Source organism: Triticum aestivum, chromosome 7D, assembly GCF_018294505.1.
Source record: "Triticum aestivum cultivar Chinese Spring chromosome 7D, IWGSC CS RefSeq v2.1, whole genome shotgun sequence".
In the NCBI taxonomy this organism is placed as follows: Eukaryota; Viridiplantae; Streptophyta; class Magnoliopsida; order Poales; family Poaceae; genus Triticum; species Triticum aestivum.
The window spans coordinates 103,242,823-103,314,156 of record NC_057814.1 but is presented as its reverse complement, the minus strand read 5'-3'; the positions used below and the strand labels follow the sequence as shown (position 1 = coordinate 103,314,156).

At 46.7% G+C, this 71,334-nt stretch overlaps 3 protein-coding genes across 14 annotated transcripts; 2 read left to right on the top strand and 1 right to left on the bottom strand.

Annotated features, from left to right (window-relative positions):
* Positions 1 to 17,283: 17,283 nt before the first annotated feature.
* Positions 17,284 to 18,931, bottom strand: LOC123165830 (thiosulfate sulfurtransferase 18). Of its 3 annotated transcripts, none has more exons than XM_044583567.1 (5): positions 18,724 to 18,931; positions 18,283 to 18,614; positions 17,953 to 18,026; positions 17,671 to 17,724; positions 17,284 to 17,563 (listed from the first exon to the last, which is right to left on the bottom strand). In XM_044583567.1, exons 1-5 carry the CDS (start codon positions 18,756 to 18,758, stop codon positions 17,444 to 17,446), a joined length of 615 nt encoding a protein of 204 aa, XP_044439502.1. In that variant the 5' UTR covers positions 18,759 to 18,931; the 3' UTR covers positions 17,284 to 17,443. The 3 variants fall into 3 exon arrangements, with proteins under 3 accessions (XP_044439502.1, XP_044439500.1, XP_044439499.1); XM_044583565.1 differs by having other exon boundaries at positions 17,956 to 18,026; positions 18,691 to 18,837; XM_044583564.1 differs by having other exon boundaries at positions 18,691 to 18,834.
* A 4,249-nt stretch (positions 18,932 to 23,180) lies between these two features.
* On the top strand, positions 23,181 to 26,977 carry LOC123169749 (uncharacterized). 10 transcript variants are annotated; one of them, XR_006484934.1, is made up of 8 exons: positions 23,181 to 23,534; positions 23,657 to 23,737; positions 24,018 to 24,084; positions 24,299 to 24,320; positions 24,393 to 24,487; positions 24,585 to 24,680; positions 24,956 to 25,874; positions 26,572 to 26,977. XR_006484934.1 is itself a non-coding variant. In XM_044587615.1 (7 exons), exons 1-5 carry the CDS (start codon positions 23,481 to 23,483, stop codon positions 24,996 to 24,998), a joined length of 267 nt encoding a protein of 88 aa, XP_044443550.1. In that variant the 5' UTR covers positions 23,181 to 23,480; the 3' UTR covers positions 24,999 to 25,055; positions 25,321 to 25,874; positions 26,572 to 26,977. The 10 variants fall into 10 exon arrangements, 6 of the variants coding, with proteins under 6 accessions (XP_044443550.1, XP_044443549.1, XP_044443551.1 ...); XR_006484936.1 differs by having other exon boundaries at positions 24,265 to 24,320; XR_006484935.1 differs by having other exon boundaries at positions 24,265 to 24,320; positions 24,439 to 24,487; positions 24,585 to 25,874.
* Positions 26,978 to 53,259: 26,282 nt separating this feature from the next.
* Positions 53,260 to 55,319, top strand: LOC123170903 (E3 ubiquitin-protein ligase RFWD3-like). Its single transcript, XM_044588621.1, has 4 exons — positions 53,260 to 54,355; positions 54,535 to 54,601; positions 54,797 to 54,886; positions 55,254 to 55,319. The coding sequence occupies exons 1-4, from the start codon at positions 54,012 to 54,014 to the stop codon at positions 55,317 to 55,319; spliced, it is 567 nt and encodes a 188-aa protein (XP_044444556.1). The 5' UTR covers positions 53,260 to 54,011.
* Positions 55,320 to 71,334: the final 16,015 nt, after the last annotated feature.

Here is a 71,334-nt window from a genome sequence, read left to right as displayed (position 1 = left end):
ACACAAATCCATCACAACACAGAAATTAACATGGCCAACAAAAAAAAATATGTCAAAGGTACCATGGCAAAAAAGAAGACTATATTGTCATGGGAATTTACAAATTGTAAATTAGGTGTTGGTCCAAAAAATATTTTATGTAAAATTGCCATGATCAATAAAAATGTATTCTGCCATAGATGAACACCTAAGATTGTCATGGTCCATGCACTAAGTTTGCCATCATATGTTGACTAGATTTGCCATGGTTACAAAGAAAGGAAATTTTTCCATGTTGGAAAAGAAGAAGAAAATTTTCCATCCTCATGGCAAAAAATTCATACTAAATTGCCATGGTAATTTACAAATTATAAATTAGGGTGGTGGTCAAAAAAATATTTTATGCAAAATTGCCATGATCAAATAAAAATTTATTCTGCAAGAGATATGACCTAAGATTGCCATGGTCCATGCACTAAGTTTGCCATGGCATACTAACAATATAAAAATCACAACACATAAATACTTACTAAATTGCCATGACAACTATGGAGAATGTGAAAATTAACAACTACTAACAATTTGCTGTTCTCCTAAAAAACATGGCAAAATTGCCATGGATACACACAGATGTTAAGTTGTCATCATGTAGATATCTACTAGATATCTAGCTGACCAGATCATGAGAACAAAAGGCAAAAGCATCGACTGATGATAAAAGAGTTGAAATGTTTAGAACAAACCTGTTGCCTAGTGATGACCTAGCACAGGCGGCACATCTCCTGTTATTGTGCCAGGGCCTCGCGCTTGAAGGGGCAGCGGCCACTGCCAGAGTGGAGATCCAGCGCCACCGGGCTTCAAGGGGATCCTGGCGCCGCTGAAGGAGGCGCCCAGGTCGGCGAGGCGGTTGAGCTTGCCATGCTTCGAGAAGGGCACCTGCATCACGGAGTGCGCCGACAACCTGTCGCATGGTGACGCTTCGATCGTCGGCAGTCGCTGCCCTCCATCCTGGATCAGCCCCGCCCACCACCACCGCCTAGAGCTCCAACCCGCCTCCCACCACATCGCCCGCCTTAGGAAATCGCCCCAAAACGGTGGGATCCATGGGCCGCAGGCTCCCTCCATGGACAACGTCGGGGGCTGCCGGGGTTTCGTCACCGGGATTGGGGTCGCCGCGGAATGGGGATAAGACGCGTGGCGCCTGGTGAGAATGAGAAAGAGAGTGGCGGTGAAAGAGAAGAGGAAAAAAGAAGAAGAAATCATTCGGTTGCGTCTCGCTATCCACCGAACGAGTCTGAACAACGTGGCACTGGCCTCCTTGCTCTAAGATGCGTGCTTCAGATCCGACGGAGCCGTGACGTCAAAATCCTGACGTGTGGCACTTATCACCTAGGAGAAAAAAAAACTATACAAAGACCTATCCGTGAACATACATAGGTGATCGAGCCGATGTACCTGCTTCAACTTAATAACACCACCATCCAAAGTTCCAAACCCTAATGGCAGGACCGCCGCCGGCGTGGGGGGCTGCAGGCGGGAGGGACCTCATAAGCGGACTCCCCGACGACCTGCTCCACGAAATCCTCGGCCGCCTCCTATCCACCACCGCCGCCGCGCGCACCAGCGTCCTCTCACGCCGCTGGCGCCGCGTTTGGGCGAACCTCCCCAATCCCAAGCACGCCTCGGCGACGACCAGATCGATCACGGTTCCTTGTCCCTCGACGCGATAGACGGCGCACTTGCCGCCTACTCCGCCGCCGACGTCCACGGCCTCAAGATCACAGTGCCCTACGACACCCCCGCCCACCGTATCCCGTCGTGGCTGCGTTTCGCCTCGCGCCGCCTCGCGGGCGCGCTCTACCTCCACGTGCGCGCACCTCGTTTACCTTATCATCAGTGGGAGCAATGGCGTGCTCGCAAGACGGAGGTTCTCGAGCTGCCACCGTGCGAGGGGGCGACGAGCATAAAGTTTCTCCTCTAGGGAGTACCGCACCTCCTCCTTCGGCCACAACCGCCGCCGCCGGGCGGGGCCATGTTCCCGGCGCTGACGGACCTGGAGATCAGCAACGCCACCATAGAAAGCAGTGCCCTGGGAGCCCTCGTGTCTACGCAGTGCCCGTGCCTGCGGAAGCTCAGGCTGGTGTTGCTCAGTCTGGTCGCCGCGTCCGACGTCTCCATACGCTCCGGCTCGCTCCGGCACCTCGAGTTCACGGACGTCCAGAATACCATCCGGCTCCACGTCGCCGCCCCTGCGCTCCAAGTGCTGGACGTCAGGTCTTTCGTCGGTGAAGTCTATGTCACCGCGCCGAAGCTGGCGGAGGTTGTCTGGAGGAGCACGTGCCTCCTGTTTGTGTTCGTCGACTCCGGGCGACATCTCCGGCGGCTAGAAGTCACGCACTGCTCTGCGATGGCACCGCTGATGCGGCGGTTCGACTCGGTCGACGAGCTGCGACTGCCCTACCTTGTGCGTCGAACACTACCGGAATCGCACCCTATGCCGACGGCCGGGCTAGCCATCGGGTCAGGCCTATGCCGACGGCACCCGTCGGCATAGGGCCGTCGGCAACATATCCGTCGGCGTAGCCAGGATGACCGTCGGCATAGAAAAGCCGTCGGTATAGACCCTATACCGACGGTGGCCGTACATCTATGCCGACGGCCACGTCATCGCCTAACGGCGGCCGCCGTCAAGTGCTGCCCAATGGCTTCTCGCCACGTGGCGAGACGCCGTTCAGCATGGGCGCGTCTATGCCGACGGCCCAACCGTCGGCTTAGTTTGAAATTATGCCGACGGCTAGGCCGTCGGCATAGGCATGCCACATGTCAGATACTGGGCGCTCCTGGGGCAGGTCTATGCCGACGGCCAGGCCGTCGGCATAGACGTGCCACGTGTCGGCCACTGGGAGCTCACGCCAGGCCTATGCCGACGGCCTGGCCGTCGGCATAATTTCCACGTGTCGTCCACTGGGAGCTCACGCCAGGCCTATGCCGACGGCCAGGTCTATGCCGCCCGTCGGCATAGTTTCCACGTGTCGTCCACTGGGAGCTCACGCCAGGCCTATGCCGACGGGGGGGCCGTCGGCATAGATTCTGTCCAGTTTTTTTTTTCTTTTTTCTGTTTCTTTTCAGCTCAATTCATTTGAATATATAACAAACAGCATATAGAACAAACAGCATATACACAGCATCACACAACAAATTGGCATCGCTAAGAAGCATCGCAAAGCATCACACATATAAGTATCATCACCACAAAGCATATAAGTAAAATCTCACAAACAACAATAAGATAAGTATCATCACAAGCATACAAGTATCATAGCATCGAGAACAAGCAAGTATCATAGCATCGAGAAAGGCTTAAGCGCCAGGACGTCGAGCACCGCGGAGGTCGTCACCGCCAAGACCGCCGAAGCCCAGGTCGTCACTGCTAGCGGCAGCGCTACCGCCAAGACCGCCTGCGCCTCCGTCTCCGTGGATCGGAGTGGTCGGGCTCCGTGTCTCGGGAGTGTTGCGAAGACCACCGCCAACGGTAGATGCACCTGTTCCCTGGATGTTGAAAAGATATATTAACGGGATATAAGACTGTGTTGAAAGGCATGACATGCTTTGGGTGAATTGATTGGGGATTGAACTAACCGGCGAGGGGCCAGCGGAATGTGCCACAAACTCCTCAAAGGTCAGCAGCACTGGTTGTGCTGGAGGACCCTCTGCTGATGGCCATTGAGGACACCTGCCGGCCGCCATTTCCTGAAAAGCGTGCTGCATCTCGCGATCCCTCTGCTGATGGTATGCATGCAGGCGGTCGTGCCACGCCATGGTCTCCTGGCGTGTGTACTCCATGTAAGCCTACAGTATGACATGATGAGACTCATAAAACTACTAAATGCGGAAAATAAAGGGAACAATGAAGATAAAAGGGAAAATACTTACAGTTTGCTGCTCCTGAAAGAGGGACAGTGACGGTGCACTGCTCATGCGCGTGCTCGTGCGCTGGCTCAGGGTCGGGTCGATCCGACGGAGCTGTGTGTAGGAGATAGACGGAGTGATCACAGCATCGAGAACCGCCTCCCGACCGTGCTCCTTCGGCCCCATGCCCACCACCACCCTTTCGTCCAGATCCGCCGCAATGGGGTCAGGTGTGTCAGGATGTAACGCCAGATACCCTTCGGAGTAGGCCTTCTTCCTCCCCGCGGTCTTCTTGCCGTAGTACTTGGGCTCGCCAGGCTTGGGGTCCTTCCGCGTATGGGCGATCTCCCACGCCTGCATGTGTGAGAGCGGCCGCTTCAGTTTCTCCTCCTGCACCACCAAACAGAGGTTAGTCATACATAAGAAAGTGATGGTAAATAGAAGAAGAAGAATGTTTAATGGGGTTAGCTAGTCATACATTAACTGCCTTGTGGAGATAGTGGTTTCGGTTTCCCTGAGCATGTACTCCCTCCTTCCCTCGGTTAGCCTTGTTTTTGACTCTCATAGCCGCCCAGGCTCCAGCCTCATCACACCAAAGATCCACCAATGCCGCCCAGGACTCGTCTTTTCCATAACACCAATTTGGACACACCTACATAATAAAGCATAATGGCATGTCAACACGAAACGGTGAAATGTACCACAAGGTAATGAAAGCATAATGAAAAATCTTTTATACTTACCGCCAAGAACTCGTCCCTCTCCAAGGTAATGCCCATCCTCCGCGCTTCTTCCTTGGTCATCTTCACACCAAGATAGTCGTGGTAGTATGTCGAGATGGCCACATAGCGCACCTCGTACTGCATCTGGCGGGCCTTCTTCTTGCATTGGCGTAGCACGATCTGGTCCGCTCTGCCCCTGTGCTCCGGGAGAACTCGATAGAATTTCTACAATCATGCACGAAACAAGAATGGAAGAAGCCATGAGTTAAATCATTCATGAAACTAGAATGGACTTGTGCTTCTGAAGAGAACTCACCCAGAAAGTGGTGATCACGGCCTTGGCATGGGTCCCATGCTCCGCGTGGAGGGCCGCTTCCCAGTGCTCCCAGCTCGTGGCCAAGACCCGATGGTCCGGGTGCCTGACTGGATCCGGACAGTACAACCCCGGCCAGTGTAACTTCAGCAGGACGGTGATGAGGCCGTTGGGAATACGGACCCCTTTAGAATATATCCAGTTGCTGCAAAAGAATGAACTATTAGCATGTGACAAGCAAAATAAATAACAACCGGAATGAGCATGTGACAAGCAAAATAATGAAATTATTATAAAGTGGCACTTACTCTTTCCCCGTGGGCTCAATGAGCCACTTCTGCTCCTCAGTAGCAGGAACCTGCTTTGGTAGCTTTGCGTTACCACGCAGCCACCCCTTGTTGTCAACCCCCTCCCCGCCAGCACCATCATCCCCGCCACCACCCTCCTCCTCGCCTGCCTTCCCCTCCCCAACCTCCTCCTCATCCTCCTCCTCCTCGTCCTCCTCCTCCACCTCCTCCTCGGCCCCATCCCGAACCTCCTCCTCCTCGCCTGCCTCGTCCTCCTCCTCCTCCTCACCAGAGGAGGGTACCTCACTAGAGGAGGGTACCTCACTAGAGGATGGCCTCGAAGACAACACCCCTAAGTCGGTGAGGGTGCGCTCTTTCTGGCCGCGACCCCCTGTAGTGGCTCTCCCCCCCACCTCGCCCTCTAGGGGCTCTCCCCCCGCCCCTCCTCCTCTAGGGGCACCTCTCCCTCGACCTCCCTGTGAGGAGTCATCGTCAAGTAGCCGGGGGGGGAGGATTACGTGCTCGACCACTCCGACTAGGCAGGCCAACGACCTTGCGTAGGAAACCCACGCCGTCGGCCTTCCCCTTGCCCATGTTCCACGAACCTGCATTGAAAAGAGAATAAGCAATTAGTAAATTAATGAAATGAAGGAAAAGGCATGATAATAAACACATTAATAAAAAGGCATAAAAGGCATATTCCTAAACTATAGAAAAAAAGACTTGACACGTACATCTGCTAGAAACCATATGAATCATCACTGTTGTAACCTCTTTCTCGGTCCGTCTCATCATCACTATCAATCATATCATCTTCGTTGTCTGACGGAGGTGGAGGCTCTTCCTCGTCGTCAGCGTCTAAGTTTAACTTTTCTAGCATAAGTATGTCATTTTCATTGACAATGGTCTCACCATCATTCCGTGCTTCGTCGTCGTTTGGATCCACATCATCATCACCCAATGGTCTAGCGTCATCGTTTCTAACCACATCATCATCATCAGGTTGCTCTTGATAGAACACTCCCTCGTATGTCATGGGGTTAATGTTGTAGTAATCGTCTTCATTCGGGTTCGGTAGCTTACCATGTGGCGACACCTTGAACACAACTTCCCAACCCTTTAGGTACTCTTTCTGGCATGGGTAAGGCAGATAATATACTTGTGTAGCTTGGGTAGCCGCAATGAAGAGATCGGCTCCGGCATAGACGGTTGATGGTTTAACTTCGACCAAACCAATGGAAGGCGTATGTTTTACCCCCTCCCGCGGATCGAACCATCGACATTTGAACACAGGCAGACTTAGGGTCTCGCGCCCCTGGTGGAATTTAATCTCGTATATATTTTGTACCCTTCCGTAGTAGTCTACTGAATTTTGACCGGGGGTGTACACTCCGGTATTTATAGTTTTGGGATCAGGCCGGCTGTTCTGGTGATCCTCTGTATGGAAGCGATACCCATTCACATCATACTTTTTACATGTCATGACGGCAGGGTCAAAACCCATGGAAACCCATCTCAATTCATCATCCATAGATATGTTCGGATCTTTTCCCTACAAGTATAATTGAAATTGTTGCGTGCATTAGTTAACTAATAAATGTTGAACTAGGTATTTAATAGGGGAGTGTGGACAATTACTTTCTCCATGAACCAAGCAACAAAATTTTTACGTCCAGGGTTTCCATGACGGAGAAGAGTAAGTGCCTCCGCCTCAGTAGGAGGATTCATTCCCGTCCATTCCTCTTGAACGAAATCACTAAAAAAAGAAAACCGGTGTTAAACCGGGACTAAGTGAACATAAAACATGATGATGTGGAAGACATAAAGGAATGGTGTAGTGGTATTACCTCATCCACACTTCCTCAACTTCCCTGATGTTGTGCAAGATATAGAACATGAGGTCCTCCCACTCTTGTCGTGGCATGTTATAAGGTTTCGAGGCCCCAGCCCTCCCACCTTGCGCGTTGAATAGATAGAGCTTGGGTTGATAATTCGGCTCTTCTATATTGTATCGAGGCACCTTGTTATGCAGATGGGGAACGTGGTCTGGATAGTATGATGTCCTGAGGTCTGACACCTCCTCTAGGATAACTGCCTCAGCTATGGAAGCTTCAATCTTAGCTTTGTTTCCACATTTCTGTCGGAGATGCTTGTTCTGTCTCTCAGGGCCGTACTGCCAGCGATTCTGCACAGGCCCCCCCAACAATACCTCGTTCGCGAGGTGCAGAATGAGATGTGTCATCGGTGTAAAGAAGCCTGGCGGAAAGATCTTCTCTAGCTTGACTATCAACTCCGGTGCCTTCTTATGCAATTTTTCAATCACGTCTTTACTTACTTCTTTAGCACAGAGCGTGCGGAAGAAATGGCTTAGCTCGGCAAGCACTCGCCAGACATGCTCGGGGACATAGCCTCGAACCATCACCGGCATTATCCGCTCAATCCATACATGGTAGTCATGACTCTTCAGGCCGGTCACTTTGCCCGTTGAAAGATTGACTCCCTTACTTATATTCGATGCATAACCATCGGTGAACTTCAAAATGTGTTTCAGCCAGATAAGTACTTCCTTTTTTTCTGGCGGTTTAAGGACAAAGTCAGCATCTGGCTTGAACCAGTTTTTTCGACCGCCTGTGGGAGGCTTCATGTTCAGACGTGGTCTATCACAAATTCTCTGTTGATCGGCTCTAGCTTTAACGTTATCCTTCGTCTTATCAGGAATATTGAGGATCGTGTGGAAAAGGGACTCTGCCACATTCTTTTCGGTGTGCATCACATCGATATTGTAAGGAAGTTTGAGGTCCTTGAAATAGGGAAGCTGTGAGAAGGGGGTAATGTGAGTCCAGTTGTGCGTCTCACCATATCCCTCGAAGCCTTTGGCTTTGGCTTTGCCTTTGCCTTTGACTTTAGGCTGGAGAGCTTTTAGCTGAGCAAGAACATCTGCCCCCGAAAATGTTGGAATCTCGGTTACTTCATGAACAACCCGGCCTTTCGTGAAGTTCTTCTTGTCTTCCCTGTCTGGATGGTCTGGAGGGAGGAACTGTCGATGCAGGTCAAAGGCTACATACTTGCCACCCTTACTCAGCCAAATCATTCGCAGAGCCTGCATGCACACTGGGCATGGCATCTTCCCACTTGTACACCATCCGCAGAATAGAGCATAGCCGGGAAAGTCATGCATGCAATAGTGCAACCAAACTTTCATCAAGAAATTTCTCTGCAGATCCCGGTCGTATGTCAACGTCGGAAAGTACCAAGAATGGTGCAAAGCATCCACCAGCGGCTGCATAAACACACCCAATTGCTTCCCCGGATAATCAGGCCCCGGAATGATGAGCGACAAGAACATGGTCTTGCGTTGCATTAGGGCACCGGGAGGAAGATTGAGCGGAATTACAAACACGGGCCAGCAGCTGTATGGATTGGACGACATACCATATGGATTCAACCCATCACCTGATATGGCTATTCTGACATTCCCAGCCTCGGCTGCTTCCTCGGGGTATTCTTCATCGAACGACTTCCATGCTTCCCCTTCCGATGGATGTACGATTTTTTTTGGATTGTACCTTATACCTTCCTTGTGCCACTTCATCATTTTGGCAGACTCCTTCGTGATGAAAAGGCGCTGCAATCTTTTTATAAAATCAAGATACCGAAGAACCTTAACGGGGATGGTTAGCTGCTTTTTCTCACCATCCTCACCGACCACCTCAATGTACCGAGACGAACCGCACTGCCTACAGTACTTGTCATCCGCATACTCGTGCCTAAACAAAAGGCAATTCTTCGGGCAAACATCTATTTTCTCATAATCCATAGAGAGTGCCTTCATGATTTTCTTTGTATCGTACATGCTTTTCGGCAGTTCATGACCCTCAGGGAGGCTGTTAGCCCATACTCCCAAGAATGCTTCGAAGCATTTCTGGCTACAGCCGTACTCAGCCTTGACTGCAATCAGTTGCGAGATGGCATCCAGCTGAGATATTTTCGCCCCCGCATAAAGAGGTTTCTTCGACGAGGCCAAGACCTCCAAGAAGGCCTTTGCGGTTGCCTCCGGCTCCTCCGGTTCATTCTCTGAAGGTGTCGCATTTCCCGTTTCTGCAACAATGACATCATCTAGCATGTCCCTGACCCCGTCGTCCTCATATCCATCGATGCGTTGTCGCATCACCTCCTCTCTACCACGGTCCTGCTCGGCTATGTTTATCGGCGGCATGTCAAAGTTTGGCATATATCCGTGCGTGCGAAGGTGCTCACTCATGTCCGTCTGATTTCTACGGTGACGTCTGGCACATCTCGCACAGGGGCATGGTGGGATAATTCTCATTGGACGACGGAATATCTCCTTCAAATAGACATCGGTTTTCGCGATCCACTCTGATGTTACTCGATTCCGACGGATAAAACCACTGTACATCCACTGATTATCTGCCATCCTCTGCTTTTTTGCAAGCCACACAACATAATTAAGGATTCATTTAAATTAATCACATCAAATTTTCAGTTTCTACCGCGTTTAATCCACCTACATCTCTAATAGGTAAAGATGGGTCCTAATCCCACCCGAGGATGTGTAGATTGAGTACGTTCTCCATTCTACCCCGTTCCGAGACAAAATTTCGGCAGCACCTCCCCGCTGTTCTCCAGATACACGTCTCGGCAAATAGCCGAGAGAATGTGCTCCGGAGAACAATGGGGAGGCGCCGCCGAAATCCTGTCTCGGAACGGGGTAGAACATGGAGAACATACCCAATCTACACATCCTCGGGCTGTCCGTGGAAAACGCTGGACAATCCGAAAGAGCTGCGGTGATAAATATGCAATTGAATGCATATTTATCGATGCAACCCTTTCGGACGGGAGACGCCTAGGTTACGCGACATGACTTGAGAATGAAATCTAGTCACATGATTCGTAGCTCACCCTCGGCTGTAGAGGAAGTATTCGAATAGCTGGCGGACGACCGGGGACCAACATCTCCTATGCCGATCACTTCACCGAGATGGAACACCACAGAACCTGCACCGTGACAATAATTAAGTACATCACAATATATTCGTCATCTATCATCATGTAACAATCATCGAAGCATAAAAAAACCATCATCATCATCGTCATTTACCATGATCCAACAATCATCATCATTTATCATCTCTTCCGCAAAAAAATGGAAATCTATCATCATCATCATCTAAAAATTATCAAGGCATAAAAAAAGCATTATCATCTATCATCAACATCATCATCTATCATCATTAACATCATAATCTATCATCATCAACATCATCATCTATCATCTAATTTTTTTGCATTTCTCACATTTCTAACTATCATCAAATCATCTACCATCTAACTATCATCATACATAATGCATCCATCCATCTAACCATCCATCTAATTACATAACTATGAACAACAACTTAATTCACAAAAAAAATTGCTACAGAGAGGGAGGGAGGGAGCTCACCATGGGGGAGGGCCGGCTCGGGTGGGGGGGGGGAGGGCAGGCACGGGCGATGGAGGTCCGGAGCAGGCGGGGGAGGGCCGGCGCCGCGGTCGCCTGGGGAGGCCAGAGGGGGGTCGGGGCGGGGCGGCCGAAGGGGGGTCGGGGTGGGGCGGCGCGGGGTCGGGGCAGGGAGGCCGGAGGGGGGGCGGGGCGGGGCGGCGCGGGTGGGAGCGGGGAGGCGCGGGCGGCGGCGTGCTCGGGGCGGCGCGGGCGGTGGCGTGCTCAGGGCGGGCGGCGGCGGAGGTGGGCGGCGGCGGTTGGGGTCGGGGTCGGGTGCGGTGAGAGGGAGAGAAATGAGTGGAGAGGAGGAGGGTGGCCGCGCGAGGGATAAGGTTGGCCCTATGCCGACGGCATGGCCGTCGGCATAGGCTCGGCCCACATGTCAGCAGCCCGGGGGGAGTGGATAACGTGGACCGTCGGCATAGATGGGAGGCCTATGCCGACGGCTAAGCCGTCGGCATAGTTGGCAACTACTTTTTTTTGAAAAAATAGTCCCACCTCGCCGAGGGAAAAGCAATTTGACCTGTTTAAATAGTTCACTAATCCATACGTTATAAGCTCCGGTATTCATTAAACTTATATGAAGAAAATGGACAATTGCTGTGAACTTTTCAGTGCTCGGGCACCGGGCGTGCCCGGGCAGCCGGCCCGGTGCCTGAGCACTAAAAGGTTCACAGCAATTGTACATTTTCAATGATGAATACCGGAGTTTTTAATCAATTCAATTATTACATGATGATACCCAAGAGGCGGCACGCGTCTCCGGGGTGTGCCCCCCCTCACGGACGGCGCCGCCGCCGGCACCTGGAGGGGGGAAACGGGCGCGTCGGGTCTACACGGAGGGGATCTTGCCGTGGGTCTGGCCCGGATGTTGCTCCAAAGTGTTCCTATGGGCTGACCTACCACAACCGGGTGGATAGGTCCACTGCTCAAAGCCCGTCCGTGCAAAGTCAAAGGGCTAGATCCCGTGGTCAAACGCTACAGGGTTAGGCGGGACGGGGGCCCTGGGGGGGGGGGGTAGCAATGCCACCCGAGCGTCGCACCGGGCCCTCATACATGCGGGGTGGTGTGGTGGCATGTCCGAAGAGGCGGCACGCCGTCTCGGGGGGTGCCCCCCTCACGGACGGCGCCGCCGCCGGCACCTGGAGGGGGGAAACGGGCGCGTCGGGTCTACACGGAGGGGATCTTGCCGTGGGTCTGGCCCGGATGTTGCTCCAAAGTGTTCCTATGGGCTGACCTACCACAACCGGGTGGATAGGTCCACTGCTCAAAGCCCGTCCGTGCAAAGTCAAAGGGCTAGATCCCGTGGTCAAACGCTACAGGGTTAGGCGGGACGGGGGCCCTGGGGGTAGCAATGCCACCCGAGCGTCGCACCGGGCCCTCATACATGCGGGGTGGTGTGGTGGCATGTCCAAAGAGGCGGCACGCGTCTCCGGGGTGTGCCCCCCTCACGGACGGCGCCGCCGCCGGCACCTGGAGGGGGAAACGGACGCGTCGGGTCTACACGGAGGGGATCTTGCCGTGGGTCTGGCCCGGATGTTGCTCCAAATGTTCCTATGGACTGACCTACCACAACCGGGTGGATAGGTCCACTGCTCAAAGCCCGTCCGTGCAAAGTCAAAGGGTTAGATCCCGTGGTCAAACGCTACAGGGTTAGGCGGGACGGGGGCCCTGGGGGGTAGCAATGCCACCCGAGCGTCGCACCGGGCCCTCATACATGCGGGGTGGTGTGGTGGCATGTCCGAAGAGGCGGCACGCGTCTCCGGGGTGTGCCCCCCTCACGGACAGCGCCGCCGCCGGCACCTGGAGGGGGGAAACGGGCGCGTCGGGTCTACACGGAGGGGATCTTGCCGTGGGTCTGGCCCGGATGTTGCTCCAAAGTGTTCCTATGGGCTGACCTACCACAACCGGGTGGATAGGTCCACTGCTCAAAGCCCGTCCGTGCAAAGTCAAAGGGCTAGATCCCGTGGTCCAACGCTACAGGGTTAGGCGGGACGGGGGCCCTGGGGGGTAGCAATGCCACCCGAGCGTCGCACCGGGCCCTCATACATGCGGGGTGGTGTGGTGGCATGTCCGAAGAGGCGGCACGCGTCTCCGGGGTGTGCCCCCCCTCACGGACGGCGCCGCCGCCGGCACCTGGAGGGGGAAACGGACGCGTCGGGTCTACACGGAGGGGATCTTGCCGTGGGTCTGGCCCGGATGTTGCTCAAAATGTTCCTATGGACTGACCTACCACAACCGGGTGGATAGGTCCACTGCTCAAAGCCCGTCCGTGCAAAGTCAAAGGGCTAGATCCCGTGGTCAAACGCTACAGGGTTAGGCGGGACGGGGGCCCTGGGGGGGGGGGGTAGCAATGCCACCCGAGCGTCGCACCGGGCCCTCATACATGCGGGGTGGTGTGGTGGCATGTCCGAAGAGGCGGCACGCGTCTCCGGGGTGTGCCCCCTCACGGACAGCGCCGCCGCCGGCACCTGGAGGGGGGAAACGGGCGCGTCGGGTCTACACGGAGGGGATCTTGCCGTGGGTCTGGCCCGGATGTTGCTCCAAAGTGTTCCTATGGGCTGACCTACCACAACCGGGTGGATAGGTCCACTGCTCAAAGCCCGTCCGTGCAAAGTCAAAGGGCTAGACCCCGTGGTCAAACGCTACAGGGTTAGGCGGGACGGGGGCCCTGGGGGTAGCAATGCCACCCGAGCGTCGCACCGGGCCCTCATACATGCGGGGTGGTGTGGTGGCATGTCCCAAGAGGCGGCACGCGTCTCCGGGGTGTGCCCCCATCCAAGTGACGGCGGCACTGCCTTGCGTGCAGGGGGCACACCGCGGAGCCCCAAGACGGGCGTCTACGCATGCCTGAACACTTTCACATATGCATCGGGACCCGTGCGATGTTTCGGTGACATAGCTACACCCCGAATCCCCCCACCAACTAGAATTCCCTCCGTGTCGACCGTTTCCCCCCTCCGTGACACGGCGATAGCGACGTTCGTAACGGGGGGCAATCGATATACAATCAGGGTATGTTTTTTTAGATAAGGCATAATTATCTTATGCAAAAACAAAAACTAAAATAAAGTAAAAATGAGAAAATAAAGTAAAAATAAAAAAATTGTATGCCGACGGCGAGGCCGTCGGCATACCTGTGCACACACGGAGGTGCAGTCCCACGGATCGATGACATGGCATGGCGCACGGATCGATGACGTGGCAGAGGGGCCTATGCCGACGGCTACACCGTAGGCATATATTTGCCATAGGTAGTATAGAGCGAAATTTAAAATAAAACTAAAAAAATGTATGCCGACGGCTAGGCCGTCGGCATATCTGTGCACACACGGAGGTGCAGTCCCACGGATCGATGACGTGGCATAGCACACAGATCGATGACGTGGCAGAGGGGTATGGGCCAGGTCTATGCCGACGGCTGGCACGGGTATGCCGACGGCCGCCGTTACCACCCGTCGGCGTAGTCTCAACGTCATCAAACGGTCAGCGCTGACGGCAAGGGCTATGCCGACGGCCGCTCCTATGCCGACGGGCCCCGTAGGCGTACCTCGAGCGGTCCCGACGGCCTCGTATATGCCGACGGCCCCGTCGGCATATATGTATTTATGCCGACGGCTTTTCTACGCCTACGGCCTGCCCTGGGCCGTCGGCATAGCGGCATTTATGCCGACGGGTGCTGTCGGCAAACGAAGTTTTTCTGGTAGTGGAATGCATGCATTGATTATTATCGGCTTCTGTCGTCCGGTCGTCGAATTCTTCTAGCAATTAATTCATTGAGCTATTGGTTCATTTGTTAGGTACCAGAAGACGGATGGAAGAAATTCTTGGATAGCGCGACCAATACTCTTCCCAAGTGCCCAACCTTGTGGGTGTCCTCAATCGGGAATAACCATGGCTTTGTACCAACCGTGCTGCGTCTCCTCAGTAGAGGGAATGATATAAAGAAGCTGTGTATGTCATTCACATACATACCCTCCACGGTAAATTTCTAAGTTTACTTATTTGTTCAGTTTAGCTGGAACTAAGTTCTTCATTTTATTATAGTTTTAGAAGGAGGGGGGGGGGGGGGGGGGGGGGAGCACCTGAATTTGATCTAATTTCAAAAAGAAATTTGATCCAGGTTGTAAAGGAAACCGGGTCAAAAAGAATTTCGAAATTTGATCCAATTTTCGAATTTGGATCAGTCGATTTCTTTGGAAAGGAAGAAGGAGGCAAGGCCTCATCGAAGAACGAGTTGTAGCTGGCGGAGGCGAGTTCGAAGGTTGACGGTTCGGGTGCCGGTGGGTGGGAGGTGGGGCGGGGGGCTTGTCGAGAAATTATGGCGGTGGCCAGGGGTGGGCCACCAGGGTGGTATGGGGAGGGCGGGGTGGTGGAGGCAGGCCGATCTGCCTGGGCTGGATCGTCGGCGGTCAGATGAAGAAGATAACGATCCATCGGTTGATATAGAGGGGAAGAAATTGATTGACCCTCCTGAAAAATTCAGGCAATAGATGCCTAGCCGCTCCTTTATTTGTTCAAGTTCTCTATCTGAGGTGGCAACTGAGAAATTGTTATTGTAAGTCGATTAAGTTGCATGTAAACAAGTTTTTTTGCTGAAAATATCCGTTCCATAAACAAGTGTGTACAAGAATCGCCAGTCACCAAACCTCATACAAAATCAGGAGCAAACATCCAACACCCCAAATAAGTACTTGAAAACTAGTGATATAGGAGTCCGACTGCAACCCGTGTTCCACAATGAGTGAAGAGCTCCTGAAATAGTGATACTGCAACAACGGGAAGAACGAAGATCACTGGGCGAATGGGATGCTAGCTGGGGCTGGTGCCTGGTGACCTAATTCCGCACAAAGTCAGGAGCAGCACATGACCCTATGGATTGGGGTTGGTGACCTAATTCCACACAAAGTCAGGAGCACCACATGGCCCTATGGCTGGTGACCTAATTTCACACCATGTGCATCGCAATAGCGTCCACAACTTTGTTAGAAGATCTAGGGCAAAACGAAATACTAAAACTAGGAAAATTCAAGCGAATGAAAGCCTGATCTTCCGGAAGATACTCCATTTGACGCCAGGTCATGTTCACTGCCTTTTATAGCTTGTATGAGGAGTTGCATGTCCGTCTCAACGTGAACATTTGGCATGCCTTGCACAAAATAGTATCATGTAATGCTATTGATTTGGTATTCTAAATGTCTATATATTTTTCTATAAACTTGGTCAAAGTAATAAAATTTGACTCTGGAAAATCTAATAATATGCCCCGTACTTTAGAACGGAGTGAATATTTCACAATCTACTTAGAAACAAAGACTACCTTATTTATTAATTCTTGTATAAACATATTATAGTGACCGTCTTAACTCTTGAAACCGTTCATGTTTAACCACCCCCGCTCTATCTGATTTGGTTGAGTGGTGTTTCTGTGTCAATTTCAAGGATAGTACGGTACACAAAGTACATTGTATTGTACTAGCTCTGTATCAAAATATAAGATATTTTTGCAGTTCAAATTGAACTGAGTGTAGTTACTAAAAACTGAGATTAGATATACAAGTAAAGGTTTGTTATTATAAATTCCCACTTGTGGAATGATTTCTATGTTGTCTTATTTTCTGATTTATTTTCACGTAAGCACTTATACTACAACGATTCAGTTCTGGTAGAGATTTTTTTGAGAAGGGGGGGGGGGGGGGGGGGTGTCTGGTAGAGGTTAGGTTTGTGTTGTAACTATATTGGTGTTCAGGTTTAAACATTAAACTCATACGTACCATATAGGTTGGGATAATATGCTTAACCTTGTTATGTTTTGTCCATGAATAATATATACTCCTCTCTAATACTAGAATTATTATTTATTCCCCAGATTTATGGATCGCCAATGCGTTCCATGGCGGACAACACCATCCTTGATTCACTTGAAGAGATAGAGATTGATTATATGAAAGGATCAGAAGATTTATTGGTGGAATTCCTAAAGCAGCTGATATCCAATATATGGAGCATGCCAAAGCTGAAAAGTGTGGAAATCAACATGTTGCACTCCCCTTTTTCCGTGAACGACGTGGTACATGAGCGGATCCACGCCATGTTCCCTCGGAATATCAGCATCAGATCAAATGTGTTTCCGAATGCAAGACCGCGCCAGATTATTTGAAGCTATTATTTCTACATGACCTGCATTTTCATACTTTTTGTTGTTGAGAAACCACCTGATATATATGCATGTGAGATTGGACCATGTTTAGAAAATCGACGGATGAGAACATAATTCTTGTGCATAGTACTCCTCCGTTTCTAAATATAAGTTTTTATAGAGATTCCACTATGAAGTATATACGGAGCAAAATGAGTGAATCTATACTCTAAAATGCATCTATATACATTCGTATGTGGCCCGTAATAAAATCTGTACAAAGACTTATATACTCTCTCCGTCCCATAATGTAAGATTTTTTTTATACTACACTATTATAAAAAACATCTTATATTATGGGACGGAGGGAGTATTTAGGAACGGAGGGAGTAGAAGTCATGCTGCTGTCTAGCATGAGCCGCTTACTATGGCAGGCACACTGATGTGTTTTATTATTACAGCCGTCCATCCATTCACTTGGACTTACATTCATAGATGCATTACACAGGCAGAGCACAACAAAGCACTGGTGGCTGAAGAATTGATAGATGCAGATAGTACTACGTACTACTAATGTACGTAGTTGTTTCAGATTGCTGCAGCAGATTCAGGTGTTGGTGGCGGCGTGGGGACTGCTACTGTCACTGGGAGTCCGTTGTGCAGCCACGCAGCGTAGCCTCCTCCCACGTTCTTCACATTCATGAATCCCTGCGTACCATATCCATCACATGCATAATATGACCCCTTATGTTTTTCTTATACGGCTAGGAAAGATAAATTGATCATCAAAACAATTTCATTTTACTTGTACTTACAGCTGCTAGAAGATCGATGCAGGCAAGCTCGGACCTCTTGCCGCTCTGACACCCCTGCTCCATCCATGATCCATCCATGGATGATTAGTAGTAGTAGTATAGTAGTACAACTAAAGGAAATTCAGACAAAATATATTACCACCGTCCTGAAAAATTTGTCTCAAATTTATCTAGATGCAGATGTATTTAACATCAATATATGTTTAAATTCATCTGTATCTAGATAAATAGACGAGCTTTCCGGGACGGGCGGAGTATGTACAGCTACATGGAAGGACATACGACGAGTATGTGTTGGTCTGTGCTGAAGAGCGAGGCGACCTGCTCCACGAACCGTGGGTTCTTCTCCCGGGTCCCTGCTCACAGACAGCCACCCACCAAATCAGTTCATCTAATTAAACTAATCCATTCATTTTTTGCAAATAATTAAAGTAACACATTCATCTTTAGCGGCTAGCGAAAGGTTGCACATGGACGGCTAAACGTCCACATACATGCATGGTTTGCATGTAGACGGAGGTTAATTGATGCGTAGGAATAGGATAGAGCCGAATCTATGATGGCGTCAGTGTCAAGGATGAATAAGGGAGGAGATTGGTTAGCATGGCATGCCTTGTGGTGTGACGAAGAAGTAGGGGACGTTGAGGGAGCCGCCGATGTGGCCCTTCCCCATCTCCTCCTCCGTCCTCACGTCCAGGTACATCATGCCGTCCTGCTGCTCCCTCGCCGCCGTCTGCACGTCCACCGTCGTCACTTCCACCGCCGGTGTCGCCACCGTCTTCGTGTCCACGGCCGGCGTTGCCGCCGTCTGCACGTCCACCGTCGTCACCCCCACGGCCGGTGCCGCCGCCGTCTGCACGTCCACTGCCGTCACCCCCACGTCCGGTGCCGCCGCCGTCTGCACGTCCACCGTCTTCACAGGGGTGGCCGGTGCCGACTCCGACCTGCAGTTTGAAATCCAGTCAAACCAAATCGAAGGACCGAGCACGTTAATTCATGGTATGGTGCCGAGGAAGGAACCGGTTCATGTCGGATGAACTGATGGCGACGGACCTGCTCGTCTCGTTCTCGTGGGGAGGAGGCGCCATCGCGCACTTGCTAGCAGAGCTGCACCGTCCCTCAGGTGTTTCTTGGGTGTGTTTGTGTGCGCTGCTTCTGGAGAACCAACTCAGTGGGTGCACCTTTTATGCTCGCTGATGGACAGACCGATCACTGCTTCACTCACTACCAGCGATCGAGTAGGAGTTGGGCACGTAGACACAATGACACATACATTCTGAACGCACTTGATTGTGTGACATGTACACAATGTACACTAGCAAAACAGAAAAAAGGCAAGGCACGCACTAGTGGCACCAACAAGTCGAAGCTTGTCTGCATGCGTTGGCCGCCCGTCACAACGTGTAAAGTGCACGTCTCTTGCTCCATCGACGGACCACGGAAGTTCATCAATCACGTCAATGCCTACATATGCGAGCGAATGGATCAGGCCATCAGGGACGATATGATGCCTTGTATCATTGCTGCGTGCGTACATACTCCTCTCCCAGAATAATGCCAGACCTAACTGATGGATGGGATGAGACGTGACAACTGGTGCCTGCCTTTTAAAATAAAGTAAAAAAATCCATCCAGAAGATAAAGGAAGAGCTGAGTAGAGTATGGGTCATGCTAGCGCTTCAAGACAAGAGATCAGAAGGGCTTTCATCCACGTTCCATCTCCACTGAAATTGGAACCAGCGTTTTTTTTTCCCGATATAAAGGGCGCCTTTTTACTAACTCAAAGCATTCCCTAGAAAAAAATTAGAGTGAAACATTAAGGAAATACAAAACACAATGAATAAACACCCGACATGTGAATAACTAAGATGCATACAACCAGCACCAACACATACACACACAAAGGATCACACCGGCAAAAAGCAAAGCCAAAGAAGGCTGAAGCTTTGCTGTTAGGATCACACTACTATTCCTCTTGATTCATCATTCATTCACTGATTACAACTTCGAAATACAAAGGAATCTTAAGAGAAAGGGGATCAGAGGAAGGAGATGATGAACAACGCCTCGGCCGAAGCCGCCAGTCCGTTCCAAGCCGCCTCGTTCTTGGCATCTCCTCCCATATTTGTTGTTTGGCTGTGTGTATCCTATTTATGCAGAGACCGGGGTGTTCTCATAATATTTTGCATCCGCTTGATGCTACATTTTAAGATAATAAAAGTGCCTTTCATAAAAAAAGTTTACAGAGGGAGTAATATATTATTCATTGTATTTTGTTAAATATTTGTATCGTTCTTTCGTTTAGATGCACGGGTGCAGGAACACACACTTTTATGTTCTAATAAACCATAGGACATGTGTCTAGGGTCCCCTTGACGGATGGTCTACATAGAGTGGTCATGTGTCTAGGATCCCCTTCCTGTGGCCATGATTGTGGTTGTATCCTTCTATTTCCAGTTTTGGGGCTTAATTTCTTGTGTTGTGGCCCAAAAAGACTTTGCTTTTCCTTGTTGTTGAACCTTTTGGTACTTTGTGAATTTTTGCTTTTTGTATAAAGTTTAGTAAAAAATCTAGTTTCCGATAAAACCAATCATAGTGAGTATTCTTCCATAACTCATGCGTGCGAGGTCGTATGTCCTCTAAACATTTTGGTTTTGATAAAATATCGGTACCTCTGCAAGCATGTGAGAGGTTTGGAGCATGTTGAGAACACGTGGAAATAGTGAGGAAGTCATACTAGTATGTGATAGATGGGAGCGGCGTTTTGGTGTCTGGGCTCACATGAGCCTGGGCGTGAATAGTAAAATCATGATAAATAAAAACAAAAAATCAATAAAAATTCCTTTTTTGTGATGCAAGATGCTTAAATGTGTGATCTTCATGTAGAATTTAGAGGAGCTCGTGCCAAAGAAAATAAAATTCGGGTCTATGAGAAACATTTGAAAACATTACTGTTCATGCCTGATTTTGTCTTTTTACCCCGCGCTCCTCGAATGTCCAAACTTCACCAAATTTTGTTTCGAACATTTTGACATTTTAAAACGCATTCAATATGCACTTTAAAAAGCAGGTTCATATGTACCCGGGTCCAGGACGTGTGTGCTATTTGTGTTGTTCTTTATAGTATATATTATTATTGTTAAATGTCTGCTTTGCAACAAGAGATAATACTTCTAAATGTTAGATGATTACAACAATCACGTCTAAAGAACACTATCGACCAACCATCGCTGCATTTTGTTTCACAACGGTGTAATTTCTTAACCTACCCAAAGAGGACATATGAGTAAGAAACATCAATTTACTCGCACCTCTTCACGTGAAAATATTGCATATGCAAAACAACTACAACAATCACGTTTAAGCAAGGTTGGGTGGGACATGAACTGGTTAGGGGTAACCACCTATTTGTTTGGCTTGACGGATCAACGGTGCAAAGGTTGTTGCATAACTTAATATTCTTCTGTACCGTGACATTACCCTTTAATACATGCAATTTGAACAACATTAATTTGGAGTTGTAGAACAAATTATCAGACCGATGACCTTTTTTGTTGTTGCGAAGTGTATCAACCTTCTTTTCTTTGCAGAGTGCATCAAGCAAACACATCGTCTGCCGTGTGATTGTACTCTAATTGCCACATGACCGTGCCCGGTGAGAGAGACCAAATGCAGACTTCTTGGAAAAGTGCATCAATAGGACACAACACGCCGGCAACAATGCATCAAACAACTCCACTTCTGAACCGGGCCCAGTATCAAGTATCAAACCGCGGCAACCGGAGACAACAAAGACATGAGGGGCACTTGACATCAGAGGGACGTGAGAGAGGTGAGAGTGCTTATCAGAACCCGCATCCGTGCTCTCCTGCAGGGACCGTCGTGCTCCTGTACGTGCACGTGTTGTAGTTGATCCACGGGATAGATGGAAGGCTTGCCCGCGAGTTTTGTCAGCCGGACTTGAAGGAGGTGATGGCAGGCGAGAGGACGTGAGGGACGCTCCCAAGATGATGGACGAAAAATGTCAAATGGGAGGAGGGACTCTGCGGGAGGGAGAGGTCGGACAAAGGTCTCTGCTAGCAGGAAAAGGAACGGATAGAGAAACGGCCTAGGCATTTCCATGCGTGTGGGGTTGGACCATGTTCAGAACGTGTGGAGGAAGCTCATGCTATAGTATGTTTTGAGAACTTCTTCTTTTTTCTTTTTGGTCCTGCTGTACGTGCATGCATGCATGCATACAACCCATTAACAGTGGCGCAAAGGGCGCCTCCTCGTATATGCCACGTCGATGGCGTGGGTTGGGCAGAAAAGATACTCGGTCGATGGCGTGGATTGGGCAGATGGCGTGGATGGCGTCTCCTCATTCCCTAAGAGCATCTCCAACATGCGCGGCAAAAGGCGCGCCCGCGCGGTAAAGTTTGGTTTTAGCACGTGCCGGCTGGTTCCGCGCGCTCCAGCGGTGGCGGGAACTTACCGCGCGCGGGAGAAAGCGGCACGCGGCGCGGTAGATTTGGGGCGCCGCTTCGCGCGCGTCTATAAAATCCCGCGCTCGCCACGTGCACAGAACACAGCCACGCGCCCTCCCCTCGCAACCTCGCCGCTTCTATACCTCGCCGCTTCGCCGCTTTTCGCGCCACCATGCCGCCGCGCCGCCGGGGTTCTTTGGGATACCGCGGCGTCCGCGAGCGCCCCAACGGCTGGTACTCCGCCGAGATCCGGGCCGGCGACGTCCGGCTCGGCCTCAGGTCGTTCCGGAGCGCGCACGAGGCGGCCCGCGCGTACGACGCGGCGGCGTGGCGCTTGGAGAGGCCCCGGTCGCAGATGAACTTCTGGGACGTCTTCACGCGCGAGCAGGCGCAGCGCGTCGCCCCTCCGCCGCGTCTCATCACCGACATGGACCGTACCGACCACGCTCGGCGGCAGCGCCGCCTCCTCATCGCCGAGGAGGACGAGCGAGCCATGGCGGAGTGGCGCCGTCGCCACCCGGAGGACGTCGCCGACGAGCGTGCCTACTGGGCGGAGAGGACGGCAAGGCGCCGCGCGGAGCGGGCGGACCGGCGTCGGCGGAAGGCATTGGCGAATGCGCAGTGCGATGTCGTTGAAGCAGGTGGGAGGTCGATCTTCACGTCAGACGATGAACGTTGGGACGACATATGGCTCGATACCTCGGGCAACACCGACGAGGATGATGATGGTGATGATGGTAGCGACTTGGAGTAGTTTCTATCTATGTATGCCGTAGTAGTTTCTATCTAGTTGCACCGTAGTTCTATCTATCTATGCTTTCGAACTATCTATCTAGTTGCACCGATGTAAAATACCTTTGTATCGTTTTTTATCTATGCAAAATTATAATTTAAAAAATGTTGTAGAATGAGCGCGCGCTACATTTTAGCGCGCCTGCTGGAGCCAGCGCTGCTTGCCGCGCCAAATCAGGCGATGGGCGCGGGAAGCAGTTTTTAGCGCGCGGCGCGTTCGGTTGCTGTTGGAGATGCTCTAATTCCCATCCTTCTCTCTCCATCTCCCTCGTCTGCAGCCGCCCTCCCCATAGCCGCTACCACAACCGGCGCACTGCCCCATAGCTGGCGCCCCCCACTCCTTCCCCCTCCCCTCAGGCTATCCCCACCACTGACGACCTCCTTGCCTCCTCAGGCTCTGGCACGCCCATGGCTCTGCTTCCCCCATCGACCGGAGGAACGCAGACGGAGCACGCCGTCGCCATCGCACATTCTTCCTCCTCCGCTACCGGTCGTCTGCCCCTCCCCTCTTCTCCCCATGGGATAGCCAGGGGCCCACCTTGTGCTTGAGTCATGGAGGGGCCGCCGGCGGGTGTGGATGAGGAGATCCACCACAGACAACCCGAGGTGAGATGGGAAAAAGATGCAAGGTCAGATGTGGATGGGGTAGGGGGGTCAGCCATCACTGGAGATAGAGGAAGCAACAATTTTTTTTTCTGCCGACTTCTCGCTTATTGCTGCTACTGCAGGTTATTCGCCTGTCCATGCTGCTATTACAGAGGCGGACGCCGTGGCTGCCGTTTCATCCGCACACGCATTGGCCATCCCAGGTTTATTGATGGTTCTATTTCATTCATGTGTCTAGCTGCCCACATGTTGTGTTTGCTGGTCATTTAGGCTCGATTATGAATTGAAACATGGCACATCACCCATCGCGTTGGTGAAGAAAATGCTTTTTTAATTAAAATAGTGAAGTGATCTGGGCTGCAAAAGCACGTTCACAACTACACCAGCAAGATTCCTATGTTCCTCTTGTCGATTCCCTTATTCAGATGATAATCAAGCAATAATTGCTTACTCTATTCTCTCTGGTTTTTCATGTGGGAGCAGAATGTGACCCTATGCGTGGTGGTGGGGTATGATCTGATCAAGGTCTCCGAGCAGCTCTGCAAATCAGGTACCCAGCCTGCTTGGATTCAGCAGTACAGTCTGCTTGGATTCAGAGTTCCTTCTGACCGCACTGTTTACTCACCTTGTCTGAAACCATAATCGATTGAGATCGTGTGGCATTCTTTCTTGCGCTGCTTTTGTCGATGAGTTTTGAGGTCTTAGTAGTGATGCTATGTGATTCTTGCAGGAATTTATTAACTTAACTCTTCGTTGCATTGCAGACTTGGATATCCCGATTAAAAGGTCAGTGCAGAATCATGTCTTACAATTCCTACTGGCGCTAGCTCTTTATTTAGAGAGTGAATGTTTGCTCAGGGATACATTCATAGAGTTCCTTAGCGCAATGATGTGTCACCTACAGGAAGAAACTGTAGTCAAGAAGAACGTGATCATTTGATAAGTATGATAAGGTACAGGTCATCTTGTAAGAACAAGTAGTTAGTTCTAATAAGAAAGGGTAAAGATCTATTAGGAAAACATGGAGCTGAGTCGACTCATATTGTTTAGGTACATAACATTCAGCCTGAAATGGTGTTGGTGTTTCGCAAAAAGTTTGGCCACTTGAACCTGACTTTTTCTATTGGAGAGCAGATCAGTTCTGATGTAAGTGTTGTACTGTTGAAAACTCATAAATATCTTCTAGAAATATTCAGCTCGTTTCCTATCACGTTGTATTTGCTGATTTATGGTTGTTCGTATAGTTGGCTATAGACTACATTTTTCTTGTCCTACACTTCCCTTTCCTCCATGTTAAAGTTCGCAACATGGAAAATGTTCACATGCTTGATATGTGCTTCCGTCCTTATGCAGTGTAGATTTAAAAAATATAATGTTTTCTGATTGTCATTTATTTCCTATTTTTGATTCATGGATGACAGTAATCTACCTACCAACGCTCAAATGGTTTCAAGAAATTGGTGAAAACAAGTGATGTGTTTTCAATCTTTTGATGTGTGAAGATGTGCATCACATGTCAATGTAAGGAGAAATGGAAGGATTTATGGCAACATCCAACAATTTTGTTGCTTACTTGTACAACCTATTTTTTATTTGGTGATATTCGTTGCAATATACCTATGTATCACACATACTACAAGGAGACAAAGTCTTAATTAATAATTGGAACCTGTAACTCATATATGTCCTTTGTTAAGGATGCTTTTTTTGTTTTATAGCTCAGACTGAATTCTATGATCCTATCCAAGCCCTGTTCACTGGCATTGCCTGTTGATTCCCTTCTCAGAACAGAAGATCCACACTAAACATAGCATGTCCATCAGAGGAGCAAATGTTGTTTATCACCGCATCTCTTCACATGTTGGCAAGCCTGATATCTATGAAAGTACACCTTTGTGCTTGGTGGTAAACTTGTTTCTCATTCACTTATGTTCAGCATTTCCTTGATCATTTTGTAATATTATTTTTGTATTTTTCTCTGCATTAAGATTGATGCACAGTCTGGTACTTAGAAGAAAATTTTGTCCATGATTTTCTGCTGGGTTGATTTTGACATTAATTTAACAATGAGTACTTAAATTGTGATATTTCGAAGTGCATGGGAGCTATATAGGTCCGCTATTATTCGGTTTGAGCTTTATGGCAGAAATTAGCTTCATGTTTCTCTGAACAAACTAGGCACTATACAAGGTGGTGGCGCCGTACCTGCTTGGTGCGGACAGGAGAAGATGCAGGGGTTCCGCTTCTCGGCCTCGGCGACATCATCGTGCCCCTCCACCGCTGGTTTTGTTGCTCAGGCGGCACTACCGCTCTACTATGGCAGGCCTGCTTGTTGCTCAGGTGGGACTGCAGATCTTCCGAAGCTTCTCTTTTTTGTGCTATCTCGTTATTTTGTTTGTTTGGTGGTCGTGATTGGAAAGCTTGCTACTCCTACTGAAGTATCATTGTTGCTGCTCGATTTGTTCCACTTTCTTTGGGATTATCAGTTGGTGTGCTTGTAATATTAATTTATTGCATCGAGCATGGAGTATCCTTTTTCTCTTGGAAAATGTTTGATCCTAGGGCTTTTTACTTGCATATACTAGATCAAATGAAGTTCATTAGGAGGGACGCAAAACAACCAGGCATGACCTACCGCTTCGCTCCTAACCGCTTGAGCAAGGCAATGGGAGAGGCGAACACAACTACCTGCCTCCTTCCTTGGGGCAACACCGTTGGTCCCTGCCACCTCCGTCGTCTGCTCCGGTGACTAGCGGGTGGGGACCTTGGGGGTTCGGCTCCGACTGTAGATAGAGTTACAACTTAATATTTTCCATACAATTTCCTATGTCTACCTATGATCTGTGGAACTCCGCCTTTGCTTTTTGAGACTGCTAAACCTTCTGGTTGTGCCTCTCTGATCAAGACTGGCCCTTCTATGTTAACAAACCTATTAGTATCTATCAAACTATCTTCTGCTTTATGAATGGACACCGCTTGTTGATATTTCTAGCATATACTTGATGAAATATGCATAAATATGTGTTCTTTCTTATAGGTCTACAGAAAAATCAAGGATCAGTTCAATGGGAGTTGGACTGACGAAAAGACTTGTTTGAACACAGAAGAATCAAGGATCAGTTCATAATAGAGCCGCCGTGAGTACCTTGTAGCCTCGCTACTTCGTTTGGTTCTGTTTGACGGAATACTACTATGCCTCTTTCCATTTTGGTATGATGATTAGAGCAGATAGCGTTTTGCTGCTTAGCATGGCATGTTTGTTTGTCTCAAGTTGTAATTTTTCTGACGAGTTTGTGATTTTAGACCTTCCTCTTATTAAAAGTACCTTAGATTTTCTTGTAAATAGACAGTCAAAGCTCAAAAATTAGCTATGGGTCATACTAGCATATAGTATTCTTATTAAAAATCTTTGCATTTAAGTTTGAAATATTTATGTTGCACAACTCACACTATTCTTTTTGGTATAACATGACCGTTTGATTCAGTTATTTGGATTCATTACTGAACTATGTACCGCTTCTTGTTCATCTGTATAGCTTATGACGAGGTACAGATTCTGTTTAGCATTCATGTTTACCATTGGTTATGGGTTAAAGTCAGCAAAGGTAGCATATTCACATATTTGCAAATCGCTTTTGCTGTATATAAGTGCGATCAGGGATCAACCTACACCTACGAATGTGCGTAAGCTAGATAAATGCGCACATGAACGCTTGACATGTTAGCTGACTAAGCAATTCCATCTATGAACCATAGCAACAAGATATTAAGTTGAGGGCGATCGTCTTCACTTTAACAACTGGAAGGTCTAGTGAATTTGCAATGAGATGTGGGCATGACATGAGGCAAAACACATAGCTACCTAGAAAGACTTAACCGTCCGAGCTAGAATAGTAGAATATGGTTATTACCAGTTTTCATAATACCAGGTTTATCTTTGCAACTCTATGCTAACAAAAAAGTCATGCTACAATAAGCACGATAGTTTCTATTTCAACAGTAAGGGCCTAGAGCAATATCAATGGTTACCTGCAGACACTAGTGGAAAAATCGTCGTTGCCGAGTTCTTTCGTGGTCCATGTACTATGTGTCACCAACCGGGACCAAAGGCTTTGTGCTGCCCGCGTCGCGGCCAAAAGTTTAGTCCCACCTCGCTAGTTGAGAGAGCTCGAGAGTGGTTTATAAGCGCTGCTGCGCCCACCTTCTCGAGCTCCTCTCAACTGCAAGCTTTTGGGCCTAATCTGTTACAATGTGCCTGTGGGCCTACTGGGTCTACTACGGGCTTGAATTCTGGCCCACCTGGCTGGTTGGGTTTCTAGTCGTATTCAGGCCATGGTGGCCCAGTAGGCGGCATTTTTTTCCAGTTTTTTTGTTTTGTTTTTTGTATTATTTATTTTCTTTTCTTTTTGCTTTATTTTTTTAATTCTATTTGCTTTTAGGTCACAAAAATTATAAACTTTCTGTTAGTGCCATTAGTTTTCAAATTTGATTTTTGAATGATTTTTTCCTACTATTTAATATTATTGTTTTTTATCATTATACTCAATTTGGTAATTTTAGGTTATTTTAAATATCTATTTTAATGAAAAACAGATTTTGTTATTTTAGTTTGCTATTAAAGTTTCTAACAAAAAAATTCTTTATGAAAATTCTTTTTGCTTTTAATGTTTTCAACAAAAAATTCTTATATGATTTTAGTTGCATAAATTTTATATAATTTTAGTTTCAAAAATACTAGAGGTTTATAAAAGATGTTTAGTTGATTCCTTTTGCTTTTAGTTGCATAAATTCTTAGAAAATTCTTTTTGCTTTTAATGTTTTGAACAGAAATAGAAACTTTCAACATTTTTTGAACTTATTTGAACTCCAGACTTTTTGTGTGTTCAAAATGGACCATTCAACCGGGACCTCATCAATTTTCAACCCTTTCTGACTTCATTTGTTATTTTTCATGCATTTACTGATTTGGTTGAGCTAAACGGCCCTGAAATTAAAAAGCATTTCAAATGAACTCTGAAAAGGTTTAAAGTTGGCATGACATCATCATTTCACCCACATAGCATGTGCAAAAGAGTAGAGAGGATTACGACAAAAACTGGATGCATTTCGTGTACAAAACGGATAATTTTTTCGAAGTATCAGGGTTTCATACGAAAACTCGTCTGTTACAAAGGGATTTTAATTTTTTGAACTTATTTGAATTCCAGACTTTTTCCGTGTTCAAAATGCACCATTCAAAGCCACATCATCAATTTTCAACCCTTTCTGACTTCATTTGTTATTTTTCATGCATTTACTGATATTTTTCTGTGTTCAAAATGCACCATTCGAAGCCCCATTTAAAGCTATATGACCCTGAAATTGAAAAGCATTTCATTTCATACGGAAACTCGTCTGTTATAACAGGCATTGCATTTCTTCACATGTAACTGCAGTGATATTCTAGATAAAGGCATCATCATAATAGTTGTGGAGAGAAAGTCTTCACTATTTCTTCGCTTGTGTCCTTTGCTTATTGCGCCGTAACCATGGATACTCTTCATCATTTATCAGGATGCTTGGGTCAGCCTTGACTTTGAAGGATGGAATTTCATGAATCATAATCTTCAGACATGTCTGTCTTGCCCTCTACTCCCACGATGTCCCTTTTTCCTGAAAGAACTATGTGGCGCTTTGGCTCATCGTATGATGTATTCGCTTCCTTATCTTTTATTTTTCTCGGTTTGGTAGACATGTCCTTCACATAGATAACTTATGCCACATCATTGGCTAGGACGAACGACTCGTCAGTGTACCCAAGATTGTTCAGATCCACTTTTGTCATTCCGTACTGTGGGTCTACCTGTACCCCGTCTCCTGACAGATTTACCCATTTGCACTTAAACAATGGGACCTTAAAATCATGTCCGTAGTCAGGTTCTCATATGTCCACTATGTAACCATAATATGTGTCCTTTCCCCTCTTGTTGCTGCATCAAAGCAGACACCGCTGTTTTGGTTGGTGCTCTTTTGATCTTGGGCGATCGTGTAAAATGTATTCCCATTTATCTCGTATCGTTTGTAAGTCAATACCGTCGAAGATGGTCCCCTGGACAACGAGTACAACTCATCATAAACAGTGTTGTCACCTCTGAGACGTGTTTCCAACCAACTGCTAAAAGTCCTGATGTGTTCACATGTAATCCAGTCGTCACACTGCTCCGGGTGTTGGAGCGTAGACTGTTCTTGTGTTCATCGACATACGGGGTCACCAAGGTAGAGTTCTATAGAACTGTGTAGTGTGCTTGAGACCAAGAATGCCCGTCACTGCATATTATTGAGTCTCCTCCAAGCATGTCTTTTCCAGTCAGTCTCCCCTCATACCGCGATATAGGGAGACCTATCTTCTTAAGGCCAGGAATGAAGTCAACACTAAAACCAATGACATCCTCTGTTTGATGGCCCATGGAGATGCTTCCTTCTGGCCTAGTGCGGTTACGGACATATTTCTTTAGGACCCCCATGAACCTCTCAAAGGGGAATATATTGTGTAGAAATACGGGGCCCAGAATGACAATCTCGTCGACTAGATGAACTAGGACATGCGTCATGATATTGAAGAAGGATGGTGGGAACACCAGCTTGAAACTGATAAGACATTGCGCCACATCACTCCTTAGCCTTGGTATGATTTCTGGATCGATCACCTTCTGAGAGATTGCATTGAGGAATGCACATAGCTTCACAATGGCTAATCGGACGTTTTCTGGTAGAAGCCCCCTCAATGCAACCAGAAGCAGTTGCGTCATAATCACGTGGCAGTCATGAGACTTTAGGTTCTGGAACTTTTTCTTTAGCATATTTATTATTTCCTTTATATTCGACGAGAATACAGTCGGGACCTTCATACTGAGCAGGCATTCAAAAAAGATTTCCTTCTCTTCTATGGTAAGAGCATAGCTAGTAGGACCTTCATATTACTTTGGAGGCATGCCGTCTTTTTCGTGCAAACGTTGCAGGTCCTCCCGTGCCTCAGGTGTATCTTTTGTCTTCCCATACACCACTACTAGGGAAAAGCCTAGCAGCAGCGCGGGTTTTAGGCCTATCAGTAGCGCGGGCAGGAGCGCTACTGGTGCGGCGCTACAGCTAAAGGTTAGCAATAGCGTGGGTTAACCCACGCTATTGCTATACCAACTTAGTAGTAGCGCTTTCCCCAAACAGCGCTACTGGTAATTACTAGTAGCGCTTCTCCCAGCCCGCGCTACTACTATTATTCTGTATTTTTTTTTATTTCATGTTGTATTCATACACCTCTATACAAGTTTTCATACAGCAGCAATTTAGAGATTGTTTTTACATCATAATGAGTTATTACATCACTGGGTGAAAGAACCGTGGACCAGTTTCAAGTGGACCATCCACTTGAAACTAATCCGCGGTTCTTTCACGCAACGATATAATAAATATCATCATCATCATCATCATCATCATCATCATTATCATATCATTAACAACTTATCATCATAATACATCATTGTCATATAAAACCTCCTCATGATCATCGTTTTCATCAATGAGACATCACATAGCAAGTTGGTCACTAGTCATAATCACAACTACTCTTCATCATCAACTCTAACACATTGTACCACATAATAAACATATTGTACCTCATAGGACCTACTACATTCTCTTAGGACCTACTATATTCTCTAAGGTAAAATAGCATAAAACAAGATAGCCCCTGACTCTCCATTATGGAGAATGGCGATTATCATGTCTCCAATTCTTGCCTTTCGCTTAATGTTGCTTCCAAGAACCGCCTTACGACTGTCCAAACATTTTTTCCATTCTTTGATTAGCATGTGTTCACCGGTTTTAGAAATCCGATATGCACAAGTGAGATCCGTAGGATGACCTGGCTGTATGTTCAGAACATCAAGGCGACCATTCTGATACATCAGATGAGGCACACAATCCATCGGGGTTTTCCATTGAAAAACATAGTAATAACTTCGTAGTTAGCAATGATGTACTAGTTCTAGAAGTATGCAAAAGATGCACGGATGTCGTAATAGTAAAAAATCTTACCAGGGTATCTCCATAGAAGTTACCGTGGTTCAATACGTGCACTAGTGGCACGTATTCACCATAATTTGGAGGATTCGATAATAGGTATTGTAATTCTCAAGATATGTACAAAATGCGATCAGATGATTTTTCTCCTTATAAGTTAATTCGGAGCCATCGGTGTAGTGAGTTTTGTCTACCATCTTCCGCACATTGTTTGAAGAATCAAAATAAGCTGTCAACTATTTTGAAATAAACAATATAAATTAGTTAATAACTATGTTTGAGAAACTCACATAGCGGTAGAATCGGAAGCGTATCAACAAGGACTCAAATGTCCATATTGTCTTGCTCGATGTCAGGATCACCAAGATCCATGGTGATAATCATATCCTCATAAAAACCATACATCTTGCAAAGTGCTTCCCAATTTTGGCAACCAAAATGGGTTACGCTCTGAGAATTGTACAGATTTACTTCAAAATCCATATCATGATGGGTCCTTAGGTGTATTTTCTTTGTTTCAAAATTTTCATGGTCTTCAAAACCCATCCTCTCCAAGACATAGCGTCTTGCATGGCATGGGATAAGCTAGTCGAATTGTAAAAGATGAAAATTAGACGTTGAAATAGTTGAAGTCGTGCTTAATTACGAAAAAAACACTTGTCGTCATTGCGTACCGTTTCAACATCGAAGGTCTCCTCGAGCTTAATGCTGAAGCGCCGATCTTCGTCCAGGTGAGACCTGTCGCATAGACCTCGATCGTCGTGGCACCAGCTGCACTCCCCCGGGAGACTTTCGTCGTCCGAGTATGACATTTCCTACGTTCATAATTCAAAGATTAAACTTGTACAATTAAATATATGTACTAAAAACCTAAATTACATCATTATTATTCATCACGGATTGACTATCGGTCTGTCGAGTCTTTTCTTGAAAACTCTCAGCTCACGTGGTGTATACATTCAACCGTTGGTGATGGTCGCTCCTCCTTTCCTTCCCGAGTGCATTGCACCAAAATGTCTACCACACGGGAACGAAGGAGAAGCGACCCCCACGACAACAGTCGGGATTCTTCGTCCTCTCATATATGGTGGAGACTCTCCCTCACTGATTCCTCTCTGACATTTGCGATCGTCGGTGATAGTCGTTACTCCTCCTTCCCCTAGTGCATAACAAAGGTCTAGCACAAGGAGAAGAAGGAGAAACGACCCCCACGACAACAGTCGGGATTCTTCGGCCTCGACAGACTTAAAGTCAACCCGAAATGTCGTTTAATTATTTTTCGAGAAAATCCAAGCCACTCGATATTTCCTACATATTCTAGCACAAGTCATGCCAACATTCATGGAAAATTCCGGCATGACCTTTGCTAAAAACGGACATATCGAGCGCCTGAAATTTGCCGGAACAGAAATTAATCAACACTCCGGCAAAACATAGGCCACTCGGAGGTGTAACCTGAACATGACCCGGCCACTTGGGCAACTACATATCCTATTTGAGCAACACAAGATATACATGTTTTTATCTACATCATATGTTATAGGACTCATATTGACATGGAGATTTGGCTGGTCTCACCTCGAGGTCGGAGGGGGTCGGTGACGGGGATGATGGAGGGGCTCCCTGATTTCTGCAAAAATAAAAACCCTATAAGTTATCACTAATACGTCCCGAATAATTGCTTAAACTAAAAAAATAACAACAAATATGACATGTTCAACTAGTTCTATTAATTCAACTAGTTCTTACTAAATATAAACTTACTATAAATAGAAAAAACTAGTTCTTTCTAAAAATAAAGTAGTTCAACTAGTTATATTAATTTCCTTACTAAAAATACATTAGTTCTATTAATTCAACTAGTTCAACTAGTTTATTAATTTACTTACTAAACTAGTTCAACTAAACCTAAACTAGTTCAACTAGTTTATTAATTTACTTACTAATTATTTTAAACACTTACTAAAAACAGTAAAAAAACTACATTATACAATAGTAAAAAACATCTACTATTAACCATACTGCCCTAGTAATTAACATCTACTACTACTAAAAATCATTATCTATGAACCCTAAATTAACATCTACTACTACTAAAAAATATCTACTAACTAAGCAGAGAGAGGGGGTGGGGGAGGGGTGGGGGCCTTACAGAGAGGGGAGAGACGGTGGCGGGGAGGTGCTCGGCGACGGAGGTAGGGGCGGCGAGGGCGGGCTCGGGATCGGGAGGGGGCGGTCCTGGGTGGGCTCGGGCGGTGGCGGTGAGGTCGAGGGCGGCGGCGGTGAGGTCGAGGGCGGCGGCGGTGAGGTCGAGAGCGGCGGCGGGCGGTGGCGGTGAGGTCGAGGGCGGCGACGGTGAGGTCGAGAGCGGCGGCGGGCGGCGGCGGCGAGGTTGAGGGCGGCCTCGGGCGGCGGCGGTGAGGGTAGGCTCGGGCTCGGGCAGCGGCGACAGAGGAGTAGGGGAACAGGGGGAGAAAGGAGGGACTTAGCAAAATTTTGAGCCCGCGGGTGGTTAAGTCGAACTAGCAGTAGCGCTAATTAGGAAACGCGCTATAGCTAATTTAGCTATAGCGCGTTTTAGAGAAAAACGCTACTGCTAATGGAAGCAGTTATTTCTTTTGCTTATCCCAATATCAGTAGCGCTTTGTCCTGGAAAAACGCTATAAATCTAAGCAATGTAAAAACATCAAAAATATACATTGGTCATCATTGACCTTTTTGTGTAGAATCTAAATAGTCAACATGAATCCTCACTGTACCTGTATAGGTACAGGCGGGGATTCATATTGTAGCCATAAATCCTACACATATAGTTCAATGAAGACCAAGTGCTCGAGATAGTTTGAGAAGTAACATATTTAAGGTGGTAAACACCTTGTTCGCTTAGCAGTATGGGACTAAACTTAATTAGTTGCGGTGATACTTAGCAGTAGCGAGTTTTGAAGACAAACGCTGCTACTAAGTACATTAGCAGTAGCGTGTCCAGGAGAAGGGCGCGACTACTATATTTAGCCTGGGGGCAACGCTGTGGCAATTATAGTAGTAGCGCTCGTTTCACCTAGAGTGCTACTGCTACTGAGCTATTAGTAGCGCGGTTTCCTGAAGCTCGCTACTGCTAAGTAGCAGTAGCGTTTGTTTTTAAACCATGCTGCTGCTAAGATTCGGTGTATAAGGTTTTCCCTAGTAGTGCACGCCCAAGAAGCCTAGCAGGTTCACGCAAAAGTTCTTCGTCACGTGCATCACGTCGATTGAAGAGCGGACCTCTAGGTCTTTCCAGTAGGGTAGGTCCCAAAATATAGATTTCTTCTTCCACATGGGTGCGCGTCCCTCAGCGTCATTCGGAACAACTAGTCCGCCGGGACCCTTTCCAAAGATTACGTGTAAATCATTGACCATAGCAAGTACGTGATCACCGGTACGCATGGCGGGCTTCTTCCGGTGATCTGCCTCGCCTTTGAAATGCTTGCCTTTTTTTCGACATTGATGGTTGGTGATACGTCTCCGTCGTATCTACTTTTCCAAACACTTTTGCCCTTGTTTTGGACTCTAACTTGCATGATTTGGATGGAACTAACCCGGACTGACGCTGTTTTCAGCAGAATTGCCATGGTGTTATCTTTGTGCAGAAACAAAAGTTCTCGGAATGACCTGAAATTTCACGGAGATTATTTTTGGAAATAATAAAAAGTACTGGCGAAAGAATCAAGGCCAGGGGGCCCACACCCTTTCCACGAGGGTGGGGGGCGCGCCCCCTGCCTCGTGGGCCCCCTGAAGCTCCACCGACCTCAACTCCAACTCCATATATTCGTGTTCGAGGAGAAAAAAATCAGAGAGAAAGATTCATCACGTTTTACGATATGGAGCCGCCACCAAGCCCTAAACTCTCTCGGGAGGGCTGATCTGGAGTCCGTTTGGGGCTCCGGAAAGGGGAATTCGTCGCCGTCGTCATCATCAACCATCCTCCATCACCAATTTCATGATGCTCACCGCCGTGCGTGAGTAATTCCATTGTAGGCTTGCTGGACGGTGATGGGTTGGATGAGATTTATCATGTAATCGAGTTTGTTTTGTTAGGGTTTGATCCCTAGTATCCACTATGTTCTGAGATTGATGTTGCTATGACTTTGCTATGCTTAATGCTTGTCACTAGGGCCCGAGTGCCATGATTTCAGATCTGAACCTATTATGTTTTCATGAATATATGTGAGTTCTTGATCCTATCTTGCAAGTCTATAGTCACCTACTATGTGTTATGATCCGGCAACCCCGAAGTGACAATAATCCGGACCACTCCCGGTGATGACCGTAGTTTGAGGAGTTCATGTATTCACTATGTGTTAATGCTTTGGTCCGGTACTCTATTAAAAGGAGGCCTTAATATCCCTTAGTTTCCGTTAGGACCCCGCAGCCACGGGAGGGTAGGACAAAAGATGTCATGCAAGTTCTTTTCCATAAGCATGTATGACTATATTCGGAATACATGCCTACATTACATTGATGAATTGGAGCTAGTTCTGTGTCACCCTATGTTATGATTGTTACATGATGAACCGCATCCGGCATAATTCTCCATCACCGATCCAATGCCTACGAGTTTTTCACATATTGTTCTCCGCTTATTTTACTTTTCTGTTGCTACTGTTACAATCACTACAAAACCCAAAAAATATTACTTTTGCTACCATTACCGTTACTTCCATATTACTTTGGTACTAAATATTTTGCTGCAGATACTAAGTTATCCAGGTGTGGTTGAATTGACAACTCAACTGCTAATACTTGAGAATATTCTTTGGCTCCCCTTGTGTCGAATCAATAAATTTGGGTTGAATACTCTACCCTCGAAAATTGTTGCGATCTCCTATACTTGTGGGTTATCAAGACTATTTTCTGGCGCCGTTGCCGGGGAGCATAGCACTATTCTTTGAGTCACTTGGGATTTATATCTGCTGGTCACTATGAAGAACTTGAAAGACGCAAAAACAAAAATTTATCCCTCGACTACGAGGGGAGGTCAGGAACTGCCATCTAGCTCTGCACTTGATTCACCTTCTATTTTGAGTAAGCTTGCGACACCTAAACCTGCTTCTGCTATTAATTCTGATATGTCGCATGTTATTGATGATGCCACTTCTGTTATGCATGATACTTATGATGAAACTACTTCTATGCTTGATACTACTGTGCCACATGGTGAATTTCTTGATGAACAACTTGCTAGGGCTAGAGAGAATGAAATTACTGAAACTAATAGTATTGATGAAAGTGATGATGAAGGCTCCCCCAATAAATATGAATTGCCTGTTGTGCGTGAGGGCTATATCATGGATGAAGAGACTAAAAGAGACTTTCTTGCTTGCAATGATAGAAGCGATCTTTAGAAATTATTAGCTAAGCTTAAACAATAAACTCTGAATGCTAGAATGAAATATGATCCTGCTTATGCTACTTCACCTATCTTCGTTACTGATAACGATTATGAATTCTCTGTTGATCCTGATATAATTACTTTGGTTGAGTCTGATCCTTTCTATGGCTATGAATCTGAAACTGTTGTGGCATATCTTACTAAATTAAATGATATAGCCACCCTATTTACTAATGATGAGAGAACTCGCTACTTTTATATCCTTAAAATATTTCCGTTCTCATTAAAGGATGATGCTAAGATATGGTTTAATTCTCTTGATCCTGGTTCTGTGCGTAGTCCCCAGGATATGATTTATTACTTCTCTGCTAAATATTTCCCTGCTCATAAGAAACAAGCTGCTTTGAGGGAAATATATAATTTTGTGCAAATTGAAGGAGAGAGTCTCCCACAAGCTTGGGGGAGGCTTCTCCAATTACTTAATGCTTTGCCTGATCATCCTCTCAAGAAAAATGAAATCCTTGATATCTTTTATAATGGACTAACCGATGCTTCCAGAGACCACTTGGATACTTGTGCTGGTTGTGTTTTCAGGGAAATAACACCAGATGAAGCTGAAATTCTATTGAATAATATGTTGACTAATGAAAATAATTGGACACTTCCTGAACCAACTCCTAAGCCAACTCCGAAGAAAAGGGGTGTTCTATTTCTTAGTCCAGAAGATATGCAAGAGGCAAAGAAATCTATGAATGAAAAAGGTATAAAAGCTGAAGATGTTCAGAATTTACCTCCGGTTGAGGAAACACATGGTCTTAATTTACCGCCTTTTGAAGAAATACATGATTTTAATCCATTACCTATTGAAGAAACACATGGTCTTGATAACCCGACACAGGTAGTAAAGGTAACTTCTCTCTATAGATATGATAAAGCTGAAATCCCTCCTACTAAGTTTGCTAGCCGATGTTTGGATGAGTTTGATAATTTTATGGTTAAGCATGAAAACTTCAATGCTTATTTTTGGTAGAGAATTAAAACGCAATGCTTATATGGTTGAACACTTGAGTGATTATATGTCTAGAGTTAAAGGTGAACTTAAACTCATTAGTAAACATGCTTCTATGGTTACCACTCAAGTAGAACAAGTACTTAAAGCTCAGAATGATTTGCTCAATGAATTAAATAGTAAGAATAATGATTTTGTTGTTAGAGTGGCTACTAGAGCTGGTAAAATGACTCAGGAACCTTTGTATCCTGAAGGCCATCCTAAGAGAATTGAGCAGGATTCTCAGAGAAATAATACTGATGCACCTAGTCCTTCTAAAAAGAAGAAAAAGAAAAATGATAGGACTTTGCATGCTTCTGGTGAACCTGTTGTAGACACACCTGAGAATCCCAATTATATTTCTATTTCTGATGCTGAAACACAATCTGGTGATGAACATGAACCTAGTGATAATGTTAATGACAATGTTCATGTTGATGCTCAACCTAGCAATGATAATGATGTAGAAACTGAACCTGCTGTTGATCTTGATAACCCACAATCAAAGAATCAACGTTATGATAAGAGAGACTTTGTTGCTAGGAAGCACGACAAAGAAAGAGAGCCATGGGTTCAGAAACCCATGCCTTTTCCTCCCAAACCATCCAAGAAAAAGGATGATGAGGATTTTGAGCGCTTTGCTGAAATGATTAGACCTATCTTCTTGCATATGCGTTTGACTGATATGCTCAAAATGAATCCTTATGCTAAGTATATGAAAGAAATTGTTACTAATAAAAGGAAGATACCGGAAGCTGAAATTTCCACCATGCTTGCTAATTACACTTTTAAGGATGGAATACCAAAGAAGTTAGGAGATCCAGGAGTACCAACTATACCATGCTCCTATGTTAAAACTGCTTTATGTGACCTTGGAGCCGGTGTTAGTGTTATGCCTCTCTCTTTATATCATAGACTTGATTTGAATAAGTTGACACCTACTGAAATATCTTTATAAATGGCTGATAAATCAACTGCTATCCAGTCGGTATTTGTGAGGATGTGCATGTTGTGGTTGCAAACGTTACTATTTTAACGGACTTTGTTATTCTTGATATTCCCGAGGACGATAGTATGTCTATTATTCTTGGAAGACCCTTTTTGAATACTGCATGGGCTGTTATTGATTGCAACAAAGGCAATGTGAATTTTCATGTTAATGATAATGAGCATACGGTACACTTTCCGAGGAAACAACCTCAAGTTCATAGTATCAACTCTATTGGAAAAATTCCATCGATTATTTTTGGAGGTTTTGAGTTTCCTCTTCCTACTGTTTAAAAGAGATATGATATTCTTATTATTGGGGATGTGCATATCCCCGTTGAGGTAACATAGTGCTATTCGAAAATTCTTCGGTTTCATGCGATTCGGAATGAGTTTGTTAACAAGACTTGATCAACTTTGTTAGTGGATTCCTTTTGATGAGCATGAGATGGATGAAGTTAGAAAGCACAACCTTCTCTACCCTCCTTTTACTTTCTGTTGTTTAGTTGAAATAAAGTAAAAATAATATTTTCTGTCTGTTTTCTGATTTATCTGTGCAATAAAAAAATACCCCAAAAATAAAAGTTCTCCAAATGCCCCGTAATTGAAATATGATTTTTTCTGGAATATTTGAGAATATCTGGCACTGAGAACACAGGAGGGGGGGCAAGCACCTGGCCACGAGGGTCCAGGGCGCGCCCACCCCTACAGGGCGCGCCCTCTGCCTCGTGGGCCCATGGTGGCTCCCCTCCACTTATTCCTGCACCCACACACTCCTTCCTCCCAAAAAAATCACCAACCAGCTCAAGCACGAGTTCTAGCTCATTTTGCTACGATTTTCGATCTCCTTGCTCAAAGCAGCTCTCACAAAACTGCTTTGGGGGATTATTCCTTGGTATGTGACTCCTCCAATGGTCCAATTAGTTTTTGTTCTAGTGATTTATTCATTGCAAATTTGTGCTGCCTAGCTGACCATGTTCTTGAGCTTGCATGTCAAATCTATATGGTTCCAAGTAGTTCTAATGCATGATATAGCCTCTAGGCACTTGTAGGAGTAGTTCCTATCAATTTTGTTGAGCTTGGTTCACTTTTATTTGAAGTTACAAAAAAATTCAGAATTTTCAGAAAATGATGAAGAGATTTTTTAGGGGCTCATCGAGCCAAAGCTCGAAGGAAAAACAAAGTGAAGAAGAAGAGAGGCCCAAATATGATCTGCCTCGTACCGCGAAGGTTCGGCCGTGTGAATGGCCTTGTGATGATTTCTTGAGAGCAGCCGGGGTTTATGATGATTCATGTGAATTGGCTGAGAATGCAGGCCTCACCGACTTCCTCCGCGACCAACGCGAACAGTATCTCTTACTCACCAATACTTTTGTGCAAAACTTCTACTATTATCCTAAGGAATCACCTCCTTCAGTAGAGTTTCATTTATATAATGTGGTTAAGAAGATGTCACTATATGAATTTTGCAGGGTTTGCAAAATACCTTTCGAGGGTAGCTTAGAGGAACCACATCGTAGAGATGTGGATGGGTTTATTGATACTATTACTGTAGGGGAAACTAGGAAGGTTTCCGATGCAAGAATCACTAGCATACATTTTCCTGTTTTACGCTACTTTGCAATATTTGCTAGTCGTTGCTTAATTGGTCGTGGAAACTATGGAAACCTTAGTGTCCCTGATATTATTATTTTGTTCCATGGTTTATTCTGTGATGACTCTGTTAGTATGGGCGGTATTATTGCCAAACGGTTAAGTCTGAACCGTACAAAGGGCCCCATCTTTGGAGGTGTCTATGCTTCACGCCTTGCTGTATACTATAACATACCTATTAGGCACTATGAAAAAGAAGAAAAATTGTTGCCTAATGTTTATTTAGATTACAAGAGTATGGTAGCGCATGATTTTATTGTTAAGAATAGGGAAAGGGCACTTAAATACAAATTGTTCTTTGATAAACATCACCCTGAAACTATTACCTTGCCTGCTCCTTCCTTGTTTGATTTATCTGCAGGCCAGTATCTTGTTCTGCTGGCGGCAATTCACGCCTACCGGAACCCTACATCAGCTACAGAGCCAGAGCCGGAACCACAATTTGGTCCTCCACGACAGTCTAATTACCAGTGGGATCCGGAAGTAATTGCCAACCAGTGGAATCAGAGGCTTCTTCATCTCAGTACGACCCCAACTACAACTCTGGATATCCGCCAGGCCAGCCGTGGCAATAGACCAACTTAGACCAAAAGCCTAAGCTTGGGGGAGTACGTATTTCTCACCGACATTATATTCATGTTCACACACTCATTGCTAGTTGTCGGTGCTCATACTCTTTCATTGTACTATCCAGCTAGTTTATTTTCTTTTTCTTGCTTTCTTCTTGTGTGTTTGATAAACCTTAAGAAAAACCAAAAAGAATTAGTAGTAGCTTTTAGCTAGTTTACTTTCTTGTTGTAGTAGTAATAATTAAAAGAAAACCCAAAAAGATTTCCCGTTCTTCTTTTGCTTGTTGGGAGCTTTCCCGTGTAAATAGTTTCTTTTTTTTCTTTTCTTTTCTTTGGGGGTCGATAGGAGAAGACCATGATTAAATTGTTGAAGTGGCTCTTATATGCATTATTGTTGATTTAACGAAGAGCCCATATTGCCTTGTCTTCTCCTGTTTATTGAGTGCCCGCAGATTCCAGCTTAGTCCAATGCACGTGCACTATTATTATTCACATCGTTTGGTCGTGCAAGTGAAGGGTAATTATGACGATATATGATGGACTGATTGAGATGAGAGAAGCTGGTATGAACTCGACCTCTCTTGTTTTTGTAAATATGATTAGTTCATCGTTCCTGATTCAGCCTATTATGAATAAACATGTTTGCAATGACAATTAGAGTTATAGTTGCTTATGCCATGCTTAATTAGCTAGGATTTATAATGGTTTACCTTGCGTGCCAACATGCTATTAAAATGGTTGTGATGTGGTATGATAGGGTGGTATCCTCCTTTGAATGATTCGAGTGACTTGACTTGGCACATGTTCACACATGTAGTTGAAACAAAATCAACATAGCCTTCACGATATTTATGTTCATGGTGGATTATATCCTACTCATGCTTGCACTCAATGTTCATTAATTTTAATGCATGTTCATGACTGTTGTCGCTCTCTAGTTGGTCGCTTCCCAGTCTTTTGCTAGCCTTCACTTGTACTAAGCGGGAATACTGCTTGTGCATCCAATCCCTTAAACCCCAAAGTTATTCCATATGAGTCCACCATACCTTCCTATATGCGGTATCTACCTGCCGTTCCAAGTAAATTTATATGTGCCAAACTCCAACCTTCAAATGAAATCCTATTTTGTATGCTTGAATAGCTCATGTATCAACTAGGGCTGTACATATCTTCCATGTTAGGCGGGTTATTCTCAAGAGGAGTGGACTCCGCTCCTCACTCACGAGAAAATGGCTGGTCACCGGGATGCCCAGTCCCATGCTTTACGCAAATCAAATCAAAATAATTGCAAACAAAACTCCCCGCACTCGTTGTTTCGAGCAAGCCATGGATTGATGCTTGTTGGTAGAGGGGGAGTAAAACCTTTACCATTCTGTTTGGGAACCGCCTATAATGTGTGTAGCATGGAAGATATCGCCATCCCTCGGTTGTTATGTTGACAATGAAAGTATGCCGCTCAAAATATTATTTATCTCTATTTCAAAACCGAGCTCTGGCACCTCTACAAATCCCTGCTTCCCTCTGCGAAGGGCCTATCTATTTACTTTTATGTTGAGTCATCACCCTCTTATTAAAAAGCACCAGCTGGAGAGCACCGCTTTCATTTGCATTCATTACTGTTAATTTATATTGGGTATGACTATGATTGGATCTCTTTTACCATGAATTACAATGTCTAGTCAGCCCTTGATCTTTAAAGGTGCTCTGCATTTATGTTTTGCGGTCTCAGAAAGGGCTAGCGAGATACCATCTTGTTATATCATATCATGATTGTTTTGAGAAAGTGTTGTCATCCGAGATTTATTATTATTGCTCGCTAGTTGATTATGCCATTGACATGAGTAAACATGAGACCTAAGAGTTATTGTGAATATGGTTAGTTCATAATCTTTGCTGAAAACTTGAATGCTGGCTTTACATATTTACAACAACAAGAGCAAACAGAGTTTGTAAAAGTTTTTCTTTATCACTTTTAGTTTGTCAACTGAATTGCTTGAGGACAAGCAAAGGTTTAAGCTTGGGGGAGTTGATACGTCTCCGCCGTATCTACTTTTCCAAACACTTTTGCCCTTGTTTTGGACTCTAACTTGCATGATTTGGATGGAACTAACCCGGACTGACGTTGTTTTCAGCAGAATTGCCATGGTGTTATCTTTGTGCAGAAACAAAAGTTCTCGGAATGACCTAAAACTTCACGGAGATTATTTTTGGAAATAATAAAAAATACTGGCGAAAGAATCAAGGCTAGGGGGGCCACACCCTTTCCACAAGGGTGGCGGGCGCGCCCCCTGCCACGTGGGCCCCCTGGAGCTCCACCGACCTCAACTCCAACTCCATATATTCGTGTTCAGGGAGAAAAAAATCAGAGAGAAAGATTCATCGCGTTTTACGATACGGAGCCGCCGCCAAGCCCTAAACTCTCTCGGGAGGGCTGATCTGGAGTCTGTTCGGGGCTCCGGAAAGGGGAATTTGTCGCCGTCATCATCATCAACCATCCTCCATCACCAATTTCATGATGCTCACCGCCGTGCGTGAGTAATTCCATCGTAGGCTTGCTGGACGGTGATGCGTTGGATGAGATTTATCATGTAATCGAGTTAGTTTTGTTAGGGTTTTATCCCTAGTATCCACTATGTTCTGAGATTGATGTTGCTATGACTTTGCTATGCTTAATGCTTGTCACTAGGGCCCAAGTGCCATGATTTCAGATCTGAACCTATTATGTTTTCATGAATATATGTGAGTTCTTGATCCTATCTTGCAAGTCTATAGTCACCTACTATGTGTTATGATCCGGCAACCCCGAAGTGACAATAATCCGGACCACTCCCGGTGATGACCGTAGTTTGAGGAGTTCATATATTCACTATGTGTTAATGCTTTGGTCCGGTACTCTATTAAAAGGAGGCCTTAATATCCCTTAGGACCCCGCTGCCACGGGAGGGTAGGACAAAAGATGTCATGCAAGTTCTTTTCCATAAGCACGTATGACTATATTCGGAATACATGCCTACATTACATTGATGAATTGGAGCTAGTTCTGTGTCACCCTATGTTATGATTGTTACATGATGAACCGCATCCGGCATAATTCTCCATCACCGATCCAATGCCTACGAGCTTTTCACATATTGTTCTCCGCTTATTTTACTTTTCTGTTGCTACTGTTACAATCACTACAAAACCCAAAAAATATTACTTTTGCTACCATACCGTTACTTCCATATTACTTTTTGCTACTAAATACTTTGCTGCAGATACTAAGTTATCAAGGTGTGGTTGAATTGACAACTCAACTGCTAATACTTGAGAATATTCTTTGGCTCCCCTTGTGTCGAATCAATAAATTTGGGTTGAATACTCTACCCTCGAAAACTGTTGCGATCCCTTATACTTGTGGGTTATCAGTTGGTCGGAAGAAATCGACGATGGCCCAGGTACACATTCTTCCTACATTTGTCCAGGTATATACTTTCGGTGTCAGCTAAACAGTGCGTGCATGCGTGGTATCTCTTGTTTGTCTGTCCTGAAAGGTTACTGAGAGCGGGCCAATCGTTGATGGTTACAAACAGCAACGCGTGCAAGTTAAATTCCTCCTGTTTGTGCTCATCCCACACACGTACACCGTTTCCATTCCACAGCTGTAAAAGTTCTTCAACTAATGGCCTTAGGTACACATCAATGTCATTGCCGGGTTGCTTAGGGCCTTGGATGAGAACTGGCATCATAATGAACTTCCACTTCATGCACATCCAAGGAGGAAGGTTATACATACATAGAGTCACGGGCCAGGTGTTGTGATTGCTGCTCTGCTCCCCAAAAGGATTAATGCCATCCGCGCTTAAACCAAACCATACGTTCCTTGGGTCACCTGCAAACTCATCCCAGTACTTTCTGTCAATTTTTCTCCACTGTGACCCGTCAGCGGGTGCTCTCAACTTCCCGTCTTTCTTACGGCCCTCTCTGTGCCATCGCATCAACTTGGCATGCTCTTCGTTTCTGAACAGACGTTTCAACCGTGGTATTATAGGAGCATACCACATCACCTTCGCAGGAACCCTCTTCCTGGGGGCTCGCTGTCAACATCACCAGGGTCATCTCGTCTGATCTTATACCGCAATACACCGCATACCGGGCATGCGTTCAAATCCTCGTACGCACCGCGGTAGAGGATGTAGTCATTAGGGCATGCATGTATCTTCTGCACCTCCAATCCTAGAGGGCATACGACCTTCTTTGCTGCGTACGTACTGTCGGGCAATTCGTTATCTTTTGGAAGCTTCTTCTTCAATATTTTCAGTAGCTTCTCAAATCCTTTGTCAGGCACAGCATTCTCTGCCTTCCACTTCAGCAATTCCAGTACGGTACCGAGCTTTGTGTTGCCATCTTCACAATTGGGGTACAACCCTTTTTTGTGATCCTCTAACACGCGATCGAACTTCAGCTTCTCCTTTTGACTTTTGCATTGTGTCCTTGCATCAACAATGACCCAGCGGAGATCATCATCATCGGGACTTCGTCTGGTTCCTCTTGATCTTCAGCAGCTTCCCCCGTTGCAGCATCACTGTATTCAGGGGCACATAATTGCCATCGTCCTCTTCTTCTTCGTTGTCTTCCATCATAACCCCTATTTCTCCGTGCTTCGTCCAAACATTATAGTGTGGCATGAAACCCTTATAAAGCAGGTGGGTGTGAAGGATTTTTCGGTCAGAGTAAGACTTCGTATTCCCACAATTAGGGCATGGACAACACATAAAACCATTCTGCTTGTTTGCCTCAGCCATTTCGAGAAAATTATGCACGCCCTTAATGTACTCGGAGGTGTGTCTGTCACCGTACATCCATTGTCGGTTCATCTGCGTGCATTATATATAATTATGTGTGTCAAAAGTAAGAAAATTAGACAAGTATCTATCTAAAGTAAGAATTTTTTTCTTTCAGAAAGAAGATAAGAACAAGAGGCTCACCACGGTGGTGTCGGCGACGAGATCGGCGTGGGCGATCGACGGCGGTGAAGATGGGACGGGGCGTGACGGACCACTAAACCTAGACAATGTAGGAGATATGCCCTAGAGGCAATAATAAATGTTATTGATTATCTCCCTGTTCATAATTATGTTTATGTTCCATGCTATAACTGCTTTGGTTCCTGAGCCCGTATATCCATAAAGGCTCTGGGGAGAACCCATATGCACGTGTGGAATAATAAACGGTAAAATGTATTCCTAGTCGTGCCTCTAAGACTAGCTCAAGTGTTGCATGATGATTATGTTTTCCCAATCATGGGCATGTCTATGCCAAGCAACTTTGAGGGCACAATGTCAGGAAGGACATTTGTGTTGAATCGACCTGAATTGATGTTATGCTATGAGATACATTCGTCACAAGTTAATGGTTTATAACACAGAGATAGTTAATGTTTGCATAATTCCTTAGACCATGAGAGTATCGAGTTTCTTCATGCTTGCTTCATGAACTTTGGGGTTTGTTAAACGTCATCCGTAACTGGATGGCTATTACAGCGGCTTACGGGTTCATGGGAAAGTATGTTAAGTAACTTGATAGCTCGAGATTGGGATTTGCTCCTCCGACGATGCAGAGATATACTCGGGCCCTCTCGGTGTTACGGTGTCCATCATCGTCTGGCCAGACACTTTGTGATTTGATCACGGGGATGCCGGAACACGAAACGAGAAAAGAGAACAAAACCGGTAACGAGGTAACTTGCATAGTGGACAAAGTGTTGGCCCACGGGGATGGAATAAATCTCACCTCAGGTGTTTGTGATATATCGTGAAGCAACAGGAATAGCACACGGCAACTGGAGGTTCACTCAAATATTTATTCGTGTGGGTATAGGGGTCAATCTGGGTGTCCACGGCTCCGATGTTGATCATTGATCGGAAGGGGTTCCGGGTCATGTCTATACTTCACCGAACCTATAGGGTCACACGCTTAAGGGTCATCTATCTGCTGAATACTAGACAGGGATTGAGAGAAAATCACCGAAAAAGTTTCGGACACCGGAAAAGTTTCGGACAGCGGAAAAGTTCCGCGGAGAGGTCACTGGATGAGTTCCGGTGAAACTGAAAGGTTGTTTCAGGGGATACCATAAAGTCAAATTGGTTTCGGCACATGCCTGATAATTCTTGGAGGATGCCAGAATCATTCTGGAAGCTTTCTGGAATTTTCCGGGATAATAACCGGATATGCTCCGGAGCTGCCGGAACCACTTCAGATGTTTTTCGCAGATGAAATTCACTAATATGAAATTGTTTCAGAACGAATCCAAAATCATTTTAGTGGGTACTGGAATTATTCTAAGACCCACAGAAATATTTTCGGATTTAGTGGACGCGAAAAATTGTCTTCATGAATAGTGAAAACGCATTCTTGTTTGCTTTTCGCAGATGAAAATCACTAAACCGAAATTGTTTCGGAACGCGTTGAAAATTATTTTAGTGGGTACTGGAAATGTTCTGAGCCCAGATAAATATTTTCAGTTCAAACGGACGCTGAAAAATGTCGTCATGAATAGTGAAAGTGCTTTTTGCTTGGCTTCTTGGAGAAGCCACCTTGAGGGCCTTTTCGGTATTTCCCCCCTTGGCTTCTTGGAGAAGCCACCTTGAGGGCCTTTTCGGTATTTCCCCCCTTGGCTTCTTGGAGAAGCCACCCTTGGGCTTGGCCTATAAATAGGGGTGGAGGGGGCTGCCTAAAGGATCATCCCTTTCTCTCATACACATGCCATGCATTATCTGGCTTCTTCTCTCCCTCCCACGAAAATAGTTTCGTAGAGCCGTAAGGCTGTCTGGGTTCCGGCAGGAACTAGTTCTGGACGGCGAAGCCCTGCCGGATAGAGGACACCGTATGTGTGCAACTCTGTAGAGAGATCGTAGTTTCGGTCTTAGTTCGTGAGTGCCTCCCGAAGGGCTGTCCGTGTGACCGTCCGAGTTTCGAAGGTCCTCCCGAAGGGCTGTCCGAGTGACTGTTCGAGTTTCGAAGGTCCTCCCGAAGGGCTGTCCGCGACACCATCGGGGGGGGGGGCTGTTCGACCGCCTCCCGGAGGGTTGTCTGAGGAGCAGATGAGGGTATACACCCTCGCGGTTGGGAGGTTGTAAATCCTAGCTGCGGGGATCTGCACCGCCGATCGTCATCGACTCTACTTCCCGCTGCGCTATGAGTCGGTAACGAAAAAGATCAAACCATGTATGCAGTCTCCATAGTGGTCCTGGGCTGGTGCGTAGGTCGAAATTTTTTTGTTTTCTGCTGCGTTCCCCTTCAGACAAATCTCTGGAAAAATGGAGCTCGGAGGTCGAGCTTCGAGAGGAGAAACCTTAACTAGTGTGGCCCGGGAATTTCATCGAACACCTCATGTGCATAGGAGGTGAGCTAGAGCAGCCAAATGCCCTCCCCTTGCCGGCCAGAAAAAACAGAGCACTATGGAGTGCTCTGCTGCGGCGATGGGGTATGTTGGGGATCGTAGCAGAATTTTAAAATTTCCTACGCATCACCAAGATCCATCTATGGAGTATACTAGCAACGAGGGGAAAGGAGTGCATCTACATACCCTTGTAGATCGCGAGCGGAAGCGTTCCAATGAACGGGGTTGATGGAGTCGTACTCGCCGTGATCCAAATCACCGATGACCGAGTGCCGAACGGACGGCAACTCCGCGTTCAACACACGTACGGAGCAGAGACGTCTCCTCCTTCTTGATCCAGCAAGGTGGAAGGAGAGGTTGATGGAGATCCAGCAGCACGACGGCGTGGTGGTGGAAGTAGCGGGATCTTGGCAGGGCTTCGCCAAGCTTCTGCGAGAGGGAGAGGTGTTGCAGGGGGAGAGGGAGGTGCCAGGGGCTGTGGTGCTGCTGCCCTCCCTCCCCCCACTATATATAGGCCCCCTGGAGGGGGGGCGCCGGCCTTGGGACCCATCTACAAGGGGGGGCGGCGGCCAGGGGGGGGAACTTCCCCCCCAAGTCAAGTGGGGCGCCCCCCACCCCCAGGTTTCCAACCCTAGGCGCAGGGGGAGGCCCATGGGGGGCGCCCCAGCCCACTAAGGGCTGGTTCCCTTCCCACTTCAGCCCATGGGGCCCTCCGGGATAGGTGGCGCCACCCGGTGGACCCCCGGGACCCTTCCGGTGGTCCCGGTACAATACCGATAACCCCCGAAACTTTCCCGGTGGCCGAAACTGGACTTCCTATATATAATTCTTCACCTCCGGACCATTCCGGAACTCCTCGTGACGTCCGGGATCTCATTCGGGACTCCGAACAACTTTCGGGTTTCCGCATACTAATATCTCTACAACCCTAGCGTCACCGAACCTTAAGTGTGTAGACCCTACGGGTTCGGGAGACATGCAGACATGACCGAGACGCCTCTCCGGTCAATAACCAACAGCGGGATCTGGATACCCATGTTGGCTCCCACATGTTCCACGATGATCTCATCGGATGAACCACGATGTCGAGGATTCAATCAATCCCGTATACAATTCCCTTTGTCAATCGGTACGTTACTTTCCCGAGATTCGATCGTCGGTATCCCAATACCTTGTTCAATCTCGTTACCGGCAAGTCATTTTACTCGTACCGTAATGCATGATCCCGTGGCTAACTCCTTAGTCACATTGAGCTCATTATGATGATGCATTACCGAGTGGGCCCAGAGATACCTCTCCGTCATACGGAGTGACAAATCCCAGTCTCGATCCGTGTCAACCCAACAGACACTTTCAGAGATACCCGTAGTGTACCTTTATAGTCACCCAGTTACGTTGTGACGTTGGGTACACCCAAAGCACTCCTACGGCATCCGGGAGTTACACGATCTCATGGTCTAAGGAAAAGATACTTGACATTGGAAAAGCTCTAGCAAACGAACTACACGAACTTTTATGCTATGCTTAGGATTGGGTCTTGTCCATCACATCATTCTGCTAATGATGTGATCCCGTTATCAATGACATCCAATGTCCATAGTCAGGAAACCATGACTATCTGTTGATCAACGAGCTAGTCAACTAGAGGCTTACTAGGGACACGTTGTGGTCTATATATTCACACATGTATTACGATTTCCGGATAACACAATTATAGCATGAACAATAGACAATTATCATGAACAAAGAAATATAATAATAACCATTTATTATTGCCTCTAGGGCATATTTCCAACAGGGTATATATAGGCAACTCATTTGTCCCGGTTCGTGGCAGGAACCGGGACTAAAGCTCCCCTTTCTGTCCCGGTTCTAGGCACGAATCGGGACCAATGTATGTGGGCCAGGAGCGAGGACCACTGGTCCCGGGTCGTGCTTAGAACCGGGACAAATGGGTCCAGACAAACCGGGACCAATGCCCATGAGGCCCCGGCCGGCCCCCTGGGCTCATGAACCGGGACGAATGCCCCCATGGGTTCCGATTCGTGCAGAACCGGGACTAGTGGGCTGACCAGGCCCGAACCAAAGCCCTGTTTTCTACTAGTGTAACCACGGCCACCTGCCTTGCATGGCCAAACGTGAACGTGGCCATGCAAGATAGGTGGCCGTGATTACAGCGTGCTGACGAAGGTAGATGCTGGTATGGCCACGTTCATCCACCTCAAGTCTGGAACCCCAAGGCCACCGGCCCATTTGGGCGCACACACCGCTGTCCATGCCACAGAACAATGGCCGCCCCTTGCTTCCTTCTTTCAACACCATAGGAAGCCACGGATGATCTTGTTCAGAGCGTTGATTGACTGCCTCGCTTGACTGCACAGGAATTTCATAATAAGGAAAGCTATTATGTAAGTCTGCACAGCTACCATCTCGGTAAAATGAGTTTGTTTCACAGAACCAGAATCTCCACTACTTTTGTCTCTGATCACCAGAGATAATGCTGCATTGGAAGGGGCAGAAATAGCTACAGTTGAAAGAGTACTGCTTGCAGCAAATCTGAACCGGCCGTGTTTGCTCCAGATGAGCTGTGGATCTTCATGAAGCACCACTTCTTCCTTAACATTAGGAGGACAACAAAATGATGGGCTCCAGTTTGGTGAATTCACCCGTCCTTGCACATTCTCTGCTAATAAAAGCAAGCAGGAGTATATGTTGATAAGATTTTCAATGTTGCCTTTGACAATTGATAAGATTAATAATATAGGAAATGTATGACATAAAAAATTGTATCACTAGAAACTCCTTTCACATTCCAATTTGATGATATGCTTTGTTTAACATGCACGTAATATATTATTTTTCCAACCCGTGGTCAAAGGTAACCTCGAAAAGGGTATTAGGCCCTATATATATGGATAGAGGGAGTATATGTTTTCAATTGCTGGGGCTTAAGAGAAATTCAATTAGTTTAAAGGGTACTTATGGCAGGTTTTGCAGAGTAAACTCGATCGACAAAGGAACCCTTTAGTGGGTACAGCTCTTGGCGGTTGCGGCGCCTGGATGCCCCTGCCAACATCCAACATGTGGTTTGCCGAGCTTGCAAGTACATGAACTCGGCAAATGTTTGTCGAGAGCCGTAAACTCGGCAAAATAGGCCACGTGCCAGAACCTGGAAACACCATTACAACTATATTGAGTTCTTTGTCACAACCCTCGACAAACTTTTTCTTCAGGCAAAAAAAGAATTTGAAAAAAATCTTTGCCGAGTCATGTGTATGTGGCACTCGACAAATGTGTCCTTGATGTTACGGATCCGTCAACCCCCAACGTTCGTGTCACGTGGCACCTAGTTGGCGAGTTGCCTGGTTCAAGCTCTAGTTCTCGGGAAAGGTACTATAGGGTGTTTTCAATGTGCCGAGTTCAATCTATGCGGCTCTCGGCAAACTAAAGTCTGTACCGAGTTCTTATGTTTGCCAAGTTTAAGACTAGGCAAATTGTGTGTTTGCCGTGATCCCATGAAACGGAAGTTGGCAAAGAGCCTAGAACTCGGGATCGACTGATTTTTTGGTAGTGTTTGGGAGAAACAAAAAAAAACTAGTAAGAATTTTATATTGTGTATACTATATTTGCTACCTTTTGTGCTTTTTTTATAATCCACCTACCATCGGCTATTTATCCAATTCTTTTGTTTGACATTGTATAATGTTGTAATATTTTTACGCATGATTTTATAAGATTTTTGTTACAATTTTCAAGGTCGGTATGGACTATCTAGGGCTAGAATCTAGTGTACTACTAGTACAAGAGAAGCGTGTGTTATCAAGACAAATCAAGCCGGAGTTACACAGGAGAAGAATCAAGCCGGGAGTTTTTTGTACCCCATGTGGCAGGGAGGAAACGCTGATGCATAGATTTTGGTTGTGTCCTCACTCGCAACTGTTCTGGAAGGAGATGGCCGATAGAAGAGGACTCCCTGCTACGGCTCCACCTGATGGGATGGAATCAAATTCTGCAGTGGGAATGTGGTTGTTGAACTGGGTGAGTGATGCGAAGGATGAGGAGAAAGAAATGATGCTACACGGTGTCTATGGCGTTTGGCTAGCAAGGAACGAAGCTAGAGACGGAAAGAGGATAGAAGATGCACCCAATATAACGAGTTCGGTCTCAAGATTCATGGATGAATAGCTCGAAGTGGTCCAGAAAAAAGCCACACCAAACGTGGAACCACCTCCAGAGAGATGGATCCCTCCGGAGCAGGGCTGGATTCTGGCTAATGCAGACGGGGCGGTGTCAAAAAGTGCAGATAAAGGAGGAGGTGGTGTGGTCTTGCGTGACCATGATGGCGCCTTTCGGGAAGCCGCAGCTCAGTTCTTCCCAAATAGCTTACGGCCTGAAATTATGGAGCTGAAAGCTTGTCGTAAAGCTCTACAGTTCGGACGAGAGCTAGGTGTGCAGCGGATCCAAGTCGAGCTTGATTGTCACGAAGCAGTTTGTATGATCAATGGCACAAGGAAAAACCTTTCAATAGCTGGTCCGATTGTTGAAGAGATCAAGGGCCTCAAGCAAGGATGGCAGTGTTAGGAATAATCTTGTACTCGATGCGTTTCGGTTGTAAGCGTGTGTGTGCTTAGGTCGAGCCGGTGTGTGGTCTGGCTCATGATCGTATGGCGATCGAGGGTTGTTGCAGCAGGCGCTAGCGATCGCGTGATGGTGACCAGGTCATGAAGATCAGGACGGGCGTGCGTACGCGCCGGGTGACCGAGCAGCCCGTGATCGCTACGTCTTGGGCAGCTACAAAATCGGCCGCATCGTTGGTTTGTTAGCGGGCAGCACGGATGGATATGGATGTGCATGTAGTGGTTAGTTGTGGATGCATGCAGATCGCTTGGAGTTGGTTAGCGAGCTGGTGTGCCTCTGGCTATTTAAGCCATGTAATCCAGTCCATTGTTGTACGGTGTGGTGCCGACCGAGTTTGGGCTCGAAAGGAAAAAGACCGCCGTTCGTCGGTGTGGCGCCGTTCGTGCGGCGGGGGCGTTTGTCGCCGGAAAATCTAGTGTCCCCCTCTTTCTTCCACCTCTGTATGTCCGAGTGTGTGTAAGAGAGAGGTTCGTCCGGCGTTCGTGTCGCCGGAGGCTACTCGGCGTTCATCGCCGGAGTCCCCTAAAAAGACAAATCAATGATTTTCCAATCTAAGGTCGGTCGTTGCCTTGTTCCGTTGGGGCTCCATAAGGATGAGTTTGCAGATCCATAGTCCTACGTAGAAGGCACGCGGAGAAACCAGACGATAGGCCTGGTTAGCAATCTCTTACCATGAAATATAGAAGGCACGCGGAGAAGCTTACATAAGGCGTCGTTTCTTTTGGCGATCGACACCTACCGCCCTAGCTCAATCCCGAAACCCCCGCTCCCGGATTCCATGTCGTCCTCGCCGCCAGCGCCCGGTATGGAGGACATGGACGTGGAGGTGGAGACGGTGCACGGAGAGGCGCCCCGTCCACTACCCACCGCGGAGACCGGCACCGGGGCTGTCGTTGGAAGTCCAGCGGCGAACCACACCGAGACAGCGCCGTCTACCCACGACCACGAGGAGGAACGTGATGACGGCGTCGATTACTCCAACAGTACACAGAGCGCAGAGCTTGCGGCTGCAGTAGATGCTTTGCGGCGCGAGGTTGTCAACGTCGAGGAGAAGCCGTCGGCGGGGAACACATGTTCAGTCTGTATGGAGCCCTGGACCTGCGAAGGTCTTCATCGCATCTGGTGAGGCTTCTCATGTATCTGGGGAGTACTATATTATGGATTAGTCCCTATATATTTCTCATAACTGAATATAATAGATGTAGGAAATTTTAGCTATGGAATCAGCGACAATTTTGGAAAACAAACAATTGATCATCGATCTTCTTTATATCTTATTATATCTGCCACCCAACACGCAGTTGCATTCCTTGTGGACATGTGTACGGCAGATCTTGTCTGGAGAAGTGGCTGCAAGAAAACGCTAAGGTACGTACCACCATATGCAGGATTCTCAACTTTTTCAGTTGGTACGTACCAGCTGAATGATTTTAACCTTGTCCATGTATATTGTCATTATAAATCTTTTTCCAGTACGATGTACAATGTACTATATATGCTTTATGTTGAGAGCACTGATCTGTTTCCTAAGTCTGTGTGGTCATATCAAATCTTTGTTCCCAGTGCCCTCAATGTAAGCTGCAGTTTGAGGACAAGCTTATTATCAACCTATATATGCCAGCAAATTTTGGGGACGGTTGCGGCACCGTGCAGGTTATATTTCTTTCTCTACCCAATAGTTTTGTCATACATGTTAAAACTAATTTTCTCATGATAAAACTAATTTATACTACCTCCGTACCAAAATATAAGAAGATAAGAAGTTCTTTAAGCTAAACTAGCCGTCTTACATTTAATAGGGGGTAATAAGAACTATCAGATGAACCAGTTTCTCACGATGGCCTTTGCGATCAGTATCGTATGCTTGTTGAACAAGCCTACCGCTCGATTGTTCATAGTGCATCCCGGTTATCAGGGTGTAAAACTGTCGCGAATTGTATTTCCAAATTAAACATGAAGCACATGGTTGCTTATATACTTGGAATTTCACCGCTATCAAACTTAATTTTCGAATTTGCAGGAAGTTAAAGTTTATGTTAGTAAGGCGATGGCTGCGGTGGCTGTTGGAGCTGAGCCCTTGCCCTAGCTGGCCCTAGCTCTACTCCTCTCTCTCTCTCTGAACACTTCTCTCTTTAGCACACACTAAACAAGAAAGAAGGAAGAAGAAGCAGCAGTGGACGCGGTGGTTTTCCTGGCGCACGAACGCCTGCCGCAACAACGGTGTTTTTTCTTTGATCTCGAACTCAACCCACACAGCGATACACAGGGGTTCGGGGACACTTATACGCGCGCTCATACGCCGCGCCCACTCATCCACTACCCACGCCCCGCACCCACTGGCTCACGCACCCGCCGTGCTCGGACGCGGACGACGTGGCCACTACCGGTGCTAGCGACGTGCTCACCTCCTGGTTCTTCGCCAACGGACACACGCACTCACGCACACAACCTGGACACTAGTCAGACACGCCCCAGACCATGGCCAGACTATACACAAGTCGGACCATGTGAAGCAGCACAAAGTTTGTGGAGGAGCAACTCCACCTTGCTGCTACAATGTGTACAGCACAAGTGTTGAAGGAACAGCTTCAACGTGCTGCGCTAGATATCGCTCTAGAGGCGAATGTAGGTTGATAGGGCAGCAAGAGTTCAATCCAGAACTCCTAGGGCACAAGATCTACTCCAAGATCTTAGATAAGAACAACAAGTTCTATTATAGGTAGGGGTACATAGTCTGCCTCCAAAGTAGAGGCGAGGACCCCTATTTATAGGGCTTTGGGAAGCCTTCACATACTTCTACTTATAGCTGGAATACTCTAGAAAACATTATGTAAGTTTCACCATTCTACTCATAGCTACTCACAACTAGAAGACTCTAGAAAACAGTAGGTAGGATAGAAAAGAAAAGGAAAGAAATACTACACTAGAGTGGAAGCATCTAGAAGTAGCCAAACAGATCTGGCATGTGTTTTCTTTCTTCTCATCTAGTGTTCCTCATCATTCTCCCCTGGTTGTTTGGAACTCGCCCTCGAGTTTTTATAGAGCGCTTCTTCTGGATGGTAGATAGTCAAGTCCGCAACATTGAAAGTGGTGGAGATACCCATGTCACTTGGAAGATCTATCACATAAGCATTATCATTTATCTTCCTCATGATAGAGAAGGGCCCATACCTTCGCTGCCTAAGTTTCCCTTTAACACCTAAAGGCAGCCTCTCTTTTCGGAGGTAGACCATCACCTTATCACCGACTTGGAATGATTTTGGCCTCTTTTTGCAATCAGCAAGTTGTTTATATTTCTGATTTTGTGCTTCCAAAGCGCCGCGAATCTCTTCAAATAACTCGGTGTAATTATCAGCAAAGGACAATGCTGATTTTGAGTTTCCCCTTGATGGAAGCTTCACCAGGTCCACCACATGTGTTGGAACTTTAGTGTAGACAATGGAAAAAGGGCTCCTTCCTGTGGATCTATGCTTGGAGTTATTGTAGGAGAACTTTGCAAGAGATAAAGCCAAATCCCATTGCCCCTTTCTTTCTCCACAAATGCAACGGATCAGATTACCCAAAAACTTGTTCACCACTTCCGTTTGTCCATCTGTTTGTGGATGAGCAGTGCTAGAAAATTTCAATTCAGTGTTGAATTGCTTCCACAAAGTGAGCCAAAATGCAGCAAGAAACTTGCTATCACGGTCTGAGGCAATGGACCTTGGAACTCCATGAAGTCTGACCACTTCTCGAAAGAATAGGTTTGCCACATGATGAGCATCCGTTGTCTTGCGGCATGGGATGAAATGAGCCATCTTAGAGAATCTATCCACGACCACAAATACAGCATCACTTCCTCGTCTTGTTCTTGGCAAGCCCAAGTCAAAGTCCATAGAAATGTCCTCCCATGGAGCAACAGGAACAGGCAAAGGCATGTATAACCCTGTGTTCTGGACTTGGCCTTTGCAGGTCTGACATACGGGGCACCGTTGAACGAACTTTCCAGCATCTCTCTTTAGTTGTGGCCAAAAGTAGCGAGCTTCCAGGTTAGCGATAGTCTTGTCCCGTCCAACATGGCCACTAAGATCACTTGAATGGAGCTCTCTAACCAGCTTGTCACGTAGAGAACTTCTTGGAATGCACAAACGATCATTTTTGAAGAGATATCCATCTTGCATCAAATAGTCATCACCTAATGGTTGGCCCCTTGCGTGCTTCACCCAAACATGGCCAAAGTCTTCGTCACCCTCATACAACTCCTATATTTGACCCATGCCCGGAAGTTCAGCTTCAAAAGAAGTCAAGAGGCATGCACGGCGACTCAAAGCATCGGCCACTCTGTTAGTTATTCCAGATTTATGCACGATGAGATAGTTAAACCTCTCAAGATATGTTGCCCATCTTGCTAGCATGCGGTCAACATGCTTTTGATTTCTAAAATGCTTCAAGGATTGATGGTCGCTATAAACAATGAACTCTAGGCAGCAAATAGACTTCCCAAGTTTTCAACGCTCTGAAAACGGCGTATAATTCTTGCTGATAGGTACTCCATTTCTGTCTAGCTTCACTTAACTTCTCACTAAAGAAAGCAATGGGCTTCCTTTCTTGAGATAGGACAGCTCCAATGCCTACTCCACTTGCATCACACTCCAACTCAAAAGTCTTGTTGAAATCAGGTAGTACCAAGACAGGAGCTTGTGATAGCTTTTGTTTAATCTCATTGAAGCTAGCTTCAGCTGCTTCTGCCCATTGGAACTTTCCTTTCTTCAAACACTCGGTAATTGGTGCCATGATAGTGCTGAAATTCTTAACAAATCGCCTATAGAAAGTTGCAAGGCCATGAAAGCTTCTTACCTCAGAAATGGTCTTAGGAGTTGGCCATTCTCGGATTGCTTCAACCTTAGAATCATCAACACGAATGCCGTCACATGTTATGACGAATCCTAGGAAAAGAAGTTGTGTTTGCAGGAAAACACATTTCTTCAAGTTGACGTAGAGCTCATTTTCCCTTAGTACTTCTAGCACCTTCCGAATGTGATCAAAGTGTTCATCCTCATCCTTGCTATAGATCAAGATGTCATCGAAATAGACCACAACAAAGTGGGATAAGAAGGGTCTAAGGACTTGATTCATTAAGTGCATAAAGGTACTTGGTGCATTTGAGAGTCCAAATGGCATGACTAGCCATTCAAACAACCCTTCCTTTGTCTTGAAGGCGGTCTTCCATCCATCCCCGGGTCTTATACGGATTTGATGATATCCACTTCTTAAATCTAGCTTTGTGAACGCTCTTGCTCCACTAAGCTGATCCAACATATCATCCAGACGGGGAATAGGGAATTTATACCTTACGGTGATCTTGTTAACGGCTCTACTGTCCGTACACATGCGCCAAGATCCATCTTTCTTTGGCGCGAGTAGGGCTGGTACAGCACATGGGCTAATACTTTCTCGAATGTGCCCCTTTTGCAACAATTCCTCCACTTTCTCCTTCAATATACCATGCTCCTTTGGGCTCATTCGATAGTGTGGAAGATTAGGAAGACTTGCTCCCGGAATTAAGTCAATTCTATGTTGAATTCCTCTCGTCGGTGGCAAGCCATGTGGCTCCCCAAGTATGTTCTGAAATTCTGCCAATAAACCACGTACCTTTGCTGGAATTTCAACAGTCAGGTGCTCTTCTCCCTTTACAACAAGTGCAGCACACAAATCTGCCTCCTTCAAGTCTTCCATAAACTCATGAGAGGTATGGGAGATAGTTAACATAGTTTTCCCCTCCTCCTTAGAGGTATTACCTTCGGGTTTGTTTGGTAAGATAATGATCCTTCTCTTGTTCCAAATGAAAGAGTAAGAATTTTCCTTGCCCTTGTGTATAGTATCCACATCAAATTGCCAAGGCCTCCCAAGAAGAACATGGCTGGCATCCATGTCAACCACATCACACAACACATTTGAGCGATAATGCTTACCCAAAGAAAGTTGCAGGTTGCATTGTTTGGTGATCCTCATATTCACTCCTTTCTTGATCCATCCAATAGTGTAGGGATTTGGATGATCATGGGTTTCAAGCTTTAAATGGTCCACCAACTTCTGGGAGATAAGATTCTTGCAGCTGCAACTATCAATCACTAGTTTGCATACCTTGCCATTCACCGTGCATTTGCTCTCAAATATTTTCTTCCGTTGTGTGTCATCGAGTTGTGGTGTGGAACATAGGACACGCTGGATCACACATACCACCTCTTCACCTTCTTCTTGACAAACCTCTTGTCCGTCTACATCTTCAGATTATCATCGCTTTCACCATCATGGATAGTCGTGTTAACAAATTTCCTTAGTGGGCAGCCGCTGGATATGTGTCCCTCTTTACCACATTTATAGCACTTTGGGCCTTCATTTGCCTTACCCTTGCCTCTAGTTTGCTTCGGGATGGGCTGTTTTGTCTTTGGTGGAGTGGTCTTTTCTTCCACTCTATTAGGTTGGCTCCTAGATGAGCCTTCGGTATGAGGATACGGAGGATATGGAGCCTTAGTTGTCTTTCTCATCCTCACAAACCTCTCGGCCTTTAAGGCTAGAGCTTGTGCTTGATCAACGGACCAGATTTGTTGCATCATCAATCGATCTTGAATAGCATCATTGAGACCATTGATGTACCGTGCAACTTGTTGCTCTTCAGTTTCAGCAAGGTTGCACCTCACTTGTAGCCTTAGAAACTCCTCCGTGTAATCTGAAACGGTCCTATCTCCTTGAGCACAATTTTGAAATTGGATAAATAGGATCTGGTCATAATCAGCGGGCAAAAATCTCCCTTTCAAGAGGCCTTTCATTTGTCGCCAAGTTCTAACACGAGGTTCTCCTCTGAGCCTGCGCTCCTCTTGAACGTGATGCCACCATGCACCGGCTCCTCCTTTCAGTTTGTATGCGACCAAAGGAACTCTACGATCTTCCGGAACCTCCATGACCTCAAAGAAAGTCTCCACTTCATATAACCAATCCAGGCACCCGTCAATGTCAACATTTCCATTAAAACTTGGGATCTCAGCTTTCACCATGTATGTATCTCTTGCATATGTAGGGTTGGGTGCTCTCCGATATGCGTAGAGATTTGGCTCTTCAAGGGCATCATCATATTCTTCACCTTCAGAAGCCTCAACATAAATTGGCCTTCTTGAAGCACGTTGAACAACATGTTGTCGTGGCGGTCTTGCTCCAAGATTACCTCTCCTTCCTTGATGAACATCTTCCTCTTCTTTAGATGAATCTCCTTCATTGGTAGCAGGGGGGACACCCTTTCTTATCATCTCAACCAGCTGGTCAAATCTCCTATTAAAATCTTCACGCAGCTCTTTGATTTGTTGTTCAGCAGCATCCATCCTCTTCTCCAATTGCTCCATTGCTTGCTGCAACTTACTCTCGAAGAGGACATCAAGAACTAGTATGGGTCAATGAGGCTCTGATACCACCTGAAGCAGCACAAAGTTTATGGAGGAGCAACTCCACCTTGCTGCTACAATGTGTACAGCACAAGTGTTGAAGGAACAGCTTCAACGTGCTGCGCTAGATATCGCTCTAGAGGCGAATGTAGGTTGATAGGGCAGCAAGAGTTCAATCCAGAACTCCTAGGGCACAAGATCTACTCCAAGGTCTTAGATAAGAACAACAAGTTCTATTATAGGTAGGGGTACATAGTCTGCCTCCAAAGTAGAGGCGAGGACCTCTATTTATAGGGCTTTGGGAAGCCTTCACATACTTCTACTTATAGCTGGAATACTCTAGAAAACATTATATAAGTTTCACCATTCTACTCATAGCTACTCACAACTAGAAGACTCTAGAAAACAGTAGGTAGGATAGAAAAGAAAAGGAAAGAAATACTACACTAGAGTGGAAGCATCTAGAAGTAGCCAAACAGATCTGGCATGTGTTTTCTTTCTTCTCATCTAGTGTTCCTCATCACCATGGCCATACAATGGTCAGATTATGCCCGGTCTATGACTCACGCGACCACAGACTACACTCAACACACCCAGCTCGCGCACGCACACGCTCTGGACGTAGTCGCCGTGGCTTATTGCCCATCATTCACCTCCTAAGCCGCGGCTCAGAGGAGTGCCGTCCCCTCGACGTCGATGTCCGCCAGAAGAGCCCGCTCCGCCGCCGCCTTCCTCGGCCTTGTGCAGTCCCGCTTGAAATGGCCGCGCTGCCCGCAGTTGTAGCAGCGGCCTCGCCTCTTCCCGCCACCACCAGACGCCGTGCTCGCCGTGTCGTCGTCGTCGTGGTCGTTGAAGCTGCCACCACCCTGCTTGCGCTGCCGCGCTGCCCATTGTGCCGCAGTGTACAGCAGCTCCTCGCCATCGCGCCTGCCGCCGTCCTGCCCGCGACGCCGGGTCCGTTCGTCGAACGCCTTGAGCCACCCCAAGGCCTCCTCGAACGCCATGTCATCCACGTCGCAGAATTGCTTTATTCCGGCGACGGCGGGGTACAAGCGGTCAGGGACCGAGTCCAGCAGCTTCTTCACAAGTGCGGCGTCGTCGAGCACCTCCCCCAGGCCTGCGTATCGTGTCGTCATGGCGCCGAGCTTCCCAGCGAAGCTGTCCAAGTCCTCACCGTCCGCCATCCGCAGCCGATCAAACTCGCCGCGGAGCGACGCGAGCCGGGCCGCCCGCACCCGATCGGCGCCGACGAAGCGCACCTTGAGGGAGTCCCATACCTCCTTCGCGGTGGTCTTCGTCGACACCGGCAGCAACACCTCCTCCGACAGCGCTCCGAGCAGCAATTCCCTCACCGTCTACCGTGCCATCCGCCGGAGCCACCGCACACCACAGCCCCTGGGCATCAAGGAGCGCCTCCACCTTGATCGCCCAGGAGATGTAGTTCGTCGTTGTCAATGGCGGGACCGGCAGCGAGAAACTGCCACCACCACCGCCGTGCGGAACAAGCGCCATGGCCGCCGGCGACCTCTCGAACCGAAGCTCTGATACCAATTGTTGGAGCCGAGCCCTTGCCCTAGCTGGCCCTAGCTCTACTCCTCTCTCTCTCTCTCTCTCTCTCTCTGAACACTTCTCTCTCTAGCACACACTAAAGAAGAAAGAAGGAAGAAGAAGCAGCAGTGGACGCGGTGGTTTTCCTGGCGCACGAACGCCTGCCGCAACAACGGTGTTTTTTCTTTGAGCTCGAACTCAACCCACACAGCGATACACAGTGGTTCGGGGAGACTTATATGCGCGCTCATACGCCGCGCCCACTCATCCACTACCCACGCCCCGCACCCGCCGCGCTCGGACGCGGACGACGCGGCCACTACCGGTGCTAGCGACGTGCTCACCCCCTGGTTCTTCGCCAACGGACACACGCACACAACCTGGACACTAGTCAGACACGCCCCAGACCATGGCCAGACTATACACAAGTCGGACCATGGCCATACAATGGTCAGACTATGCCCGGTCTATGACTCACGCGGCCACAGACTACACTCAACACACCCAGCTCGCGCACGCACACGCTCTGGACGTAGTCGCCGTGGCTTATTGCCCATCAGTGGCGGCACACTACCAGAGAATGTTGGAGTCAGAGATCGCCAGCATTTGCGATCAGATGCGGGCTCAGATCAAGGCCTTGGAAGCTGAGCAACTATTGATGAAGAAACAGCTGAGCTGCCAAGCCGTTGCCACCTCCTCTGAAGCCAGCAGAGTTGTAGAAGGAAGAGGCACGGGTTCAGCAGAACCGGGGGAGGCGGATCGTCAATCCCAATAAACGCTTATACTCAAGTGAATGGGCCCATTAATCGTGTTGCCGAGGCCCATGGCCTGCCGCTACCTGGCTACTTGCTGTTCGGGAAGCACTAGCACTTGTTGAGGACCTAAATATACAGAGTATTCATGTTGCATCAGAGTGCAAGACCGTGATAGATGATATCAAGGAGAAGAACCCGGCGAGCTACGGGGCAATCTTACCTGAAATAATAGACCAAAGTAGTTCTCTTAGTAGGTGTAGTTTTGTTCATGAGTTTAGGAGCTCGAATTTCAAGGGTCACAATCTAGCGAAACATGTTTTAAAGTTAGGGGTAGTCCGCCATGTTTGGTTAGGACACCCTGATGATCTCTCCTTTGTACCTGTGAATATTGGGTCGGGTTAAATAAAGCTTCGCGTGATTATCTAAAAAATATCCAAAATTTGTCATCGCATCAGACACAAAAAAAGTGATTGATGATATCAACAATGGCAGACGAGGCAACTACGGAGCTATCATTAGCAAGATTAGACTTCATGCAGTTTTATTCCAATGTAATTTTACTTTCGAAGGTCGTGCTTCCAATTCCGATGCACCTCTCCTGTTCTTTTGTAATAGACAGATTTCTCTTACTCAATTTCAAGGTACTATGTTTTTGTGGATGGGGCTTTTGACCTAGACTTACTCAAGGGTTCGTATGACACTGTCATCAGAGACTCGAATGGCAGATTCGCCGCAGCAGAAAACGAGGAAATTGATTGGTGTGGAGATGTGCTTATGGCCGAGGCACTGGCCCTACGGTTTGTTCTTAATTTGGCAACTACAGTCTATATATCACCTTGTGTGTGATTTCCCGTGTATTATTTTTTAGCATGCTTCTAGAGAGACTAATTGTGTTGCCCATGATTTAGCCAAACTAGCTAGAAGTAAGGTTTGTGCAGGGTGGATGGCAGATCATCCGTAGAGATTGTTGATACTCTTGTAAAAGATACTCCCTCTATTCCTAAATATAAGTTTTTATAGAGATTCCATTATGGACCACATACGGATGTATATAGATGCATTTTAAAGTATGATTCACTCATTTTGCTCTGTATGTACTCCATACTGAAATCTCTCCAAAGACTTAATTTAGGAACGGAGGGAGTAATATGGATCGCCTTGCCATAAAAAGTATTTTGATGTCAAGAAAAAACTACAGTACTCCGTTAAACAAAAGTCTCCCTCGGAAACTCCATGCAAGTGTTAAAACGACAAAAGTACAAAGTATTCACAAGGTTTTGACTTCCGTCTGTTTTTCTATATGTAGGTTGAATTTGAATCTAAAATTTTGTGAGTTTGTAGACTTATTATCTGTAAATGCGCTCAACTTTTTTAACAAAAAACAAAAAATAGGGTTGTTATCGTGCATTGGTAGCATGGTTGTAGATGTGCTTCTAGCACCTAAACATTTCTCGTTGAGTTTGTAGGTTGTAACCACCATGTGGACTAGAGGGTGACATGGGCTTTGCCGTTCTTCAATTTTGGAATTAATTTCATCGTTCTTTCAAGGCTTCGCATTCCATGCAAACCACGGAAGCGGTTGAGCAACGCGAAACCCCACACCATGTAGGCGTCTTTCTGGTTTGGGAAGGTTTAGTTTTTTTCTTTTTCTCTACTGGATGTTTTTCATATTTTATTTTTCTATTTGTTTTATATCTGTTTATTTTAAAATTCTTTAATGTTTTCAAATTTATGCATATTTTTTAATCCAGGAACATAATCTAAATTCCTGCAGATTTTTTCAAATTCATAATATATTCTTCAAAATTCTGAACATTTTCTAAATCCATGGAGGTTTTTTCATATCCATGAATATTTTTTAAAAATAGAAAATGAATATTATTTAAAATTCATGGAATTTTAAAAGTAATGAACAATTTTAAAACTCATGAACATTTTTAAAAATTCATAAATATTTCAATTTATGAACAATTTTTAAGTTTGTGATTTTTTTACAATTTGCGAACATTTTGGGAAATTCAAAAATCCTAAATGTTTTTAATTTTTTTAAAAAGTGTTTTAATAGAATGTTTGTTCCAAAACGGCCATGCACGACCCACGACCTAGCTAGACCCTTCCAGGCGTGGGGCACTTTTGGGGGGGGGGGGGGGGGGGGGGGGGGGGGACTTTACAGCTCTCCTAGATCTCTATACCTAGGGAGCTCAGTACTAGATGCAATGACGCTTGTTTCGAGCGAAGTCACTCTACATCCCCTTTTCTTTCTCTAGCCCTTTTGTAATCCGGTGGGTATTTTGTAGGTCGGTATGTTGGTGTCACTAGTGAGGTTGTTCTCGTGCTCAAAGTTTTAAATGACTGTTCTAAGCCTCTTAGCGGCGGCTCGGCCAAAAGCTATGAAATGCTATAGCACAACTATACACTACTAGGGATAAGCCTAGCAGTAGCACGGGTATTTGGTGTATCAATAGCGCGAGTACCCGCGTTATTGATACGGCGCTACAGCTAATATGTAGCAGTACCGCGGGTTAGCCCACACTACTGCTATATATGGTAGCAGTAGCGAGCTTTGGGGCAACGCCCTACTGCTAATGGCTGCAACGCTTTTAATTAAGCCGCGCTACTGGTAAGAGCGCGCTGCTGCTAACTTATTCCCCACGCTACTGCTAGTTTTATTAGTTTCTGTTTTTTTCTGCATATTTGTTTTGTATTTGAACAGGCTTTATACAATAATATTTAGCATATCATACACATACAAATGTAATCATAACATATACGTACAAATAGTCTTAGCAAATCATGTCATCATCATAATCATAATCCAACACAAATTGGTCTCTCGTCATCATCTCAAAAATAGCGATACAAATCTCGAATATCAACTACATGGTCATCCATCTAAACAATGATATACGCGAGAAGAGCTATTACTATGAGTGAGAGCGGAACTATGAAGTACATGAAGCGGCGGTTATGAGTCCTCTCGCACTAGCGTGAACCTCAAGTAACTAGCTTCTGCTTCTTGTCTACTTTTGAAGCCTTTATGGCTGGCGCCCGAGACCCCCTCCACTTGCGCCTGACACTCAGGCCATTCATCGTACACTCCCGGAACCTTCCCTTTGTATACGACATAGCACTGCTTCTTTGCCATCAAGAATCTAGGTACCTGTTAGAGATGCATCTTCATCAAGAGAATGTACAATCATATGCAACAAAATATACTTGAGCAACACGAAAAAGAAAGGGTTGGCAACTAGATGCAACATATAGTAAACATACAAATAATTAACGCGGTTTCATCGTACGCAAACTAATTAATTAGAGGTACGCAGGTCATCGTACCCAAACTAACAAAGTAGCGTTACGCAAGTTCGGCAGGGACGTGGACATCACAAAGTTTCATCGCTACAGAAACTATACAAGTTCATCCGTCACATATCATCATCATCGGCATCGTAAATCACTAGAAGTTTGTGACACCCTAGTTTTTGCCATCATGCCTTTCATTTGCCTTTTGCTTTTAAAATGGGTTTTGAGTTAATTCATTTGGACTTAGCACTTGGGCATTGTTTTGATTTTCACCCAAGTGACTCCCCTCACCTCCCACCACCTCTCTTGACCTCTCATTCATCATCATATTGCTTTGGGTTATTTTTCTTCTAAGGAAAATATTCATTTTCACCCTGAAAATGGAATATTTTCACTTTCCTTCCAAAGCAACCTCTCTGTTTCTTGCCTCTAAAAATCTGAAAAAATTCCCACACATCCTTTGGACAGTGCCTCGCCACCCTATGCAAAAATATCATATGGTCATGTGACCCAATTTTGCTAGGGAAAATCATTTGCATTATGCCCTGAAAATGCACTTTACAAAGGAAGTGTATTTTTCCTTGATCCAATGAAGCTGATTTTTCTTGAGCTTCATTACCCTCCTAAGTAAACCTTAACCCCAAGAGATCAGCCCTAAACTCCTTCTAGAACCTCTCCAAACACAGTGCACAAGATTATGTCCAGAAACTTGTAGTCACTGCCTTGAGCAATCTACTCATCCTGGCAGTGTGTTCTGAACTTTCCTAGACTAAACACTGCACGGTCGACAGCCCAGACACGGTTTGGCATCGCCTGGGCACCGCGTTGGCACAATGCACGCGGTGACCGTGTGTGGACACCGGCCCTGGCGCGCGTTCGACGCGCTCTGCGCTGCGCCCGAGCCTCTGTTTCGCTCGTGCTCGTCTCAGCACGGCGCCCAGCCTGCCGCACCGCGCCACCAGCCTCGCCTCATCACCCTTGACCCCTCGCTACCGCTCGTCGACGCCGGAGCCGCCCCAGCGATCACGTGCACCTCGCGCCAGAGGAGCACAGTGCCCCTGTGCTTGAGTCAGGGCCCTCCCGTGTGCCATGTGCTCGTCCCTGTCCTCCAACAGTTCCTGCGTGAGCGCTGGAGCTTTCTCCCCCTCTCACTGACGCCCCTCGTCACCGTGCGCCGCTTCTAGAGCTCTCCGGCGGAGCCCGAGACCCCCATCCCCTCCGCCTATATATAGAGCCCCTCCCTCGCCCTTCCTAGCATCCCAGCACACTCGCTCAACCTCCACAACACCGTAGATAGCCGCAGCCCGGCAGGGCAGGCCTCTGGCCGCCGTTCCCCTTCCGAGCTCGCCGGCGATCCCCTCCCTCGGCCATCCACCTCTCCAGTGCCCCTCGAGCTCGACTCTCTTCTCTGGCGACTCCTGGTGACTCACTGGTGCTAGCCGACCCTCTGGAGCCCCTGGAGCCGCTAGCTCTCACCGTCTTCTTCGTCTCCGACGAACCTCACCCGCAGCCGCCGCTAGAGACATTGTTTCTGAGCGACTTCGACCATCTCCTGCCTTGCTACGGGTACGAGCAGGTGCGCCTGAGTCTCCTCTTTCCATCCCTCCCTCTCAGATCGGCCGTCGAGCCCTCCTCGCCGGCGTGCCCACCGGCGACCGTTGCCCCTCCTCTGTTTCTCTTCCCCTCTCTGAAAACCTGACGGGCGAGGCCCGCTGTCAGCCTCTCCACTCGCGCCCGAAGCGGTACGAGTGGAGGCGTATTCACTGAATACGCTTTCGACGTCACCCCCTGGTTTTTCTATTTATTCAAATTTCATTTAAGACCAGCAACTTTGACTAGCTCTAACTCCTAATCAACAAGTCCAAATGAGTTGATTCTTTTTGCATTGGTTTTGTATTGAAATACTCTAGCAGCACACCAAATTTGAGATTTTTCCTTGCTGTCTAGAATTTCTGGTGAATTTCAGAATGGTTCTTGATATTTTCTTTTGCTGTTTCTATTTATTTTTTAATAGGAGAAACTTGCCTTGAGGAGAACCAGGAGGAGTGTGACCCTCCTCTGTGCTAAGGCAAGCCACCACAAATATTTGCATGGTGTCATTTCAATAACTATGATTTTCCAACTTGAATATGACTTATTTCATGCATTAAATCATTTAAATAAATATTGTTTATGTTATTTCATTTGTTATGCTTGAATTTCCTAGCTTGTTGTGGTACTTGAGTGCATGGACTAGTTTGATGCAGTAGAATTACTTTGAGAGCACGTCTATGGTTTGGTAATGATCGGTATTATTTGCATATAATGGTCTATCATTTTCACCATGCTAATGTCATAACTAAAAATGATTGAGTAAAAACCAGTGTCTCTAAATGATTAGTAGTGCATGCATAATGATTCTATGATGTTGATCTGTTTCATTTCAGTGATATGTGGAGATAGTTGCATGTTCATGGCATACTATGGCTCGAGCTCTTTTATTTCAAGTTAAAACTGATGATAACTCAACTTGAACATAATGTTGATCGAGTTATGGTGCCACCGAATCGAGCTTCCCAGTGCAACCACATCTGCCTTTATGGGAAGGCCCTTATTCGGTCCGTTGTCATGCCTCTGTTCGGTGCCTCCAAAGAGGGAAGGTTATGGGCGTGCGGTACCCTGGCCCGGTAAGCAGACATAACCTTGTATGCCCGTTGTTGTTTTGGTACCATGTCCCCGTTTGGGACCGTTTATGTTTTGCCATGACGGTGGCCGTTGGATGTCACGAGTTGACATCGAGGCCACCTAGGACTTAGCCCAAAGGGGAGTTGGTCGGAGTGGCCGGGAGAGTGTCATGGCAATGGGTTGGTTCTGTCGGAATGCCGTTGGTCCACCCGAATGGGAGCGCGAGGCCATGGATTCCGTGGTGTGGGTACAGTGTGCTATCCTCTGCAGAGTGTGTATTAAATCTATCGATAGCCGCGTCCTCGGTTACGGACACAGTCGTAGTAGGTCACACCATGGACCAACATAAATAAGTTAATCTTGCACACTAAAGTTATACATGTGGCACTGGTTATGTGATGAGATTGTTGAAACCATGAAGATGGTTGTTGTTGGAACCAAAGAGTTGGTTTCCTTTGTGATCTGGGAGTGATCACCGTATTGATGATGTTGGTTACAAGGTAACCCGTATGGTAAGGGAGTCCGATGGACTCGGTGCACAAGTATGTTCACTTCATGAGTAGTCTGTTATAGCCTTGCACTTAACCTGCTTAATTGCCATGTTATTGTTTGTCATTATGCTTTTACTTGTTGTGAGCTTGTAAGTACATTCAATGTACTGACCTGGCGTGTCATGCCAACTTTCAGGAAAGTCTTACCGGATCGGAGTGCTTCCCATGTCTAGGCCGTGTCCACATCGGTGTCCCTGTGCTATGGGGTTCCGCTTCATCATCGTTCCCCTGCCGCATAGTTGTCGTGATCGAGGCCCCTTCATGTTCATTAAATAATGTACATACTGTTCAGCCGCACCATGTGTGCCGCTTGGCCTCGCTACCTGATGTAATATCGAACCTATGTTTCCGCTAGCATCAATAAAGCGGTTGTTTTCTGTACCAAGTTGTTGTGTGTTGCCAGAAGACTAGATCTCTGGGCTGGCAATGCAAGGTAAACCAGTTGCTCTGAGCCGGGGTGCCACAACGCTTGGTATCAGAGCCGCGCAGACTGTAGGACACGCTAGACCGCCTATGCGTTAATTGAATGGTAGCTAGTTTAGTTTTGAGTGCCGGTAGTGTTTGAATCTGGTTGCTGCATTGCATGCATTTGATTTATTGTTATTGCTAACCGACTAATAGTTGTGAGTGTAGATGGCTCCAGTTCCGTACTCGTACCAGTCTAAGCCAGCACCCTACACCTCGCCGCATCTACTTCAGAACGTGTGGCGTCGACTCTACCCCGATGGTGATGATCCAGTGTACCAGGTGTACCGAGAGCATCTGGCGGACTCAGTGTACGAGTACTACGCGAAGGTCACTATGCATCACAGCTCCCCTTCCGTCGCTTACACTCGTTCCACTAAAGGTGGTTTTGCTTCCACGCCATCTCAGGCCATCCAGTTTGCCGCATTCGAGGCTCTTGTAGACTTGCGCTACAACGAGGTTGGCATGCAGACCCATCCAGGTTTCTACTTCTACCCGTCTCTACACGAGAACGGGCGTATCCGCTTCCCTTTTATTGATCCAGCATGCGATCGTTCTTCCAGCCACCTTTCTCGCTATATCACCGCCAGTTATCTCATGATCTTTGAGTTGGCCCGAGAATTGACTCGAGCCCGTATAGCTCTTGCTGCCACTTGAAATAGATCCACCCCACCTACTATCGGATTTACCACGTTTGTTTCCCCAGACTCTGTTCCCCCTACTACTCCGGTTACCCCTCAGAGTACCTCGGCCACCTTGACAGTGACCCCTCGTGAGTCTCCTGCCGAGTGGGCTTCGCTTCTCTCTACTCCCGCAGCTTCTATGCTTCGCTGAGTGGGAGAATCCTCGAGGCAGCGTCGCCGTATTTCCTTTAACCCGGAGGTCTCCGTTAACGTCATCAGTTCAGGATCCGGGCCTGAGGAGGACTCTTCTGCAGCAGTGGAGCCATAGTTCGTAGACAAGGTTGTCTTGATGTTGGGTGTAGTCGTACTTGTCATGATGTTTCCTTGCATGTATGAGTCTATGTATAATTATGTTGGAACTTTCTCTATTTGCCCTGGTTTTTATCGCTTTTTCTTTGGATTTGTCGTTCGACTTTCTTCCTCATTTTTGGATGTTGCTCATCTCGATTGCTTCATATTGGGAAAAACAAACAAATAGTATGACGAGAGGAGGCAGCAATAGTCACGCCGGTGAGGATGTCCCTGTTCGCCGCTCAGCAAGACAGGTAGGGCATTCCCCTGAGCCGTATCCACAACCACCACCTCCACCGCCACATCCACCAACCATTGAATAGATCATGCGCATGTTCTAAGAAAGAAGAAACAATGATCTGCTTGAGCTATTGAAAAGTGTGCAGCCAATGGTGGGAAATAATGGCAATTCGTACGGCAATCACT

Excerpts from the sequence above, each read along its gene's own strand:
- LOC123165830 (XM_044583564.1), bottom strand. The coding sequence starts at position 18,758 with ATGGCGCCTCCTCCCCACGAGAACGAGACGAGCAGGTCCGTCGCCATC. Across the intron at positions 18,615-18,690 it reads AGTTCATCCGACATGAACCG|GTCGGAGTCGGCACCGGCCA; the intron begins GTTCCTTCCTCG and ends TTCAAACTGCAG. Across the intron at positions 17,725-17,952 it reads CAGACCAACACATACTCGTC|GGGTGTCAGAGCGGCAAGAG; the intron begins GTATGTCCTTCC and ends TGGATGGAGCAG.
- LOC123169749 (XM_044587611.1), top strand. The coding sequence starts at position 23,481 with ATGGAGGGGCCGCCGGCGGGTGTGGATGAGGAGATCCACCACAGACAA. Across the intron at positions 23,535-23,656 it reads TCCACCACAGACAACCCGAG|GTTATTCGCCTGTCCATGCT; the intron begins GTGAGATGGGAA and ends CTGCTACTGCAG. Across the intron at positions 23,738-24,017 it reads ACACGCATTGGCCATCCCAG|AATGTGACCCTATGCGTGGT; the intron begins GTTTATTGATGG and ends ATGTGGGAGCAG.
- LOC123170903 (XM_044588621.1), top strand. The coding sequence starts at position 54,012 with ATGTCGTCCTCGCCGCCAGCGCCCGGTATGGAGGACATGGACGTGGAG. Across the intron at positions 54,356-54,534 it reads GAAGGTCTTCATCGCATCTG|TTGCATTCCTTGTGGACATG; the intron begins GTGAGGCTTCTC and ends CCCAACACGCAG. Across the intron at positions 54,602-54,796 it reads GGCTGCAAGAAAACGCTAAG|TGCCCTCAATGTAAGCTGCA; the intron begins GTACGTACCACC and ends CTTTGTTCCCAG.